This window comes from Enhydra lutris, unplaced genomic scaffold (assembly GCF_002288905.1).
Source record: "Enhydra lutris kenyoni isolate GAN:26980312 unplaced genomic scaffold, ASM228890v2 scaffoldscaffold68, whole genome shotgun sequence".
Classification (NCBI taxonomy): Eukaryota; Metazoa; Chordata; class Mammalia; order Carnivora; family Mustelidae; genus Enhydra; species Enhydra lutris.
In genome coordinates this window covers 13116198-13188286 of record NW_019154152.1, presented here as the reverse complement: position 1 = coordinate 13188286, position 72089 = coordinate 13116198, and the positions used below count along the sequence as shown (strand labels likewise).

Sequence of the window (72089 nt, the reverse complement as noted above, 5' to 3'; positions counted from 1 at the left end):
GTCTACCTTGTTGTGCAGCAGATGTCCCGAACTTTTTCATCTTGCTGAACTGAAACTCCATACCCATTAAACAACTCCCCACTTCCCCCTTCCCCCACCTCCTGCCAATGACCTTGTACTCCTGTTTCTATGAATTTGACTCCTTTAGATACCTCACATAAGTAGAATATATTTTACAACTCCTGAAAATGAAAAAGGTACTGAGTGTAACTAAGCCATTGTTCACCTTGTGCATAGGTACTGCCTGTGAGTAAAAACAGCCAAATGATTACATTTACTTTTCAAAATGGCTGTGTCGCTACTCTTCGGACAAGTGGGACAGAACCAAAGATAAAGTATTATGCGGAGATGTGTGCATCCCCTGAGCAGAGGTGAGAATTGACTTTTAAAATATATATATACATATATATTTAGATTTGTATATTTATATATATATAGGCTCTATTGAGATTAAATTCACATACTGTACAGTTTACCCATTAAAAGCATACAGTTCAGTGGTTTTTAGTATATTCAGAGTTGTGCAAACATCACTACACATTTTTTTTTACTACATTCCATGTTAGAACATTTTTATCCCCTCAGAAAGAAGCCCCATACCCATTAGCAGTCACTTGCCATCCCCCTCCATGTAGCCCTCGGCAACCACCAATCTACTATCTGTCATTATCGACTTGCTTATTGTGGGCATTTCATATAAATGGAATCATACAATATATGGCCCTTTGTGACTGGCATCTTATGCTTAGCATGATGTTTTCAAGGTTCATCTGTGTTGTAGCATGAATCAGCACTTAATTCTTTTTTTTTTAAATTGTTTTCTTGGCCTAATAATATTCTGTTGTATAGATACAACACTTTTTTTTTTTTTTTTCAACACTTTTTTTTTTAATCCTTTTATCAGGTGGTGGACATTTGGGTTATTTCCACATTTTAACCATTACAAGTAACAATGCTATAAACATTTGTGCACAAGTTTTTGTGTGGACATGTTTTCATTTCACTTGGGTCCATATGTAGGTGGAGAATTGCTGGATCACATGGTAGTTCTGTGTTTAACCTTCAGAGGAACTGCCAGACTATTTTCCAAAGCAGCTGGACCATTTGGGAATTGAATTTTATTTTATTTTATTTTTTTAAAGATTTTATTAATTTACCCGACAGACAGAAATCACAAGTAGGCAGAGAGGCAGGCAGAGAGAGAGGAGGAAGCAGGCTCCCCGCTGAGCAGAGGGCCTGATGTGGGGCTCGATCCCAGGACCGTGGGATCATGACCTGAGCCGAAGGCAGAGGCTTAACCCACTGAGCCACCCAGGCGCCCCGGGAATTGAATTTTAAGATTTTGGTCGATTTTTATTACTGGGAAGGTTCTGTGAGCTTTAACTGTTATATGCTGAACCTAAAGAAATGATCAACAATTTATTTTCAAACATTCATTTCATATATCTAATATGATTTGACTTAATCTGCCCAATTTATTTCCTTTTAAGAGTCTGAATTGTCACTAAATTGACTTTAATAAACATATTCAAAGGCTATTTACACTTAAGCATTGGTGGTATAGTGGTGAGCACAGCTGCCTTCCAAAGCCTATTTACACTTATTAAAAGTAGTACCTTCTATAATGTTGTCACTGATCAGTATATTTTTGGGAAAGAGATGCTTTGGAATTGCCTTCAGATTCTAAGGTACATTATTTTGTACGTCTCTAAACCTTTGCATTTAAGAGATTTTTATTTTCTTTTGGGGACAAAAAAGGATGTCCTAAAGTCATTCAGAGTAGAGTTTAAAGGAAACCAAATTAGGGTAATGCTCTATTTGGTTAAAAATAAAGGATGATTATTAAAGTAATAACAAATGACCATGAAGGCAGTTGAAAAGAGGCTTTCCTAGACATGTTTTGGTCAACAGCAGTGATGACTTTGAAGCGCATACTTGTAAATGTGGATTTCTTTCTTAAGCATCTCATTTTTTTAGTCCCATCCCCCTTCTGTATCTGAGTCATGCTGTATCATCCCATAATATCTACTGAGTATTCTTCAAAGTATCAGGAAGCCATTTTAGTATAATGCCTGGTATTGGTGTTCTGGACCATTAAATTGCCTGACCAAGGAGAAAAATTTAGATATACCGAAACTCATCCATGTATCATGTACCAAGGAACTCCCTTTAATGCCGTACAACTTAAGTTTGTGATCATGGTGTTTTCTTGCATGTAATTCCTGCCCCCCCCCCCTTTGGTCTTGTTTTGTTTTAACAGAGTGAACTTCTTTTTGGTTTACAAAGTGTTTAAGCATCCCCTTTTAAAATTATAACAATTTAAAACAAAATTTAAAGTGGTAAAAATCAAGAATTTCAAAACTCCCCATCTTTCTCTTCAGTGACATTGCCTTCCTAGAAGAGGAATTGAGGAAACTCATTGAAGCTTTGATTGAGAATTTTCTCGAGCCTAGTAAAAATGGACTGATCTGGCGTTCTGTTTAGTGCACACCAGTACGCCATGACTTGGCACCGGCACATGGAACAGAACAACCAGGAATTCCATGCATTGAAGTCGTGTTAGCATTCTCTATCTCATCTGGTCAAGTATCTTTGCACTTCGATTTTCTTTCTTTTAGTGGGCTGACGAAACAAACTGTATAAGTTCGAAAGGAAATGATCTGGAGAGAAAGGATTCGAATTTTTTCATAATCTTGAACAAATGTCATTGCATTAAAAGTATTCTAGTAACACATTGTTCTTCCTTTAACAGAAAAAAAAAACAATACAAAAGTGAGTTTTCTTATTAAAGTGTGATTAAGCTTAGTTCCGTATTGTACTTGTGTATAGCACGGTTTTTTAAAAAGGTAGATAAATGTTATATAGTTGTTGAATTAGTAAGGAAATTAATCTATAAAATTGACAAGAAAATGGCATTGCTCCCAGCATAGTGTGGGAAAGTATCATTATTACGTCATAGGTATTAACTTACAAAGTAGAGTATTTGAAATTGGGTATTTCTAGCTTAGAACAGATGTTACCATATGTGTTTCAGGTGCTCTTGGTGCAGTGTAAATTTATTGTATGTATTTAAAATTCTGACGTTTACTGAACATGAAACAATAGTGGCAATGCTCCTAGTGGCTTCGTTCTTGTCAGATTTCTTAGTGCCTTCTCAGGGTATGGTATGAATTAAAACAGTGTTCCTGCATTGACTATAATTTAGTCAGTTAATTTTCAGACAGTTATTTCAGAGCAAACTATGTAGGTGCTTCCCCTCTATATCAAATCAATTTGCCCTTCTAAAAATGTTATGAATGTAAATAAAAATCTTAATAAAATCAGATTCAAAGTAACTGTGCTTAAGGATCTTCTTGTAAGAATTAAGTGTCAATAATCACAGCCTTCAGGTAGAGAAAAAAATCCAAACTGAGAAAGGAGCTCTGAATTTATTTACAAATCTAACTTTGGAATTAAATTTTTGTAAGTAGATTTATTCCTTTACCAGATGAAGTAATGCTAATTTTACTAAGAAATATAATATCCGGATTTTAGATGTTACCAAACACTAAAACTACATGTTTTAAAACTAAAGTCCAGTTTATTCTAACATCTTGCTGGCTACTATAGAATTTCTGATCTCAAGAGTATAACTTATCTTTTTCAATGTGGAAAAAAATTTTGCATATTTTTTTTCAAGTAGGCTCCATGCCCAACATAGAGCCCAATGTGGGGCTTGAAGTCATGACCCTGAGATCAAGACCCAAGCTGAGATCAAGAGTCGGAGGCTTAACCAACTGTGCCACTCAGGCGCCCCTCAATGTGAAAAAAAATTTTGGAAGGTCACTTTTGGTTGATTCTCCAGTCTTCTAAAAATGTCTTAGTAGAGAAGTACTATTTAATTTTCTTAAAGTGTATCCTGTCCTATACAACTCAACAGAACACATAAACACATGTGATATAGCTAAGAGGTAACAGTAACAAGGCCTTGGGTGTAATCATACTAAACAAATTGCTAATGGGACATAACTGGTATTAGAGTATTTATTTCCTAAATAGTAATAATAATAATAATATAACATTTAAACTGATTAGACTGTTTAGTAAGTAATGGTATGGTTTGTTGCAGCTCTATCAGCTAACATTTGTTTGAATCCATATAGTGCAAATATAATTTTCAAATTATTGTATTGCCACTATTGTTAATTTGTTCCTTCTTTTCCTATAGCTAGATCTCATATGACTGTAGTTAATAGACAGCTAAGTAAGTGTAGAGCACCATACTTCAGAATGACTTTGTTTTCAAAGGCTTTGTACTAAAGAAGAAATGTGCGGACTTTTTTGTTTTATTTGCTTTTAGGAATGTAGAATGTAATTTTGGAGATAGCCTATATTCTACCAAGTAGTATGAACAATGCTATATATATGAAAAGTTGTGTATTTGGCTTTAGTATCTGTTCCAGTGACCGAAGAACGAAGGGGAGATAAAATGATATGCTAGCACATTCATAATCGCTAAAGCCATGTCATGACTGTAAGTCTATTATAAGGAGAACAGTTTTGAGTGCTTTAATATAATGCAACATTTAAGTCATCTTAATTAAGGTGAAAAGTTATTAAAGCCTAGATTCTTACCTCAAAAATTTAAAAATCCAAAGTTAAAATCAGCAAAATATTACAAATGTTCTAAAGTGTATAGATTAAGGAAATTATTTGATTCTAGCCAAGCTCTCAAGTCTATCTTAGCATGATATTTAACATGAACTTGACACAGTGGTGTACAGTTGCCTAACAGGGTAAATTTAGTAACCCAAGCTGACCAGAAAAGACAGGAGTGCTGAACTATAGGTCTCAGCCTTGGGCTCTACAGTGTTTAACTTTTTCTTTACGAACAATATCTTGAAAATGAATCCATTCTTATTCAGTGTGTAGATTAAAACTTTTTAATTAAAGCTTTTCTAGAGTTTTGGGGGAAAGGAGAGAACTAATCTGGCAAGATCAAAGCATACATTGAAAATAATCAGTAGAAATAAACAAATAGATCAATAAGATGGCACAGGAAATGCTTCTTTTGAAAGGTAAACTGAGAGAGCTAAAAGTAGGGAATAAGCTGGCTGTGGGCAAGTTCTTTACCCATGTGTATTTGTTATAATGATGAACAGATAGTGAACCTTTTGTTTCCTTTATTAACAACCACTACAAAGAGGCCAAGTTTTTGGAGGTGAGAAAAAGTACCCCTCTTACTGATTCAATTCCTGCTAGGATGTTGTGTCTTAGGATCATATGGGAGCTGGAGAAGAGAAGACATAGCAGAAATAAAACAGAATACAACAGAGATTGTGAGAAAAAGTTCAAAGAATTCAGATCATTTAATTCTGGAGGGGAGAAAGCTGTTAAGATAATTTAATAAGTCTTAAGTTATTTCTTGAATCTTTTAAAGGACGCAAAGTAAGAAGTAATACGGCAAACTGTTTTCTGTCTTCAGTGAGGACAGAATAAAAGAATAAGAACCTTTTCAAAAAAACTAAATAACAAATTTAAGATTAAGGGATATACTAAATGTCTTTTAAAGGTTCCGTCTGATACTTTTTTTTAACCTCAGGCGGGAACAACGATGATGTCATAGAGAGTACTGAAAGTAACATTTGAGTTTCACTCCCTATCTAGAAGAATTTAGATGCTCGCTTCGGCAGCACATATACTAGAAGAATTTAGCTCATGAGAGTTTTTGTATATGTTGAGTAGTAGTTGCATGAGCGCAGTCTTCATTCATTGCACAGAGACCAGCTTGGATATTATTTTTAATTTAACCTGGCGAATTAAGTGAGACTTGAACACCGTTTTGTTCATCTTGAAGAATGTATAGCATTATAGGATATTTGAGGGTTTTGTTTCAACTCTATTGTTTATTTGGATGTAGTAACTTCAGCAGACAGAAAGATTCTAAGAGATTGGAAACTGGGGATATCCTTATATAGGAAATAGGGCTCCTGTTTCATAAGGAAGTCGCTTCTGGAATGGACACAACAGAGATATTAGCTGGAGTTTAATGGAGAAATTGTTCTATGAACTGCTGCTACTGGTATTTCTTTCCAGTGTTTTCCACTGATGTTTATGATGCTTGAAAAATCCAAATTTCGCTTGGATAAATTTATTTTATGACTTTTTCTCTCTACCTCCCTCCTTCCCCAGGTGCCCTCCTACATTTTGTTACTGTGAAAAGCTATTGCTCTATTACCTCACTGATAAGAAATCTTAACTGTATTCATCCAGAATGCTTTAAGCTGATTCATAAACTATGTGTTTTTTTTGACTTGATTATTTTGTTACTATTGTGAGAATATTTAAAACATTGTAAGAAGTAATTTTAAATCTATTTCATAGCCTTTTTTGGTCTGTCTGGATACTACTATATGCTAATTTATTATGGCCTTTTATAATTCATTTGTTTTTCTGAGATTGCTCTAGAAAGTGATGAGGAAAGAGTCTGACCAATTGAAATGGATGGTCAGTTGAGCTCACATTTTATTTCAGGTCTCCTTGTACTTGGGGCATCCAAAGCACAAAATTTTAGGAAATCTTTTTTCCCTTTTGTCCCCCAGAGCATCTTACCATAAGAAGTCCAAGTGGAAAGAAGAGAACCTTTCATTGCAGGACTTGACATGGCATGACTTTCTTTAGTTCCAGTTGAAAACCAAGTTAGTTTTTACCACTGGCTACTTTAAAATATTAACCATACTGTTATGTTCATTAAGCCGTCTTTTCTCTTCGTTAAAGACTATATACCTTAAAAAGAGGACATATAAGAATGAGTAAAGATAAGGGCACATGGCATGCTAAAGTCTGCTTCGCAAAGTTTGCCACCAGCATAACCCTAAAGCGGAGGAACATGACGACTATGTGGGGGAAGGGTCCCAAGCCCAAACTCCGAAGCAGTCTATCGCTCATGAAATTTCATGTTCTGTCATAAAAATGGAAGCTGAATTTTGCATTCCCCATAATAAAACTGTTTCAATGTAAAAATGATTCCTCCAGTCCTCACGGAAGCGGGTGCTGCTGGAAAGGAGCTCTGTGTTGATCACAGGGCTGCTCAGTGGTCTCCCCCTCCCCACCTCAATTGCCACATCTGCCTGGAGGTACACACACCGACCTTAATGTGAGAAATAGAAACACAGAACATATCTAGCTGGTTCCCTGCATTTTAAAAGCTGAACTTTGAAAGCATTACTGCCAAATTAAACTGACCTGAAACAGTTACATTATCACTGAACCTCATTTTCAGAAGTGTTGGCCACTTTGTTTTCATTCATTCACTGGCATTCCTTGACTGAGAAGGAGCATCTGACTATCAGCTCCCTGAGAGCAGAGATCATGTGTTATTATTTTTCATAACCTCCCCCACCCCCGTTATAGTACGTGTTATAGAACGCTTAGTTGGCGACAGTAGGAATTAGGGGATTGTATCTTAAAGCAGCTAATAGTTTAAGAAGCAATCAAAAATGTTAATTTTCTGATTCAGTTTTTTAAACAAATCTCATTACTGAAATTTATAATAAATCATCTTCATTAAGCATGCATACCCTTAAATACTCAGCTTCTTTTGAGAGAGCAGAACATATTCCTGTTCGGAAAATTATATGTAATGCCTAGTATTTTACACTCATAACAAGGTGTTGGCCAAGTAGGCTAAGAACGTACCTATGTAGACTTAGTATCACTGAGTATAGGTGCCACTTTGAGCCTCCTACTGCTACCTTCCAAGTGAATCACAGCTAATTTGATACGATTTGATATATTTTTGTCCACTGTTATGATTCATCATACATCTCACAAGAGGCACTCAAGCAAGAGTCTGCATCTGTATATATGGTGAGGCCTTCTTGTTTTAGGCAAAAATAAACTTTGTATACATCACTGAATATGCCAGATGAAATATGCCGTTAAGAATGAATTATTTTTCTGACCGTGTAGCAGTAGATCAAAATTGTGCTCTTGTTTTACCTGTTCTTGTCAATATTTTCTCCTTTTTTTTCCGATGAAAACACCAGGGTGTATCATAAGTACCGCCTGTGAGAATTTGCACTTGAAGTGTTTGTGTGTGGATTTCTTGTGGTTTTAGCCAAATGAAGTGTTATCAGTAATAAACAGGCCTCTTTATAGGCATGAGTTTCTGCGTAATTTTTATTATCTTAGTTACTGTGTGGTTCATAAAGTTTGCTATCCAAGTAGAACATGTTTTTGAAATATATACATGGTATACTTAGAATCTACTTTCAGCCTAAATGAATCTTCTAGCTTACTATTTGGTATATATGTATTGATTAGTTCATCGGAAGTCCCAGAAGAAGGGGCACCTGGGTGGCTCAGTTCATTAAGTGTCTGCCTTTGGCTCAGGTCATGATCCCAGGGTTCTGGGATCAAGCTCTACATTGGGCTCCCTGCTTAGCGGAGAGTCTGCCCCTTTGTCTCCCTCTGCCCCTCCCTTTCCCTCATTGCCCCTCCCCGCCATGTGCACACATGCACTCTTGCTTGCTCTCTCTAATAAAATTTAAAAAATAAAAAGAGCTAATATTAAAGTCCTTTCCATTTTATTTTTGTGTTTCACTCCTTCAGTTGACTTAATTTATCTACCTGTGTTAGCATCAGCTAACATAATAAAAAGTTAAATATGTATATTATAATAAAAATCTGTTATTCCCCATCTTTCCTCCCTGTCCTCCCTAAACTAACACTTCCTCATTTCTGTTAGTGATGTGACCATTGTCCTATCTTTATTTTCCTCTCTAGTTCTGGTTCTAATCATTAAATAGTCCAGTCTTGCGTGTAGTTTGCTTTAAATCAAGTCTTTGACCTTTATCCTTGTGCTTCATTATTTCTTTTTATAAATATTTATTGACTTGGAAATATGTTGGTACTGAGGGCACTCTAGAAGGCTAAAAAGTAGGAAAAAAGACACAGCAACCATGTTATTGCTGGAACAGTCTGTTCAGGATACTGTTCCCACTATCCCCACTGCCATCAGATCACCTTTATCTATTCCTTATATCTTTGGAGTCAAAGCACTAGAGAGAAGGCCTAGTTGGCTAGACTTTTGTTACATGGCTTCCTCCTAGCTGAAACCAGAAACTAATAAAGGAAGGATTTGAATGCCTAGCTTCCTTCTGAATGGTAGTAGGAGGCAAGCCACTGCAATTACCCTTCAATCAAGACACAGTGGGAGAGTGGGGTGCCTGGGTGGCTCAGCTGATTAAGTGTCTGACTCTTGATTTCAGCTTAGGTTATGATCTCAGCGTTGTGAGATGGAGCCTTTTTGAGATTCTCCCTCTCCCTCTACCCCTCCCCGCCTTAAAAATTAAAAAATAAATTAATTAATTTAAAAAAGACAGTGGGAGAGAGTTAATTGACCAATTGGAAATTATGGGGAAGGCAAAGGAAGAGGGAGGACATCTTAAGCACAGAACACAGCATGAGCCTGCTAAGAACTCTAAGTAGTTTGGTATTGCTCTATTGAGTAGGGGTGTGAGTGGAGAGGGTCCTGTGTGCTCTGCCTTGGAGTTTGTACTTCAGTCAGCAGGTGAGAGAGTACAGAAAGTCATAAGCAGGTTTCTGAAGTGGTGGTGGGGAGCTAGTATGAGAAAACCCACCCTTGGAAAGAACCTTAAAGGTCATCTAAGAACTCTCATCAATTCCCACAATCTGATTTGCAAGTGAGGATATATATTTGAACCTCTCCCATGACAATTTGCCAAGACAAGTTGTACACTTTCTAAAAGAAAGGCCAGTAGAGAGTTCTTTATTGTGGTCAGCTGAAATCCGCCTCCTACAGCTTCTACCCTTTGGTTGTACTTGGAAGCTCAATCTTATTCAAAACCTCATTTCCTTTTCACTCAAAGTCCTTTCCCCTCAGTCTAATTATGTGCATTTCAGCTACTTATTTCTTGTATGGCGATCCTCTCACCTTCCTGATCACCACAGGGACAGTTTTCAAGGAGCTGGATCCAGAATTAATAGACTAGAAATAGTGGTGCCAGCCCAGAGTAGGGAAAAGGCAGATTTCCCCTTGCTATGGGTGGAGGGCAGCAGACATGGCAGGGAGGGGGCTCTGCTCATGGCACACCACTGGACATCTCTTCACTTCACAAACAACTCCTCCCCTAACCCTCAACTCAAGCATCATCCCTTCCATAGAGCATTTCCTGACTGTTTCCCATCGCCCCACCCCCACCCCTACCCCTGCCCCAGCAGCCCAGATGGGCAGAGGCCCTGCTCTATACTGCCCCAGCTCCCTCTGCCGTCCTCTGTTTCAGCATGTCCCACGCCATGACTAAATGATCTGCTTGCATCTGGACTCTCCCAGCCAACCAGTCAGTTGTGAGCAACCAGTCAACTCAAACTGGGCAGGACCCCCAGTGCCCAGAATGGAGCCAAGCAGACAATGAGCTCTCACAAAAAAAGAAGGAAAGAGAGAGAGAAAGAAAGAGAGGACAGAAGGAAGGAAGGAAGGAAGCAAGGAAGCAAGGAAGAAAGGAAAAAGTTCAGCTGAAGTGAACAGAATTGGAATTTGAGCTGAATTTTCAAAAGCAAGTAGGCTGTGACTAAGCAAAGGGGAGGAGGCACACACTGCAGATGAGTGCGTTCAACTCAAAGCAAAGAAATAAGTGAGCAAAACTGGGAAGCAAGAGACCCTTGAGATTTGCTAGAGGGCTTCCAGCCAGACTTTGGCTGCAGTGAAGTCATAAACTGAAGGGGAAAAAAACCAACCTGGGGCTAAATAAGTCAAGCTGGCATGGGAGAGATGTATTCCCTTCGGGCAGGGAGCAAGGGCAGAAAAAAAACAGCAACTGGGTCGGTGTTTTCCAGTTGTCTGCCAGTCCCACATATGCATACTTCCCCCTGGAGGACAGATCCATGTCCCATGGAACAGTCTTGGCCCCTCTGCTCTGTGAGGAATCCAGATTCAATGCAAGCATCTCTCTTTACAGTTAGGGAAACTTGATCCAAGGGTCAAGCCAGGGATCCACAGAGTGGATTCCTACAGACCCGAAGTTGTCTTACCCCTAGTCTGCTACTTTTGCCCCCATGCCCTGAGGATGGTTCTCAATAAATCTTACTTAGTCTTCTGTTCGAAAGGGCCCTTCCTACTTTGATTCAGCTGAAAACTAAGATCCAGAGATCTTAGTCACAGAGCTGGTCAGTGGCTGGTCACGGAGTCACGGAGTCACGGAGCTGGTCAGTGACAAATCTGGGACAAATACTCAGGTCTCCTGACTGGTCGTCCCTTTCTCCTCCTGTATAAATATTACTAACCTACAAGGAGCAGGACAGTGAATAAAAAGTCGACAAGATGTAATTCACACCTTTAGAAAGACAAGAACTGGTACAGCGCCGTGGGAGTCCTATACTAGAGGCAGGTACAGAATGGTGCAGGACAGGAGAGGGGTAACTGTGTGGGGTCCAGGGAGGGCTCCAAAAAAATCATTGGGACTAAAGTGGAGCTTTGAAGGAAGGGCAGGCATTTGTCAGGCAGAGAAACGAGACCCTGCAGACACAGGAGACAGACAACAAGGAGAAAGCAGGAAGGAGTGTCCCGGGATGGCTGGGTTAGAGGTTTCTGATCTCAGCCATCTGCACTCCTGACTTACACCATCTTTCTGGGTGAAATGCCCAAAGTTCCAACTAATGTTCTGAGAGTGTACAATGAGACAGAAGCAGGATAACCTCAACAGACATTCCCATTCAAGAACAAGAAGCGTGAAAGTTGCACAGTCTTCCTTAAATGGAACAATTCTGACTCCCGCTAGACAAATGCTGTCCAGGCCTCCAGCCTGGAAGAAGGAATCTTCCTTGCTTGGGCCTTGGGTTCTACTCCCTGGGAGTGGCTCCCTAGCCCTCGGATCTCTGTGCTCCTTGGCTCTGCCCTCTGGACCATCCTTCCTTGTCCATCTGCTTCCTTGGCTATTACTAAATCAGTGGCGCATGTCGGAGCTGACTAGCAGTATGAAATATTTCAGTCCCTTGCAGTTCAAGCTGCCGGTATTTTCCCATGTACAACTCATTAAAAAATTTTGTGGGTGGCTCAGTCAGTTTAGTGTCCGACTTTTGAGATCGGCTCTGGTCATGATCTCAAGGGTCATGAGATCGAGCCCCGTATCCGGCTCCACTTTGGGCCTGGAGCCTGCTTAAGATTCTCTCTCTCCCTCTCCTAAAAAAAAAAAATAAATAAATAAAAATAAGAATTTTGTGGGTTTTCTATATATCTAATTATGGTCGACTCTATCCTCCAAATGACACACTCACAATTGTTTTTGAGACCTCTCCCTAAATTTTATCATGCTATTTTGGATTAGGCTTCTGTTGATATTGCTCTTAGGATTCCAAGAAGACTTTTTGTCTAGGAATCTACTAGCCATCACTAATTCTTTCAAAGGGCTTTATAAAGTGTGTTATGGCTATACCTTTGGTAAGATCTGCATCTCTGGGTCATATTCCTGTAATAACTCTATGCTGGCTAGAGAGCCTCAAGCTGAAAAAAGTTTTATTTTTTAAACTACTAAGTCCTGCTCCTCTCTGTTCTCTCTAAATTCCTTTTGCCAGTTCTTTCTTTAGCTCACAGTTCTCTTCCTGTTATGAGGTTACACAACTAGGAGCACCCAACTGATACTTTCAACACTCTGTCTAGAGTTTTCCATAGCCAAATAAAAACTTTCTGAGTGTTTTCTCCCCATCTTCCAAGTAACCATAGGCAACTCTTTGGCCAATCATTCTGCCATTATAAAACACAGATTGACACTTTTTCAGCCTCCAGTAACAATTTCCTCACCATTTTTCCAGACTTTACTGTTTGCTTGCCATTTTTCCAATCTCCACCCTTCCCTGATCCCAAAGCCAATGCCTAGAATTTGCGGTTTTGTTAAAGGTAAGCATTTCACTTGCAGACACCAGTTTCTGTCAAGTTTTGCTGTAAAACAAAGTACAGCCACTTAGTGGTTAAAGACAACTATTATATGTCTTACAGTTTGGCAATTTGGACTGAGGTCAGCTTTCTGGTTCTTCTGGTCATAGTGGGATTCACATATCAGATGGAGGTCTGCTGCCAATTGATTGGGTGCTGGTTAGTTTAGGATGGCCTAAGCGGGGTTGGCCAAGCTCTGCCTCACGTGTCTCCCATATTCCAGCAGGCTAGCCCAGGCTGCTTCCCATGGGTGCCAGGGCAGGGTTCCAAAAGGGAGGGATAAAGCAGCCAAGCCCTCTTGAGGCCCAAGATCAGAACTGGCACACTATCCCTTCTGCTGCATTTTTTTTTTTAAGATTTTATTCATTTATTTGACAGAGAGAAAGAGAGATCACAAGTAGGCAGAGAGGCAGGCAGAGAGAGAGAGGGAAGCAGACTCCCCGTTCAGCAGAGACCCTGATGTGGGGCTCGACCCCAGGACCCTGAGACCATGACCCGAGCCGAAGGCAGAGGCCCAACCCACTGAGCCACCCAGGCGCCCCCCTTCTGCTGCATTTTATTGGCTAAAGAAAGTAATAAGGTTGGGTGCCTGGGTGGCTCAGTCATTAAGTATCTGCTTTGGGCTCAGGTCATGATCCCAGCATCCTGCAATAGAGCCCCCTATCAGAGAAGCGGGGAGCCTGCTTCTCCCTCTCCAGCTCCCCTGTGCTTGTGTTCCCTCTCTTACTGTCTCTCTCTGTCATAAACAAATAAAATATTTTAAAAAGAAAGTAAGTAATAAGATCTTCCCAGATGCTAGGGAAGGGGAAATAGACTCCAATTCTTAAGGAAAGGAAGTAAGAAAGTCACACAGTAAAGGGTGTGGATACAGGGCAAAATGAGGATCATGGCTATTCTTACAGCTATACTGTACCTCCTCAGAAGCAAGCCTCATCATGAATTTGGTGTGCATCCTTCCCTTCCATATCTTTATAATTATGTGAACACAAAAATACATTTTTTTCCTGTCAGTTTTATATGTTTTTAAATGAATGACTTCATATATAGTAAAGAATATGTGTAATGGAAATGTAAGATTGATAAGGAATAAGACACTTTTGTAAGACTGAAACAGAATTTTGACCATACATTTTAATCACCCTATGTATCCTTCCTAACCAAAAATTCATTTCTCACCTGGACTATGCAGTGACTTCCTAGTTGACCCTTACTACCTCTGGTTTTGCTTCCTCCAATCAGTTCACTGTAACCCACTGTAATCACAATAATCTTTTTTTTTAAGATTTTATTTATTTGAGAGAGAGAGAGAGATGAGTAGGGGGAGGGGGAGAGGGAGAAGAAGGCTCCCTGCTGAGCCGAGAGCCCAACGCTCAGCTCCATCCCTAGGATCATGACCTGAATCGAAAACAGACACTTAACCAACTTAGCCACCCAGGCGCCCCCACAATGATCTTTAAAAGACAAAATATCATCACATCATTCCTCTACTTAAAACTGTTCAGTTGTTTCCCATTGACCCTAGTATAAAACCAAATTTATTAATAGAGTAGGCTCTTCATCATCTAGCTTCTATTTACACTTCCTGCCTCATTTTTGCCATTCACCTGACAGGTGCCATGCTTTTTCTCTAAACTGGTCGATCATTGGGTATTGACCAAAGAAAGTGACTTCCATCGTTCTCTGAACCTTCTCCAACCTGGCATAAATCACTGTTGTTATTGGCTCTTTCTTGTCTGTCACCACTACTTGTCCGTAAAGGGCTCTAGGGCAGGGAAGCCACCTGGTTCCTCTGCTTGCCCCTCGGTGCCTAGCACAGCACCCGGCACCATGGATACTTGGTAATGGTTGAATGAATGCATGAAGAATGAATGCTAGGTTCTGGAGATAGAGAGAAGCTCCACCAAAAGCTCCTAGTCTAGGTGGAGAACAGATGAGATAAAGAGACAGATAAATGACGGATAGATAGATCCATCATCGCTCTGATAAACAGCAAATGCGTGCTAAGGGCTGTGGATTTGAGTTTGCTTCTAAGTTCCACCAGGGGGCGCTATGGGAATGCCTCAGGTTTCTCCTAAAAAATCAGCGTTACTTCCTTGGAAAGACCCTATCCACTTTGAAGGAAATGTAATTTTAAACAGTGGTGCTTGATTGATTTTTTTTTTTTTTGCCCTGTTTTGTTTTGTTTTAATAAGCTCCTTTCAGTCCACTCAAAAGAGCCATATCTCAGCCATCAGCGAGTTTGAAGGACCAAAGTAACCCCTATTGGTGTCCACTTTATATCTATAATGGAATCATCACAAGAGCTTCCAAAAACATGATTTAATTTATCCTCCACATCAGCAGTTAGGAGCCAGCAAAGGGATTGTTGTTATTATTTCCATCTTAAAGATGATAAATCTATGGGTCAAAAGGTGAAGAAATTTCTTCAAGGAATCAAAGTTTTAGGTATCTAAGCAGGGACTTGAATCTATCTTCCAAATTCAAATGTATTTATTCACCAAAACTATATTGAGTTCCAGGCTGTGTAAGATGATAGAAATACAAAGATGTGCCCTCCAAATGTCTTAGAAGCAAAGACTGTCAAAGCTAGAGAGAATTTGGGGTATCACCTAATGAAGTATTCTCACATGCATAAGAATCTCAAGATCCTGTTGAAATGCAGATTCCTCGATTTCGTCCCCCACAGCGCACACAATTCCGATTCAACAAGTCTGGGTGGGAATCTGGAAATGGAATTTTTTTTTTAATGTACGAAATGATGCTTTATTTCCTTCTATAGTTATAAACATGCCTGCAGTTATGTTCTGCCATTATAACTAGGAGAGGTGTCATGTCAAATTATCATGTAAGAAAGTTTTGATTTGTCAACCCCCATCCCCCTTACTACCTGTTCTTCCCTCAGTCTTTTGGCTCGTACTGAACAGCATTGCCTCCTCCCAAATCCCAGAAGGCCAGCTCCATTCTGTTCTTTCTCTCACACTCTTCTACCCTGTCTATAACCACCTTTTTTTTTTTTTTTTAGTTTTTTTCTTTTTGTTTTTGTTTATTAACATATATTATTAGCCCCAGGGGTACAGGTCTGTAAATCGTCAGGCTTACACACTTCACAGCACTTGCCATAGCAAATACCCTCCCCAATGTCCATAACCCAACCACCCTCTCCCTACCCCCCTACCCCTGACAGCCTTCAGTTTGTTTTGTGAGGTTAAGAGTCTCCTATGGTTTGTCTCCCTCCCAATCCCATCTTGTTTCATTTTTTCCTTCCCTACCCCCAAACCCACCACGTTGCCTCTCAAATTCCTCATATCAGGGAGATCATATAATTGTCTTTCTCTGATTCACTTATTTCGCTCAGCATAATACCCTCTAGTTCCATCCATGTCACTGCAAATGGCAAGATTTCATTTCTTTTGATGGCTGCATAGTATTCCATTGTATATATATGCCACTTCTTTATCCATTCATCTGTTGATGGACACCTTTCCATAGATTCTTTCCATAGTTTGGCTATTGTGGACATTGCTGCTATAAACATTTGGGTGCACATGCCCCTTCGGATCACTACATTTGTATCTTTAGGGTAAATACCCAGTAGTGAGATTGCTGGGTCATAGGGTAGCTCTATTTTCAACTTTGTGAGGAACCTCCATGACGTTTTCCAGAGTGGCTGCACCAGCTTGTATTCCCACCAACAGTGTAGGAGGGTTCCCCTTTCTCCACATCCTCGCCAGCATCTGTCGTTTCCTGACTTGTTAATTTTAGCTATTCTGACTGGTGTGAGGTGGTATTGTGGTTTTGATTTGTATTTCCCTGATGCCGAGTAATGTGGAGCACTTTTTCATGTGTCTGTTGGCCATCTGGATGTCTTCCTTGCAGAAATGTCTGTTCATGTCCTTTGCCCATTTTTTGATTGGATTCTTTGTTCTTTGGGTGTTGAGTTTGATAAGTTCTTTATAGATTTATAGATATAGCCCTTTATCTGATATGTCGTTTGCAAATATCTTCTCCCATTCTGTCAGTTGTCTTTTGGTTTTGTTGACTGTTTCCTTTGCTGTGCTGGAAATGGAATTTTTCATAAAAACATCCCTTCTTTCCCACCATGATTCTGATGCAGATGAACTGTGGGCTACTTTCACAAACATCAACCCATTGGTTTAATCCTTTCATAATATAGAGGAGAAAACTGAGGAGAAGTGAGTAGAAGTGTCCCCCAGAAACTCTCCCCACTGGATGTAGTCAGGGAGGCTGACCCAGGAACTGATAATGAGCAGCCTGAAGTAATGATGTAACTAAAGAATGCCCAACCAAGAATAAGATACCCTGGATTCAACTTCAGGTTTTACCATCTTGCTGATAAATCGCTTAACTTCAGTAAACTATGATTTTCTCAGTTGTAAAATGTGGGATAACAACAGCTACTCCATAGGGGCACCTGCGTGGCTCAGTGGGTTAAAGCCTTTGCCTTCAGCTCAGGTCATGATCCCAGGGTCCTGGGATTGAGCCCCGCATTGGGTTCTCTGCTCGGCAGGAGGCCTGCTTCCCTTCCTCTCTCTCTCTGCCTGCCTCTCTGCCTACTTGTGATCTCTGTCTGTCAAATAAATAAATAAAAATCTAAAACAAAAAACAACAACAAGAAAAAACCCACCTACTCCATAGACTTACTGTGAGGAAAAATGGAGATAAATAGTATAAAGGGTTTGGCAGACCACTGGCCCCCAGAGGACTCTTGATAAAGAGATGGATTGATGGGATTGTTTTGAATGCTCTTTCTATTTCATTTATTCTATTTCTTTAACTGAGTAAGTACTATTGCCAGGCATTCTGCTAGGCAGTCCTGCCTATATGAAGCTTGTGATCTAGTGGAGCAGATAGCCATTAAGTATAGAAATAAGAAATACTGTTATAAAAAATGCTACCAAAGGAAAATATAGGGGGTGTTTGACTCATATGGAGATTCAGACAAATAAAACGTCCTGAGGAAATAACTCAAATGTTGAGTAGGAATTAGTCAGAAATCACACAAAGATCAGGAAAGAGTTTGGCAGGATCGGGAATGAAACTGTGATTCATCAGTCTTACACAATACACAGCACTCTCCACAACACATAACCTCCTCAATGTTCATCACCCAGCCACCCCATCCCTCCCACCCTCTTCCACTCCAGCAACCTTCAGTTTGTTTCCTGAGATTAAGAGTCTCTTATGGTTTGTCTCCCTTTCTTGTTTTGTCTTGTTTCATTTTCCCCTCACTTCCCCTATGATCCTCTTTCTTGTTTCTCAAATTCCTTATGTCAGTGAGATCATATAATTCTTTTTCTGACTGACTTTTTTCGCTTAGCATAACACCATCTAGTTCCATTGACACTGTTGCAAATGGCAAGATTTCATTTTTGATGACTACATAGTATTCCTGTGTGTGTGTGTGTGTGTGTGTGTGTGTGTGTACCACATCTTCTTTATCCATTCATCTGTTGATGGACATCTAGGTTCTTTCCGTAGTTTGGCTGTTGCGAACATTGCTGCTATAAACATTCGGGTGCATGTGCCCCTTCAGATCACTACATTTGTATCTTTGGGGTAAATACCCAGTAGTGCAATTGCTGGGTCATAGCGTAGCTCTATTTTCAACTTTTTGAGGAAACTCCATACTGTTTGGAAAAGCCTTTCTTTTATTGTGCCTTGTTATTTATGTGAAAATTTTGATCTTTTCCCTTGACCCTTTCATTTCCACTTCAATCTTTTTTCCACTTTTGTACTATAAAGCCTAATAACTAGTAACATTTACTCAAAGCTAATATTGTCATCCCACCATACCTGCAGGGGACACATTCCAAGCCCCCCAGGAAATGCCTGAAATCGTAAATAGTACTGAACCCCACATATACTATGTTTTCTCCTATACATGTGTACCTATGATAACATTTAATTTATAAATTAGGCACAGTAAGAGATTAACAATAACTAATAATAGATCAAATACAGCAATATAACTAATAAAAGTTATGTGAATGTGTGTGTCTCTCTCTCTCAAAATATCTTATTGTACTGTGCTCGCCTTTCTCATGATGATGTGAGATGATAAATGCCTATGTTAGGAGATAAGGTAAGGTTAGGGTGTCAGCATGGTGATGTAGCATTAGGCTACTGTTCGTCTAACAGCGTGTCAGAAGGAGGATGATCTGCTTTTGGACCATCATTGACCTCAAGTGAATGAAACCACAGAAAGTAAAACTGAGTAAGGGGGACTACTGCATACATTCTTCAGTTTTTGACTTTCAGAAATAGGGATTATCTATGAATACTGTTTTAAAAATTAAAAAAAAAAAACCTTGCTAAATACCAAACAGAAACATACATCGAGCTCTTGGAAATTTAGCTGTGCTTGGAAAATACCTATTCTCTTTTCACACAGTTATTCGAACTGGTAGTATAATTTAGTTAGATTTTAATTTGCATTTAGTTAAACTTGGAACCCTGAATTACTTAAGTGACTTTAAAACTCCACTCTGGGGCAAAATTAAAATAAAATATTATCATGGAGGAAGCTCTAGTCAGTACTGGGAAAAGTAAATGACAGCAGGTAAATTTGGGAAGAAGACCAGAATTTGAGACACCATGGAGCTGGCTTTAAGTTTCCACTTTTTTTTTTTTCAAAGATTTCATTTATTTATTTGACAGAGAGAGACAGCGAGATCACAAGAAGGCAGAGAGGCAGGCAGAGAGAGAAGGGGGAAGCAGGCTCCCCGCTGAGCAGAGAGCCAGATGCGGGGCTCAATTCCAGGACCCCAAGATCACGACCCACGCCAAAGGCAGAGGCTTAACCCACTGAGCCACCCAGGTGCCCCAGGTTTCTATTTTTCAATCCTCAGTAGCCTGAAACCCAGAATTGGGACCCTGGGTAAGGACTGGGGGAGCTATGGGAGACCTCACACTCTGGATCAAGAAGGGACTAGAACTCCTCAGACTCAGAGGGGGGAACATCTCATGATTCCCTTTCGTTTTCTCTTTTTCCTACCCCACACATCTCCCCCAGGCAATCTCACAGTAGTGGCCCCAATGGCAGTGGTGGTAGTGAGGTTCCTATGGCTGTCTAAAACTTTGAGTTATCTTATGTATTCATCTACATACATAAGGACCATCTCAAATAATGCTGTAAATTTTGTTTTCAGCAACCCAACAGGGTGGGGAAACCCCCACTGATCTTTTTCTCTCTGTGTCCTCTTGCAACTTGGTCCAGACATATGTAGTCAAGAGAAGCACACAACAGAGCAGAGTTGTTTGAAGGCCAGGTTTCTGGCCAGAGAACCAAAAAGAGAAGTCTCGGGGGCCTGGAAACTATCAGAGAGATTGCAGAGAGGGAAAAGCTCAAGAGATCCATCCCATGATTCCTGGATTCACCCCTTAGCTCTGCATGCACAGATCTGATGCTAAATCGCATGCCATAGACCTAAGTACTGAGGTATGGGATAGACCACTGTCTAGATCCAAAGGTGGCACACAACTGGGACAGATCTGAATGGCATTGCAAACAGTTTGGGAATTGAACTGACATTGAAACCATGGCCACAGAAGGCAGATCAGAACTTGTGGCCTGAATCCAACTGAGTTAATTATATGCTAGCACAAAGATATTAATATTTTCCATAAGATTTAAATAAGATGCAGACACTTATATATTCAAAAATACCTAGTATTTAATCCAAATTATTCTGCATTTGAAGAACCAGGAAGATCTCAAGTATGAGAAAAGGCAATCAACAGACATCCAGGAAGAAATAACACAAATGTTGAAAATTATAGAAGACTCATAAAATGTTCCAAGAAGAATGATGAATACTTCCAAAAAAAAAGATTTTATTTATTTATTTGACAGAGAGAGAGAGAGAAAGGGGGAGGGAGAAGCAAGGGCAGGGAGCCCAATGCAGGGCTGGATCCCAGGACCCTGGGATCATGACCTGCATTGAAGGCAGACGCTTAACCAAATGAGCCACCCAAGTGCTCCAAGGAGCTCCTGAAATGAATGTAAAGGTAGATAGTATCAACAAAGAAATAGAAAATATAAAGAAGGACCCAATGGAAATGTTACAATGGAAAGTAAAATAACCAAAATAAAAAACTCATTGGACTCAGTAGAATAGAGATGACAACCAAGAATCAGTGAACCTAAAGATAGATTCATAGTAATCAACTAATCCAAACAACAGAGAAAAAATGTTTTTTAAAAAATGAACAGAGCCCGAGGCCTTATGAGGCAGTATCTAATTCATGTCATCAAAATTCCAGAAGATTTTGTAAAAGAAGTATTTGAAGAAATAAAATATGAACATTTCCCAAATTTGACAAAAGATGTGAGCCTAGAGATCCAAGAAGTTCAATGAACCCTAAACAATGACCAAGTGAGGTGAAGGAATAAATGCCCAGCCATTCAGGCCTGACATGAGACAGCACTGACAGGATAAACTACCTGAAGCCCTCCTGCCACTTTGATCAAAACTTCATCAGGCCTCTTTGACTTCTTCCTCTTCCATTCCTTCCTTTCTCTCTCCTTCACAGATGTTGATCTGTAACCAATATCTTACACCCCAAACTCTATATCAGCGTCTGCTTCTGGGAATACCCAATCTGTAACATCAGTGCAGACAACATAAGTATAGAGCAAAGAACTGAACCCAGGTAGTGTAGATTCAGAGTCCATGTCCTTAGTGGAGACCAGAGGCAGATTTTCCATGAAGCTTAAGCTTCAAGGCCCCTAATTTGCACAAACCATTTCTGAGGCCCTCAGGATTGGGAGGATGTGTGAACCTAACAATGTGCTCACATTGCTATATGATATTTGCAAAATATGCCCCCAAAAGCTGTTTTAACCACAATTGGTTACATTATCTCTTTCCTATCTGACTCCCTCTCCATTACAGTTTCCCTCCTAACACTTCTCCTGGTTGAGAGAATGTTGAAATGGCCATGGATCTTTCTTTACAATTGAGTAGTCATCTCAGACTGCTTTCTGCCCACAGAAGTTTGGGGGTTATTATAGTTAGAATAACACCCCTCCTAAAGATGCCCATGTCCTACTTCCCCAAACCTGAGACTTTCAGGATATGATTAAGTTAAGGATCTTGACATGGGGAGATTATCCTGGATTGATCTTGGTAGGACTGGTGTAATCACAAAGGTCCTTAAAAGAGTCAGAGGAGAAGGATGTGACAGTAGAAGCAAAGTCAAATAGAAATGTAAACATGTTATATTGATGGTTTTGAGGATGAAGGAAGGGGCTATGAATCAAGAAATGCAGGCATCCCATAAAACTGGAAAAAGCAAGGAATAGATTCTCCTCTAGAGCCTCCAGAAGAAACAGCCCTGCAGATACCTTGACTTCAGCCCAGTGAAACCCATTTCAGACTTCTAAACTCCAGAAATGTAAGATAATAAATTTGAGTTGTTCCAAGTCACTAAGTTTGTGGTAAATTGTTACCGCAGCAATAGGAAACTGATACAAGGGTCTGATGGCATCTTTTTTCTTTCTTTTCTTCTTTCCTTCCTTCCTTCTTTCCTCCCTCCCTCACTCCCTCCCTTTTTTTTCCCTTTCTTTTTTTTTGTATTTTCTTTGTCTTTAACTCAAACTTGCAGTGCTTCTTCTGATAAAATTATCTTAAAACTTTTTTTAAAAGTGTATGTATGTATGTAATCTCTACACTGAACACGAAGCTCGAACTCATAGCCCTAAGAGCAAGAGTCACATGCTCCACTGATTGAGCCAGCCAAGTGCCCCTCATCTTAAAACTTTTGATGATTTTCTATAAACCTTATTGGAATTCACTCCGTTAGACAAAAGTCACATCTATATTTCTTTCTGGGCAACTTAGGCTGAGAGTCGGGATGCTGTGGTACAATAATGTTAAGATTCTTAGAAGCATTTTTGCCAGTTGAAATAGTTTACTTTATAGAGAACACTCTTAAGACTCTTTGAGGTTCTCTTGTTTACCAGAAAGACTCTAAGAAATGCCCTTAAGATTCTCTGAAGCTCCACTAGGCAATGCCTTTATATCTTTCTAAAGTCGCAACAATGAGTCTTTAGAACCATATTTTTGAAAGCTTTACTTGGAGGTCGTAGTTCACATGTACCACCCTGGGCTTGTTGCACAACCCTCTCTTTTCCTGAGAGCCCTTTATTGTGCTTACTTGTTTACATCTGTTTTCCCTCGTGAGTCGGGGGGTTGGATGTGCTATTTCTTTATGTCCTCAGCACCGTGACAGAGGTGCTAAGTATTTGTTGAATGAACGAATGAACATTGCCTGGGATGGGGGCGGTAAGTAGCCTAGTCAGACAATAATAATAATGTTTTTGCTTAAGTGTCCATAGGTATGTGGTATAGAGCAATGACCCAGAATCCCAGTTTTAGGTTTAATAGGTCCTAGATTTGTCATGCAGCGACCCTAATCAACTTCACCCTCTTTACCTTCGGTCAGAATTCTGCCTTTCATGATGGCTCAGATGTCAAGTCTTCTGTGAAGTGTTTCCTTCCCTCTGCTCCTTCACAGCTCTCCCCGCGCAGCGCGTCGTCATGAGGATCCACCTCATTTACTCACCTGGATTTTCCCATCAGAATCCAGTAGTGTCTGTATTTCCACCCCCCATCCAGAAGGGTGGGTATTAGGGGGATGGCGCTGTTCAGCCGTAGACCAGGGAATTAGTCCTCCCACACCCACGCCTCAGTTTTCCCGAGCGTGAACAGGGCATCGTGGAAACATCTTGCCAGGGCTGCGCTTTGGTGGAGGGCCCGCGGACCCTGAGGGCGCAGGCAGTCCCCGCGCCCGCAGAGGAGCTAGGGGGCAGCCGAGGCGGAGATGGCGAGCGCCGGGAGGCGTCAGAGCAAAGGAGGGCGGGGGGCCTGAGGCGGGGCTGCCCGGCGGGCCAGAGTCCGGCGGGGCGGGGCGGCGCGGGGCGGGGGGGGCGGGAGCAGCGCGCACCGGGGCTTGGCCCGAAGGTCCGAGGGGACGCACGCGAGAGCCGGCGATGGGCCCCGCGGCGGGGCTGGTGGCTTTGCTGGCGGTGCTGGCGCTCCGAGCAGGGGACCCGGCAGGGGCCGCGGCGCGGGGGGACACGTTCTCGGCGCTGACCAGCGTGGCTCGCGCCCTGGCGCCCGAGCGCCGGCTGCTGGGGCTGCTGCGGCGCTACCTGCGCGGGGAGGAGGCGCGGCTGCGCGACCTGACCAGGTGAGAAAAAGTGCGCGCGGTGGTCCCGGGGGCGCGTGAGTCGGGGAGACTGAGTCAGAGGGCAAGACCGAGGCACCGTGCGGTAGGGTGGCGGGTGACTCAGTCTTATTGTCGCTCAGCGTGGGACCTTAGACCCCGTTTGAGAGTAGGGTTAAGAGCCTCACCAGACCGTAAGGCTGAGACACCGCGTGGCCCACTGTGGCCGTCGGACTCGTTGTCCCCCTGTGTGGGACCCCCGACACACCGTGGCATGAGATAAAGGAGAAAGAGACCGAACGTGACCTCGGGGACGCTGTATCGCACAGTGTGGAGCCTCGAACTCCGTCGCACACACCCAGTGGCATCCAGGGCCATCTTCACACAGCCAAGTTGATGCGCTGTGGCAAATTGTGGTGGGAGTGACTCAGGCCTAGTAGGAGGACCTCATAGGGCATGCGGGTGGGTCTCCAGGCTCTGTGCCACAGAGACACAGCGCGACTGCAAGAGCGAGAGGGAGAAAATACAGTGTTACTGTAGCCACGTGTGTGACAGAGAAGGGGTGTTTAGTAGGAAGTGACATTGTGTGACCGTGTGTGAGATTTACGTGCCTTTGGGACTGGATGGGCACGATGGTATGAATATGTCTGCAGCATTCTGGATGCTGCTTGTACAGCTCAGTATATGAATAAGGTTTCGTGTTCATTAACTCATTTAGTAGGGGTGTTTGCCTATTCTGAGCCACATATTTTCCAGGCAGTGGGGATAAAATGGTGAGCAAGACCCAACTCTGCCCTCAGGGAGCTTGGAGTCGGTGGCATCATGATTATTAATCAGAGATGTCCAATGTCTCCTTTGTTTTCAACTCTCCTTCTCTTCCCACATTTAATAAGAGTTCTCTAAATTCTTTTTTTTTTTTAAGATTTTATTTTTTTGACAGACAGAGATCACAAGTAGGCAGAGTGGCAGGCAAGAGAGAGAGAGGAGGAAGCAGGCTCCCTGCTGAGCAGAGAGCCCGATATGGGGCTGGATCCCAGGACCCTGGGACCATGACCTGAGCCGAAGGCAGAGGCTTTAACCCACTGAGCCACCCAGGCGCCCCAGAGTTCTCTAAATTCTAAATAAAGGGGCGCCTGGGTGGCTCAGTAGGTTAAGCCTCTGCCTTTAGCTCAGGTTATGATCTCAGGGTCCTATGATCGAGCCCTGCATTGGGCTCTCTGCTCAGCAGGGAGCCTGCTTCCCCCTCTCTCTCTACCTGCCTCTCTGTCTACTTGCGATCTCTCTCTCTCTGTGTCAAATAAATAAAATCTTCAAAAAAAGATTTAAATTCTAAATATGAGATAACTGAGATTTAATATGTGTATATTGAGACCAAGAAAACAGTAGGGAAAACCATACTTGATACTAGAGGATACTGAGTGCAGCACACGCAAGCAGATGCTCAGCTAATACTGTTTGCCATACAATCAACAAACTCGAGTGCTACACACTGTGGCATAAAAGACTGTAGACTTGGCACGCTGGGGTACTGTAATCATGTATTGACTGTCAAACTGAAAAATGAATGACTGTATTGTGTGATACATTGTGTTTGAGTATGTTGTGTCTTCTCCTTGGGACATGAAGAAACCTCCAACAGTGCTGTAACCACATAGCTATCTGAATAAATTGAAATATGTCTTACATCATCTGGCCCTCTGCTGAGCTGAGGCAACAGAGAGCTGTCTCACAATGCACCGCTGATATAGCTGAGCGAGTGTATGCGATAGTAATACTAATTCTGGGGCGCATGGGAAGAAGGCATGTGGGACACTGTGGCAGTGGGAGAGAGCCCTATTGGAGAGAATCAGGCTATGTGTGGAAGTGTGTGTGAAAGATCTTGTTACTCAGTGGCGACTGAATGATGTGATTTGGTATGTGCTCTTAAGTATGTAGCTTGCATATAAGCAGTTATATGTGTGTTTAAATTTACTATCAGTTTTGAATAGTGTGAATTGAATATACACACATGCACACACACAAAATGTATGTGTGTGTTATAATAGTAAAGGATAAGTTCAGTAATTCTTGTCACTCTTCAGGGTTGCATAGTTGCCCAGTGTTTTATGGGCCTACTCTATAAAGCAAAATGTTTTAATTCTGTTCTTAGTCCGCATGCATCGGAGTCTAGGTTTATTGGTCGAAATAAAAGACTCTTCTCTTTGATTTGAGATTCCACCAAGTTCCCTGCTTCCATGTGCTTGTTCTCATACCACTAATCTCTTTAGTTGGGTGGCTCAGGTAGAGATGCGGGGGCAAGATCCTCATGCCAGGCCTCCCAGGGAACAGGTTCAGAACAGAGATGGCACTGTGGATCAGAGTAACTGATGGAGGGGATGGGGGACACTGATGCTGGTCTCCTTTACTGTCTCATCACCATTGTCATAGTCACAGCTCTTTCACAGAACCCTAATTTCATTTGCTCCTTACACACATGCTTTGAAATAGGTTTGTATGGCTCTCATAAACAAATGAGAAATCATTTAAAATATAAGAAAACTAAAGTTTAGTCCCCTTACCCGAGATTATACATTAGTAGGTAGCAAAATACGGGACTAGGACATAGTTCTTTTGATTGTTTCTTCGTATCATGCCATCAGGTAGGTCCTTACTGCTTGCTTTATCTGCTGTGCCAGGACCCAGACCAAACCTCATAACTGCTAAGGTTTTATGAATAGCTGGAGTACATAGTGGTTAAGAGTCTGGATGTAGGAATTTAATAGACCTTTGCTTGAATCCTTGGCTCTGACCTTGGGCAAGGTCCTTTACCTCTTTAAGCATTATTTTCCTAATCTGCAAAATGATGATAATGATAGCACCTACCCCACAGACTTGGTGGAAGGATTAGTACCATGTAAAGGCATTTATCATATTGCTTGAAATGTAGTAGGTGCTCAACAAATGTTAGCTCTGTGTGATTTTTTGTTTATTTTGAGACTGCCTGGTGAAACTAGACTCCACCTTTGGCTCTAAGCAGTAACTAAGATTGTGAGAGCCTAGATAATAAGATAGATTCAGAAAAATTCTAGATTCTCTTCTCCTATGAGCTATGAACATTTAATTTCAGAAAGTTTAGTTTGATATCTTAGAGACTGTCTGTTCCTTAGTCAATGCTCTAAAACCTAGTGAGATATTTGCTTTCTAAAACAAAAATTTTGGCAGTTCTGCTTATTTTCCTTATAATCCCAATCTGGTGATCTAATGTGACTTGAGATGTTATTTCTAAGGACCTCAGTAGATAGTCTTATTTAAATTTCTGAATTAGAAATAAAATATTTTGGGGGTGCCTGAGTGGCTCAGGTAGTTAAGCGTTTGCCTTCAGCCTATGTCGTGATTCTGGGATCCTAGATCTAGCAGAGGTTGGCTTCCTGTTCAGCAAGTTCTCCCTTTACCTCTGCACCATGCCCCCCATGTACTCTCTTGGTCTCTCTCTCAAATAAATAAAAGCTTTTTTAAAAAAAGAAACAAAATATTTTTCAATGTTGAAACTACTCCTTACCCCCAAGTTAATGAATAAAAATTTTACTAGTTATAATATACATATATATATATATATATTGTTTTTTTAAATTTTGCTATTTCAGTTTTAAAAAGCTACCAAGATTGAAAGAGTAATATCAGCAGCAATAATTTTTGTGTTATGAATTAAGCATTTGGAATGTCTCAGAAGATCTGAGACACAGCCATTGCTGAATTCTCAAGAAGAAACATATTGAATTAAAATAGCCTACGTATTGCGGCTGGATAACCTATCCAGGCTATGTTTAATGCAGGATTGGGTTGCAAATTTTATGTGCAGATTCTTGAAGCAAGGATCTGATTTTCTACTCTCAGCAACATTTGTTAAAGCAAAAGCCATTTAGGAAAACTTGAGGTTTGAATTCAGCATCCAGTGATTCGGTCTCTGAAAACCAGCTATTTGCTCAGAGGCTGGGAATAGGGCCAATGTTTGGATTCCAAACCAGTCTCAGATATCTGTTGATAGGTTTTTTTCTTTGTGTGAAAGAAAAATGATGTATCTGAATGCCGAACTGAATTATGTGCTGCCATAGAGATCCAACCCCTGCCCTAAATAAACTGACCCCATAACACAAAGTACCATGTGAAGAGAACAAGGCACTAGGGCTTTTGAATGCTGGAGGACTTGGGGGAAATTTTCACGTCTCTGCCTTGTGTCTTTCCTCTGATGCCTGTTAAACATCCTCAAGCATCAAATGAAGAATCTATTTATTCAGTTATGGAAAAGATGATGGAAAGAAACAATAGAATGGTCATGCTGAAAGGATCCAGAGAGACCTTCTAGATTAGACCAGTTCTGTCATATTACAGAGGAGCAAACTGAGGGACAGTTGGAGGCCAGTTCTCCTTCCAATCCAACTGTCTATAAAATTACTGCCCACTCAGCCTCAGTTGTCCTTGGATACTTACTCTTCAGGCTGGATTCAAGCCCAAGTCTCTGCTTGTAAGTGTTTTCGTCTAGCAATGAAATATCTTGCACTAAGTAGTTCCATATGGAGCTGGAGCAGGAGCAGGAAATAATGGGTAGTAAAAAAAAAAAAAAAAAATCCCACCCCAGGAGGCTGGTTTAGTTTTTAAAACTGTAGAGTAGCCATTCTCAAAGTGCCTTGTTTCAGAGATCAGAGACATCCTGGGACTTGACAGGGTTTTCATTTCCTCTCTGGGGCACCAAGGCCCAGATTCTCGTCCCTTAGTTTATGCTTGAATTCAACTCTTGGCTCCCTGGAGGCACCTGGAGGCAAGTCATCTTCTATTTCAGGCTCCACCCTTGAGAAACCCTTAGGTCAGACTCAGTTTCAAGGCAATGAATCCCCCCACCCTGCCACTCCCTCTGTTCTTAACTTTCATCCCTACCTCCTCACTCAAGTCTTCCACTCTGGCCAAAGGATGCCTATATTCTCACCGCTCTTGAGCACATGCCTTTAAACCCATGTCCTCTTCACTTTGCACACACTCTTTTCTTTTTACTTCCATTGTTGTTATTATATTACTCCTGGAATTAATAATTTTAAATCAAGGGAAAAAATTTTAGAGGGCATGCCAACAGCTCTTAGGTCTGCCTTATTACCATGAATAAATTGTAATCATGTTAATCCCAATAGTGTGTTAGAAATGGAATAATTGTAGTATGCCAGGAAAGGAAACAGCATCTTTTGCTGATGTGAACACTGTTTTAGGACATCTGAAAAGGAGAGAAATTAACTAGAAAGATGGTCGCTTCTGGTCCTTTTCTACACATTTGGCAAGCCAGAGAGGCTGGACGCCTGCTGGACCACCCCACATCCACCTCCCCCATTACAGCTACTAGTTTTTTATGTGGACTTCTTCCTAAATATCTCCCTTGAATCTATCCCAACCTCTGCACCCACTGTCATTATTATGGTTCAGACCCTCCTTACTCTTGCTTCCAGTTTTGAATTGACCTCCAGACAGTTCTTTCTGCCTCCACTCTTCCCCACTTCTGAACCCCACCCTCTCACAGATTCATATACGTAAACATTTCCTAGTGTATCCAGCTCTCACCTAAAACCTTTTGGCGGCTTCTAATTGCACTCAAGGTAAAACCCAAATTCCTCAGCAGGGCCTGTGGGGTGCTCTTCTCTTGTCCAGTCTGACCTACCCATCATCCTCCCAACACACCTAGGGTTCCAGCACTACTGAACAGCTCAGAACTCCCCCTACCATTTCTCTCTGTCCCTTCATGTATGTTGAATTGTCTCTGACTGCCTCTCCTCCCTTCCTCATGTCTTGTCTTTTCATCCCTAGCATCTAGCATGGAGTCCGCCATCTAGCAAGTAACCAGTTTAGACCGACTTATTAATGAACACATACTTGTCAAGCCGCTGTGCTTTTGTATATGTTAGTCTCATTGGCTCAAAAAATATTCTTCCTGTGATACAGAGAAGAAGAGCATGGGTCCTGAACAAGGATGACATGCAAATTCGTGAAGCGTTCTGTATTTTTTGAATCACTGTGATGTACGCCTGAAACTAATATAACACTGTGAGTCAACTATACTCAAGTAAAAAAAAAAAAAAAAAAAATTCTTCCTTTTTTGTTTTAGCTCCGTGGAAACAGTATGGCAAAATCAGCTGAGAGCAAGCTTCAGAGTCAGGAAGATTTGGGTTCAGATCTGGTTTTGTCACTAATAGTGTGGCCTTGTTTCAATTTTCTCTCTCTTCAATGTTGGTTTGATAAAATCTAATCTGAGGTTTCTTGGGGGGAATTAAATGAGACAAAATATATATAAAGCACTTAGCAGAATGCCTAGTACGTGGTAAAGGCTCAGTAAGTAGCAGCTATCAATTGTTTAATCCTTTAGGACTCAGATCAAGTGCCATTTCCTTCAGGAAGTCTTCCCTAACACCTTCTAACTTCTGCCTCGGTTAGGGGCCTTGCCTACAAGTAGCTGGAGCGTTACATGGCTCTTTATAAGCTCTCTTCTCTCCTAGCAGGTATCACAATTATTGCAATTAATTTCACAACATTTTTGAGCTTCTACCAGATTCTAAATATTGACAATAGAGTGATGAGAGGAAAGATTTTCTGGCTTGTGAACTGCTTGAGAGCTCCACCCTGTCTTGCCTTTGAATCTTCAGCATCTAGCGTGGTCCCTGATGTACAGTAACTGACGAGCAGAGACTGACTCATTGAATGAACAAATGGATGGATCTCCTTCTCTTGTCTTGGTAGTTTTCATATTCTTTGAGCTTATTGGCTAGAGGATTATGTGAGTCGCCAGGGGTTCATGTTTCATTTTTAACTACTCTGAATGCACATACACTGTGCCAGCCTTTGCTAGGGGCAGTGGCTATATCAGTAAGTGAGATTGTTCTACTCCTCTCTTCCAGATTCTATGACAAGGTGCTTTCTTTGCATGAGGATTCGGCAACCCCTGTGTCTAACCCTCTGCTTGCATTTACTCTCATCAAACGCCTACAGTCTGACTGGAGGAATGTGGTACATAGTCTGGAGGCCAGTGAGAACATCCGAGGTAATGAGGAGGAGGGCTGGAGGGTAAGAGAAGATTCTGTCTCCTGACTCTGGAAAGGAGAGAGATTCTGGTGGAATGTGATGAAGGGTCATAAAGTGGGTAGGTATTACTCCATCTTCATAGCTTTTGCTATTAACAGAGAATTAAGGTCCTCTTGTTAATATGTCTATGTGATTGTACATTAGAAAGCACTTTTGGGGGGCCTGGCTGGCTCAGGTGGTGGAGCTTGCGACTCTTGATCTTGGGGTTGTGAGTTCCAGCCCCATGTTAGATGTAGAGCTTACTTAAAAATAAAATCTAAAAAAAAAAAAGATGCTTTCATGTCCATTATCTCATTTGAGCTTCACCATAACCCTATGAAGAAGTACAGGTTATATCATTCCATTTACATATTTGTCTAATAATTTCTATTTGATTAAACTATAATGTGATCTGAAGCAAGGTCAGTTTCCTAATTTATTCTATTTTGTACTTGAAGAAATTTGTTGACTTTGGGGAGATTAGGAGGAAGAACAGTTATCCCCACAAAGGGCAAGATTCCTGGAGACAGACAGGATGGAACAACATGTGTGTGCTTTAGTTTTTACTCTAAAGCTTATGTTCCTCATTCAGAAGATTGTATTAAGCATCCACTCTGCACCAGGACTCTGCTAGCCATGGGAAATAAAAACACATAAAACATGTTATATGCTCATGAAATATTTGAACAGGTGGTTATGCCTTGCCTGTATTAAATGCTCACTGCCTGTTTTTTTTTTTTTTTTAAAGATTTTATTTATTTATTTGACAGAGAGAGATCACAAGTAGACAGGCAGGCAGAGAGAGGGAGGGAAGCAGGCTCCCTGCCAAGCAGAGAGCCCGATGCGGGACTTGATCCCAGGACCCTGAGATCATGACCTGAGCCGAAGGCAGCGGCTTAACCCACTGAGCCACCCAGGTGCCCCTGCCTGTTTTTTGAATGGTGGATTGGTGTTTTTACCGCCTTGACAGCTCTGAAAGATGGTTATGAGAAGGTGGAGCAGGACCTCCCAGCCTTTGAGGACGTGGAGGGAGCAGCAAGGGCCCTGATGCGGCTGCAGGATGTGTACATGCTCAACGTGAAGGGCCTGGCCCGGGGCGTCTTCCAAAGAGTTGCTGGCTCTGCTGTCACTGACCTGTACAGCCCCAGGAGGCTCTTCTCCCTCACAGCAGATGACTGCTTCCAAGTTGGCAAGGTAACGGTATCCAGAGAGAGAGACCGAAGCGCTCAGCCCTTGTTTCTTGTGGATAAAGGAACTATATCCTGATTGCTTTTACATGCGTTAAGTCCTTCCAGCAAACTTGGAAATTTGGTATAATTCCCCATTTTCAGATGAAGAAGCCGAAGGTCAGACATGGTAAGTAATCTGCCTAAGGTTACACAATTTTAAGTAGCAGAAATAAATTCTGAACCTGGGTCTTTTAACCCTGAGTCCCATGTTCTTTCCATAATAACTAAGGTGATCACATACGCAGGACATTCTGGAGAGTAAAGGGAGTGTTACTAGTTATGGCCAGATGACAGACATAATTTGGGACTGGGAAAAATGGTCCTGGGGTCACCCTAACAGTAGCGCCCTTCCAACAGACAAATGGCTGGGTGGAAAGGAGAAGCAGGGTTCAAGGTTGGGGAAGGGGAGAAGAGAGGGAGATGTGAGGTAAGGTCACGAAAACTCAGCTTCCTGAGACTTTCTGGAATCCCTTGCAACATTTCCTGAGCATTTAGAAGTATTGGATTAAGGTAGTGTCAAAAAGCTGAGGCCATTCACTTTAACATTACTTGAGGAAATAGACTTCAGGAACCTTCCATATGAGAAATTTAACTGATCTTTGATCATAACTTATAAGCACACTTGAGGTTATTTTACAATATATTCTTTGTTAGCCTTTGCCACAAGAAGTAATGGAGTAAGTCCTTTTTAATTTTGAAGATGTGTATTACAGGAAAGTAAATTTTCCCAGCCCCTGCGGTATTCATTAGCATATCTGAGACTGGGCCTCATGTGCCCTGATTTTAAGTTTTAGAGATCAGTCTTCCAAATTAGTGCAGGGTGGGTTGCCCTAAGCCTCTCTATGTACCATTTTCCCTTCTCTAGGATTCTGAATGGAATCAGCTCAATCATCATGTTCATGGCTAATTTAAATTTCAGCCAGGTAAAATAGTTCTGTGTATGGTACCAATATACACTTCATTTGTGAAGCCTTTCTGAAACTAAAACCATATATTGAAAATGCAGTAAGTGCCTTCCTGAAACCCTCACCGGCCATCTTTATTTTTGTCTTGATTCACTTATTTTATTTTATTTTTTTTAAAAGATTTTTATTTATTTATTTGACAGACAGATCACAAGTAGGCAGAGAGGCAGTCAGAGAGAGAAGGAAGCAGGCTCCCTGCTGAGCAGAGAGCCCGACGCGGGGCTCGATCCCAGGACCCTGGGATCATGACCTGAGCTGAAGGCAGAGGCTTTAACCCACTGAGCCACCCAGGCGCTCCTTGATTCACTTATTTTAAAAGATAAAACATTTCAAATATAAGAAAACTACATAAAATAATATAAGAAGCAATTATATCTATAATTGAGATGAAATGTTAAAATTTTGCAATGTTCATTTCAAATTTTAAAAAGGAATTTATGTAAAACAAAAGGCATTAAGGTTAATATTAAAAAATAAATTTACATATAGCTCAATAAAGCCCCCCTCTTCTTTCTCCTTACCATTCCTGACCCCTCCCTTCCACTCAACCCTTGCCTGGGTGCCCAGGAACTGTCCTGAACCATACAATATATGTGTACTATCCTGAGTCCAGCTTCTTTCAGCACACTGGATCTGTAAAGTTTATCCACCTGTTGCATTTATTAACAGTTCATTCCTTTTTATTGCTGAGTAGTATTCCGTTGTATGAGTATACTACATACTGTTTATCCAGTCTACTAGGAATGGATACTTGCACTATTTCCAGCCTGGGCTACTGTGAATAAAGCTGCTATTAACGTTCTTGTCTTTCTGTGAACAATTGTTTTTATTTCTCTGGGAGTGGCCTTGCCGGGTCAAAGAAGAAGCTTCAATAATTATTAACTTGTGGCCAAATTTATTTCATCTACACATCTCTAATTTCCTCCTCCATGGATTATTTTAAAGCAGACCAGCCTTTCTAGTTTCTGAAATTCTTAGTTGTCTAATTGTACTATGCCACGGTCATGTCTATTGACTCTTGCTCATGACTGATTATTTCCTGATATGATTTATTATGTTTGTGAGCTTATTTTTAGCAGGATTATTTTCCCCATCTAGAAGAATCTCTGTGACTGGAGTTGTGGGAATATCACTCCAAAGTGTTCTGGGTTTTCTTTTTCCAGTACTCTGGTGGTATCACTGGCCTTAGATTCCTTTTTTTTTTTTTTTTTTTTGGAGTACATTATATCTGTGTGATTTATTTATTTTATAATAGAAAGTTTGTGCCTTTTGACCCCCTTCACCCATTTCACTCTCCCCCTACTTCCCACCTCTGGCAACCAGTCTGTTCTCTGTATCTATAGGCTCGGGTTTTTGTTATTGTGTTTTTATTTTAGATTCCACGTTTAAGTGAGATCGTATGGTATTTGTCTCTCTCTGTCTAACTTACTTCACTTAGCGTAATACCCTCAAGGTCCATCCATGTTGTTGCAAGTGGCAACTTTCCATTTTTAGGGCTGAATAATATTTCATCGTGTGTGTGTGTGTGTGTGTGTGTGTGTGTGTGTGTGTGTGTGTGTGACATTTCTTTATCCATTCATCCATCAATGGACACTTAAGTTGTTTCCATATCTTGACTGTTGTAAATAATACTGGCAATGAGCATGGAGGTGCATATCTTTTTGGGTTAGTGTTTCCATTTTATTTAGATAAATACCAGAAGTGGAATTGGTAGATCAAAAGGTACTTCTGTTTTTGATTTTTTGAGGAACCTCCATATTATTTTCCACATTGGCTGTGCCAATTTACGTTCCTGCCAACAGTGCATAGCACTATTGCTCTACATCCTTGCCAGCACAATTTCTTGTCCTTTTATAATAGCTACTCTAACAGGCAAGAGGTGATATCTCATTGTGGTTTGGATTTGCACTGACCTTAGATCCATTATGATATTGATTTCTTGGCCTGGAGTTTCCTGAGCTATATGAATAATGCAGATTCAAACCCTAAACTCACATGAAACATAGGCTCAAGACTGTGAATATTTTAAGGAGACATTTTGCTTCCCCTGAACAATATCCAGACAGAAACAAACCAGTTTTCTTGACTCTTTGCAACAATGGGTAGATTTTTTTCTGGTCTACCTTTCCTTTAAGGTATAGATTTTCATGGATTTCAGTTTTATGAGTGTGTCTTTGTTCTAGTGCCTAGGTTTGGGAGGTATAGGGGGGGCTCATGTGGGCAGTATAACCAAATTTTGCTAAGTACCGGGATTACTAACACTGCCCCCATCCTAAGCAGCTTCAGCATCTGCTCTTAAGCTCATTGCTGAGGTTTTTAGCTCCTTTTTCGTTTCTGGTATCTGGGTATTTTCCATTCTTTCTTGAAAATATATCATAAAATATTTGTTATATTTTATTCAAAAGTTCCAAGTCTTTTTTCTTGGAAGGATTCCAGTTATCTCAATCTACCATATTTTTGGGACTTGGGAAAATTTAAACAAATTGTTAACTTAGCACAAAAAGTTCAGTCATTTTGTCTCTCATTCTTCAACTCAACCTTTTTACATAAACAGGAAAAGTAAGGATCAGAGAAATAACATGGCAGATGAATGGCAGACCTGGAAGAAAAGCTGATTTACTGTTTTAGACTGCAGAGTTTCAGTACCTCTAGGATCTGCCCTATCTTTTTGCCGGTCGGAAGTTAGAGTAGAATTAGAATTTTTTGTAAGAGTGCTTCCAACTCTGTGATTTTATAATTCCATGCTGTCTCCAACATCTACTTCCAGGAAATTCCACCTGCAGTGCTGGAATTCTAGTTAACTGTAAGCTGTTAAAAGACAGGAGAAAGCTCTAGTACACATTGCCACATTCCCGCCTTCCAACATTTAATATAGAAAAAAGTCACTGGGCTGTTCGAACATTCCCGTGAGGGTCTAATACATTGTGTTGCAATTATTGATTTACTCTTGTGCCCCTCATATGACTATAAGCTCTTTAAGGTCAGGGATCACCAGATACATTGCAAATACTCAGTAAATATTGAATAAATAAATGAGTGAATTCAGTCCATTTCTCGCATTGCTACCGGCAGTATCTTTTTAAAAGCCTGACACTCACAACTCTAATTAACTTAGTCCATGCTACCTTTTGAAGTTCATTTCTTGCTTCTCCTCACCTTAAGCTATAACACAGTGTCTAACTTGAACACAAGTTGCTTTTGGCTCTGTTTCTGCCATTCCCTTACTTTAAAATGTTCTTCCTCTCAATCTCTGCTCATTGAAATCCTTTTCTTTCTTCAGGGTAAGCCTACCTCAGATGCCACTTCTTCCATGAAGCCTTCTGAGATTCCCAAGTCTCTCCCTTCTCTACCTCCATGACATATTATGCATTTTTCCTTTGAGTATTGGTGCATTTTGCCCAGTATTACAGTTAACTGAGTTCATATCTTTCTTCTCCCCATATTATAAGTTCCTTAAATGCAAGAACCCTTGTGTCTTCGCTACATCTAGAACAATGCATTGGATATAATGGATGGTTGATAAATTGAATTTAAATGAATTTGAGATGAAAACTTGCCTGCTTGTGTTCTATAGGCCCTCCTACTCTTTGTCATTTCCTTTCCTCTACCTGTGGATTCAGGCTTAATGATGGTACTTATGTTATCTACAGGTGGCGTATGACATGGGGGATTACTACCATGCCATTCCATGGCTGGAGGAGGCTGTTAGTCTCTTCCGAGGATCTTATGGAGAATGGAAGACAGAGGATGAGGCAAGTCTAGAGGATGCCTTGGATCACTTGGCCTTTGCCTATTTCCAGGTAGGGGAGTAAGGGAGGCTCACTACTTTTATCACAACAAATATAGTGCTTTATATCTGCTTGACAATTTCCTACACATTTTCATGTCTCAATTTATTTCATCTTCCCAACAGGACCAAATGTGAGTCAAGCAGGGCAGTTGTTTTATTATTTCCATATTTCACATGTGAGTAAACTAAATCTCCAAAAAATTCCTAACTTGTCACGAAGTTCATAGAGCTGGAATTAGTGCCCAGGTCTGTCTTACTCTTAGTCCGGTGCTCTTTCCAGCGCCTTGACTGCTTTAAAACCATTGTCTTCTGTGTAGGAGGCAGGCTCCCCCACCTGTGGTGCAGCAGGGGCATTTACAAATGTCTAACGGGTTCATAGTTGATGTAGAGCACTCTTTTACGCTGTCAGCAGCTCCTGTCTTCTCACAGGTGTTCTGTCATGATATTTCCAATATCCAAGGAAGAATTTGATAGTTATGGTAGGGGCCCAGGGCAGGCTGTCCCAATATGGGCCACTTTGGCATAAAGATTATTTTGAGTTAAAAGTAATCAAAACCCAGCAGATGCAGGAAAAGCACTCTGCCTCCTTGCAACTGCCAAGTTTATGTTGGAAAGGAGAGTCTATAACAGGCAGAAAGCTATTAACAGAGACTCCCCTTGATCTAAGAACTCTGCACAATAGGGCAACCATGTTTCTCCAAACATCTCCCTTCACCTTCTTGCTGATGAACTTTCTCCCCCTTGTGTCCTCTGACTCTACCCTTCTTAACTCATAGAAGCTTCATGTTGCCTCACTGTCTTTAGAATTTTGTGTCTATGTGGATTCCCGTACATGTGCCTACTACATTTGATTTTCTCCTGTTAATCTGTCTCATGTCAATTTAATTCTATGTCCAGCTAGAAGGACCATGGGCAGATTATCCTCTCCCATCTGCAGCTGAGTCCAACTGTAACTATGACTAGTGTCTGGCTATCGAGATGGTGTCACTGGTTCATAGTGACGCTCAGCGCCTCCTCCAGGGATTGCTTTTCCTTGGCACTTGACCTATGAGCTGTTGTAGATCCTCTCGTGGAAGCTCATTTCCTGAGTAGGGCGATCTGCCATCCTTTTATATAGCTAATCTGTTTCCCACCAGAATTGTATAGTCTTCAAGAATAAGCTGGAAATATAGTTTACAGAGCCAATTCCTTAGAGTTTCCAAAGCTAATAAACCATTTCTGCTCCCTACGTTCCTTTCTCTTTCCCCTTTTTCCTGAGAAAAGGGAGGAGGACATGGGTGGTCCAAACCCACATGTTGCTGCCAAAACAGATTTATTCTCAGAGTAGCAAATGGGCCTGTGCCTTTCATGGAAGTTCCTGGTAAGTGGGTCTTTGTTGTAAGACTTTCCAGGGTGCTCTTCCTAATGCGCCTGCTCAATTGCTCTGTATTAAAGCTCTAATAGAATCACTGTAGAACAACAAAGGCAAGAAGAAATTGGGTTTTAATAGAGGAAGAAAACAGAATTGACCCAGAGACTAGGCGAAGATGAACTCAAGCAGCTTACCCTGAGAGACAGAGCTTCAAATGCAACGCCTGAGGACTGGTTTTGGCTTTTTTACCCTCTGATGACTCAGGTTTCTCCTCCGCTCACTGGTAGACTCTCCCTTTCCACAATTGTGCTTTGTCTGGTAATTTTTATTCATCTCACAAGGCATAGCTCAAATGTCACCTACTTGTGAAGACTTCCTCAATTCTCCTCAGTCTTCTCAGACTCCTTTGTGCTCTTACAGCACATTTTTTTATACGACAGTAATAGAACACATCGGGCATTGTCTCATAGACAGTTATGGTCCCTTTTTAGCCCTTATAAATTTGGGATAGTTGTCCCTCTGTGGATCTTTCATTATCATATAAAATATGTGATATATAATTATACTATGAAAATATTACATGTAATATATAATATCATATAACATATAATACTTATATAAATAAGTATTTTAGTAAATACTTATTTATATAAGTACTTATAATATAAATACTTATATTATATAAGTAAATACTTATATAATAATATATTTTAGTAAAAAATTATTTCAATAATTTTTAATGAGAGAGTTGCGTAGTGATTAAACCACAGTCTCCGAAGTCAGACTGACCTGGGTTCAAATCTTTAAAAGGTGAATAATAATGATGCTGTTAGAAAGTGGGGGGAGCAGGAAGTAATTCTTTAATCTTCTGAGCGCTTGGCTGAGACATCCTTGCAATAAAAAACAGATTAATAAGAGGAAAAATACACGCGAGGTGGGGCGGAAGAATGAGAAACTCCTTGAAGTGGCCTAAGCCTCCACCTTAAATACCATTTCCAGCTAAATACAGTAGAAAGAAAGGTATGGGGAGAGGCCAATTTTGGGGGGTTACCAGGAAATGCCAACAAGGGTAAGGTTGTTATGCAGATTTAAGTGAGCTTTCTCCATTGATAAGATTCTTTTGTGATTCAAGGGGCCTGAGTGATAGTTGGTTAAGTGGCTGACTCTTGGTTTCACCTCATGTGGTAATCTCAGGGTCTGAGATCAAGCTCTGTGTCAGCCTCCATGCTGGGTGTGGAGTCTGCTTGAGCCTTCTCTCCATTTCCTTCTGCCCCCGCCCCCCCACTCACACACGCTCTCTCTCTCTCTAAAATAAATAAATATACCTTAAAAAAAAAGATTCTCTTGTGATTCAGAGTCATCCTTCTTTTCCAGGTACACAGAGGGAGACACAAATGGAGGACTCCTTTATAAATACAAATTTCTCTCACAAAAGGGTAGCTTCTCTGGTTTTCAGAGTTTCTCCTATGTCTGCCATTTCTCAAAATAGCTCAAAATAATCCTTATGCCAAAGAGGCATATTTTGGGGTGGCTTATTTTGCTTTCCTTCAATGCTCACCTCAAAGGGTTGTCATGAGGAATAAATGAGCTAATACATGTAAAGCCCTTAACACTGTTCATAACATGGGCACTCAACAAATGTAAGCTATTATTATATTATACACTACAAGCGTACATTCACCTTGTTCATGTAACATTATATATAGTGTACACATTCCATTCAAAAATAACTTTTTTATTTTTTCCTTTTTTTTTTTTTAAAAGACTTTCTTCATTCATTTGAGAGAGAGAGAGCACAAGCAGGTAGAGGAGCAGAGGGTAAAGGAGAAGCAAACTCCCCACTGAGCAGGGAGCCCGATGTGGAGCTTGATCCCAGGACCCTAGGATCATGACCTGAGCCGAAGGCAAACGCTTAACGAGTCACCCAGGTGCCCCAAATGTAGCTTTGTTCTTGATAAAATCTAATTTTATCTCATGAAAGAGCCCTTGAGTTTAAAAATACGTAAAGTTGTATTTTAGTTCTCTTCATCTCAAAACAATTTGAAAAGCCATAACCTTGAGTTAATAATCTGATGTTACCAATACATTACTTAAGTATCCCTCTGTTAAGTATTGAACAGAGTAACTAATGGATTAAATAACTGCAAACAATCTATATGTATAGGTCATCTGTGATATAGCTTTTAGGTAGAATGAAATGCAGCTATTAAAAATGTGGTCTCTCTATATAAGAAAATAGTATTCAGCCTTAGGAAAGAAGGAAATTCTTAGGGGTGCCTGGGTGGCTCAGTCAGTTAAGCATTTGCCTTTGGCACAGGTCATAGTCTTGTGGTTCTGTGATTGAGCCCAGTGTCAGGCTCTCTATTCAGCATGGAGTCTGCTTCTCCTTCCACCTCTCCCTCTGTGCATGCTCTCTCTCTCTCTCAAATAAATAAATAAATAAAATCTTTAAAAAAAAAAAAAGGAAATTCTGACACATGCTACAACATAGATGAACTTTGAGGATATTATGCTAAATGAAATAAGCCAGTCACAAAAAGACAAATACTGTATGATTGCACTTATATGAAGTATCCAGAGGAATCAAATTTATAGAGACAGAAAGTAGAATGGTGGTTACCGGGGACTAAAGGAAGGGGGCAATTGAGAGTTGTTTGTTGGGTCCAGGGTTTCAGATTTGCAAGATGGAAAAATTCTGGAGATTGACTGCACAACAATGTGAATGTAGTTAACATTACCAAACTGTACACTTAGAGATGGTTAAGATGGTAAATTTATGTTGTGAGGTTTTTTTTTAAGATTTTAAAAATTTATTTGACAGAGATACAGTGAGAGAGGGAACACAAGCAGGGAGAGTGGGGGAGAGAGAAGCAGTCTTCCCGCTGAGCAGGGAGCACTATGCAGGGCTTGATCCAGGACCCTGGGATCATGAGCTGAGCCGAAGGTAGATGCCCAATGACTGAACCACCCAAGCTACCTGTTGTTGTTGTTTTTGAGAATCATGGATGTATTTAAGAGAGAGAGAGAGGAAAAGAGCATTAGTGGGAGGGTCAGAGAGAGATGGAGAGAATCTCAAGCAGACTCCGTACTCAGTGTGGAGCTGCTTGAAGGGTTCAATCTCATGACCATAGATCACGGCCTGAGCCAAAACCAAGAGTCGTACACTTAACCAAATGCGTCACTCAAGTGTCCCTAAGTTGTGTGTTTCTTACCACAGTTAAAATATGCCATCTCCGAAGACTATGAAATGATATAAAAAGTCCCCCTGATGACAATGTGGAGTAAAACAATCAGGATATGAAAATGTGTAACAAATGTGAATGTGTACATGCTCTATGTCATCTGAAGTGCTTGGAGCCCCTGGGTTTCAACAGACCATTTCTTTTTCCTGTCTCTTATGTTTCATAGTGTGCTTATTGTTGCTTTTGTCATTAAACATGAATTTTTTTTAAAGGCTTTGTTTATTTGAGAGAGTGAGCACAAGCAGGGGGAGCAGCAGAGGGAGAGGGAGAAGCAGGCTCCCCGCTGAGCAGGGAACCTGATGCAGGGCTTGATCCCAGAACCCTGGGATCATGACCTGAGCCAAAGGCAGACATCTGACCAACTAAGCCACGGAGGCGCCCTGAAACATGAATTTTTAGCACAGAACAATGAAATGACCAGAAGGATATAAGATTCTATTAGTTCGTCATCATTCCTTGGCGCCCAGGGCAGGATGGCAGCCCACCTACACTGGGTTCTTTCCCCCAGTTTGTCCGGAAAGCCCCTGTGTACTTCTGAACATGTGTAGCTCAAGGTCAAATGGCAGTGGCAAGGAGAGGTCATTACTATGCAGTGGGAATGTTTCAGGTTTAGTTCTTCCTTTGGCTCCCTCCTGCTACCTTCGTAGACTATAGGAAGGACTGAGCCTGGAGAACAAATTATATTTTTACTAGGGTTTTTATAGTTTCATGTTAAATTTAATAATGAAATATACCAAAATAACACCACCTTCCAGTTATGTGGTTTTGCATGCTTTAAGATTTGAGGCACTTTAAGAAAGTTTATTTTCATTTATGTTTCTACCTTCCCTGGTAAGGGTGGGAATGAGTCATTTGTAAAATGAGGACACTGAGGAGACCTGAGTTGCATTAGGGGTGAAAATGCTGAATTAGAACGGAGAACCTCTACATTTCTAGTCTGCTGCTCATTTCAGTGAGTCTTATTGTCTACTGGTGGTAAGAGTATTTTATAGTTTGTTTTTGTTTTTGTTTTTGTTTTAATTTTCAGCATAACAGTATTCCTTGTTTTTGCACCACTCCCCGTGCTCCACGCAATCCGTGCCCTCTCTAATACCCACCACCTGGTTCCCCCAACCTCCCACACCCCTGCCGCTTCAAACCCCTCAGATTGTTTTTCAGAGTCCATAGTCTCTCATGGTTCACCCCCCTTCCAATTTCCCCCAACTCCCGTCTCCTCTCTAACTCCCCTTGTCCTCCATGGTATTTGTTATGCTCCACAAATAAGTGAAACCATATGATAATTGACTCTCTCTGCTTGACTTATTTCACTCAGCATAATCTCTTCCAATCCTGTCCATGTTGCTACAAAAGTTGGGTATTCATCCTTTCTGATGGAGGCATAATACTCCATAGTGTATATGGACCACATCTTCCTTATCCATTCGTCCGTTGAAGGGCATCTTGGTTCTTTCCACAGTTTGGCGACCGTGGCCATTGCTGCTATAAACATGGGGGTACAGATGGCCCTTCTTTTCACTACATCTGTATCGTTGGGGTAAATACCCAGTAGTGCAATTGCAGAGTCATAGGGAAGCTCTATTTTTAATTTCTTGAGGAATCTCCACACTGTTCTCCAAAGTGGCTGCACCAACTTGCATTCCCACCAACAGTGTAAGAGGGTTCCCCTTTCTCCACATCCCCTCCAATACATGTTGTTTCCTGTTTTGTTAATTTTGGCCATTCTAACTGGTGTAAGGTGGTATCTCCATGTGGTTTTAATTTGAATCTCCCTGATGGCTAGTGATGATGAACATTTTTTCATGTGTCTGATAGCCATTTGTATGTCTTCATTGGAGAAGTGTCTGTTCATATCTTCTGCCCATTTTTTGATACGATTATCTGTTTTGTGTGTGTTGAGTTTGAGGAGTTTTTTTTTTAGTCCATTTAATGATTTGGTCAAAGAAGATATCCTCAGTGTGGCTAACGCCTCCTTTTCTTTCTTTTTGTTTTATAGGCTGGCAATGTTTCGTGTGCCCTCAGCCTTTCCCGAGAGTTTCTTCTCTACAGTACGTAATGATAGAAGATCAATGAGCCATGGCTCTGATTCACTGGGAAATCCCTTCTGCTCCTGGCCCTTAATCCCTGCAAGGAAAAGACAGCTATGTGTTTTTATTTCTCTAATTTTATAATCCAAGCCACATTTCTAATTTTGGATTGAATCTTACTTAGCTACTGATCAATATATCAGGGGAAAGTTTTTTGGTTTGTGGGAAAATGCTAAGGAAGTATCAGTCTGTCCCTTTCCTCTTCCACTCACAGCCAGGTATACATTAGTGCTGCTCCAGTGGGGAACAAGGCCAGGACTGGGCGCGCATGAAGTCAGTGAGAGCTGTGTGTGTAAGGGGAGTGACTCCGTGGGATTACTTATTTTGGCTGTTTCCACAGAGATATCAGTTCTTCCCTTTAAACCAGAGCTCGCTTGGCCATCAAGCACCCTGCTCGGTTAGTGCAGGGTTCAGCTTCGACCCTTCTCACACAGCACATCACCAGAGTAGAACAGGAGCAAGATTTCCCAGCCTAGTTCTCTGCTTGGATATTTTTAGTTAAAATTTTGGTGGAAGCTGGCTTCCCAGGTTTTCCTTTAATAAAATACTGAGATACTAAAGTAAGTAAATAATCACTGTGATATTTTAATATTTATAAAGTGTTTCACATAGGACTTCACAGTTGTATGTATTTATTGCTTTTTAATGAATCCATTTAGTAACATTATTCTATTCTGGAAACTGGGCAAACAGTAGGATGTGGAAGTAGCCATATGGTCTGGAGACATGTGGGCAATTACTACAGGCAAAATGATAACCCAGCCCTTCTTTATTTCTTTATGTTTGGCTATTAAAATTTCTGCCTGTCCCAGAGAACCCAAACCATGTGCAGTTATAGGTGGAATAGGACAAAGCAAATTAAAATTACCAGTTCTATTTCTGGCTTTGTAGTATTTTCACTGGGGTTTTGGGGCCATTACTTCTATTCTCCCTAACTTCATTTTGTCTCTTGTTACAAAAAAAATTGGTAACTTTTGCCAGGGGTGTGGTGGTGGTAGTTAGAGGCACACTGAGCTCCTCAGAGAACAATGCTTTGGGATCATTAGAACAATCCAGCACATCCTTCTGAGAGGCACTAAAACTCAGGCACAGAGGCTAGCAGGCCATGGGTAGCTGCCAGCCCATGGACCTCTTATAGCCACAGTGGGCACCAACAGGTGGGTACAGATAAGACACAAGACCCCAGGGGGAACTCAGGCTAGAACCAAAGCCTAGAACCCCTCTGTCTCACCCTGCACTGCTCTGTATGTAGGCCAGTTGGGAATTTTGAAGGATCTCATAGTCTGGGAAATGGATTAGCTTTCACTGCTCTAGGGAAGAATAGGTTGGGTCTCTCTGCTTTAGGCTCTGGCTCTCTGGACTTCTCTTTCATGGCATTTATGGGTTTCATTGTGAGTAGTTATTTAATGTAGCTTTTCTCCATTAGGCTCCAAACTCTGGGAGGTTAGCCTCTAACACAGTACTCAGTACCTTGTAGATTTTCACTGAAGATTTATTGAATGGGTAAATGAATAAAGGAAGGAAGAAAGGAATGAGTTAGGAAGCTTCTTCCTAATACATAAAACTTACCATCACACTATCCTAGAGCTGCCATCCTTATGATCCCTTGATCTAACAGTGTTAAGTACCACTTTCCTTCCCAAAGTCCTTTGCACCCTCAGACCTACTGGACCTAACTCGATCTTTCTTAATACAGGTACTCTTCTGGGAGTGAGGACCTTATATCCTCCTGTGCATGGACACGGGAGCTTTTCAGGGTGGCCATTGGCTGGTTGTGTGTGACTGGGAAGCTATAGGAAACCTTGGCAGCACTCCCTGAGACCATTGTTTGTTAATCTGTATTATCCCCTGCTCTGATTTCTTCCAGGCCCAGATAATAAGAGGGTGGCCAGAAATGTGTTGAAATATGAAAGACTTTTGGCAGAGAGCCCCAACCAGGTGGTAGCTGAGGCTGTCATCCAGAGGCCCAATGTTCCCCACCTGCAGACCAGAGACACCTACGAGGGGTTATGTCAGACCCTGGGATCCCAGGTAGGAGTCCTCAGGGAAAGAGAAAAGGGGGAATAGGCTTACCCAGAGAAAGAGAAGGTAGCATTGGAATGATGTGAGGGGAAAAGGCTGATGGATTAGAAATGTAAAGCTCATTTGGACAGCATCAGAGTGACCACATTCTCAATCTCCCACATACCAGTTTTTTTTATGCCATAGTTCCCTACATTGGCTTCTTCTCCTAAACCCTTCATCTCTTATACTGACTCTAGTTTTTCCTTCCAGCCTATTCACTACCAGATCCCTAGCCTTTACTGCTCCTATGAGACAAACTCAAGCCCCTACCTGCTGCTCCAGCCCATCCGGAAGGAGGTCATCCACTTGGAGCCCTATGTTGTTCTCTACCATGACTTCATCAGTGACGTGGAGGCTCAGAAGATTAGAGGGCTTGCAGAACCGTGGGTGAGTAACCCCAAAGCCTGCCAAGAGCTTCGCTTTGTGTCATCACATGCCTGGAGTTCAGGAATGTGAGAACAGTCAGCCTGAACAACTATATGCTTTACCAGTCCAGGAATTCAGAATGCCAGCCCTTCCATAAAACAAATCAATGTGAAAAAAAATCACAGAAGTCATTGCTTTTGGAGGGAGGGGATTGGCTGGGGAAAGGGACAAGGGCATTTTCTGGGATGTTGAAAATGTGCTCTCAATATCTTGTTAGGGATGTGGAGTACATAGCTGTGTACATTTGTGAAAATTCAGCAAATGGTACACTTGAGATCTGTGCATATCATTATATGTCAATATAACCTAAAAAAGATCAAAAGGACCCCTCCTCCCCAATGTCAATCATTCCACATAATGGGTAGAAAATTTTTTTTTTTAAATGGGGGAAGTGGTGGACAAGGAGTGATATCCTAGTGCAAATTTACAGAATTTCAGAGAGGAAAGATTATCTAGTTTAGCTAGATTATTTTGTTAAAGAGGAAACTGAGGCCCAGAGAGGGAAAGGGACTTGATGAAGGTCAGGCAGGTAGCTGGAGCCAACCCTGGAACTTAGTACATTGATGGCTGCTCTGTTATTCTGCCTTCTCGTATCGCCTTAGGCTAAGTTATGGTCAGTAACAAATAGCCCCCACATCTCAGACACAACAACAACAAAGTTTTGCTGCTTACTTACACTATGTGTCTGTCTTGAGCTGGCTGCAGTTGGGGGGGCAGAACGGTCTTCACTTGGAGACCCAGCCTGACAGAGCCGCCTATATTTGGGACATCTCCAGTCTGACAGGAGACAAAGACAGAGATGGCAAACTACCAGCTGGCTCCTAAAGCTTCTGCCTCTGCCCTGTCTCATTGGTTGAGACAAAGCTTGGGGCCACCGCTGCAGTCAACAGGGAGAGTGTGTCTAATGCTCCTACAGGGAAGGCTCTTCGAGCTGCGGTGCCAACCTTGATGCCAAGGGGAAGAGGACATTTAATCCCTGCCCAGGAAGGATGGCAGATATTTAGAAAAATAACACGCCGACCTCATCAGTGTAAGCATGCTGCCTCTTTAGATGGCTGTTTCAGAATTCCTTATGTCATCATGCCCTTGAGGGTGCCCTGTTCATCCAAGTGGTCGTTTGGTCACTTGTCAACAGAACTGAGCCTGCTGTGCACCAGACACTGTACCGAGTGCGGGACATTCGCAGAGATATACTACGTAGGCCCTTTTCCTGTAGGAGCTCACAGCATAATGGGGGAAAACAGATATTTACAGTCCGCGGTGCTAGGCGCCCTAGTAGAGGTGTGTGCAGGGAGCTGTGCGTGCTATGGCGGCAACAAAAAGTGAGCCTTCCTGTGAGGGAAAGGCAGATGGGTGAAGAGCAGATGGGAAGGGAGGGAAAAACAGAAGGCTTCCCGGTGGATGTGAAATTCATCAGAGTAACAGGGTGGCAAAGGGTATGGGAGGAAGACGAAACAATACGTGCAAAGACCCCACATGAGATGCGTTCAGAGAACGGGGTGCAGGTTGCTGGCGCAAGCGTGCAAGGGTTGGGGCGGGAGGTGATCGGAGATGAGGATAAATGGGGAGACATAGTCAGGAAGTGTCATAAGTACTGTGCTGGGGAGCTTGGATTTTATCCCGGAGGCAGCGGGGAGCTCTTGGACAGTTTAAACAGGAGATTGGCATGATCAGGCCTGTTGATTTTAAGGAAGATTCTGACAATAGACATGGATTGGAGGGATAAGAGTAGCAATAGTCATCTCATCCAGGAGCCCCTCCAGTGAGGTCTGGAATCTTTGTGCAATTTTTGAGAGCATTAAGCTCCACTGGTCAATTGGAACAAAATATCTTCAACAGCTTTGACATCTCAGTGAGCCAGTGGTAGTATTTGGCCAGCAGCTACTTTTTCCTTAGAACAACTCTGTTGTCATGGTAGCAGGACAGGCAGCCCACCCCGCAGTCCGTCAGGGCCAGGTCGTCTATTTGGCAGGCAAAGACTTTGTCACTCTCCCTCTGCCCAGATGCTGATGTGGAGACGTTGCTCTCTGTCTGGTCTTGGGCTTTGCCGGGAATAAGCCTCGGCTCAGAGGGTGGGGCTGCCGCATGGAAACTAAATTCAACCCAAGCCACTGAAGCCTCCTCTCCTGAGGCTTGAATTTATTCCATATGCTTCCCATCCCAGACACTGCTCTCTTGTCACTTCTCCCTCTATCCACATCCCACCCATTCTTAAAGACTCAAGGGAAGCCTCATGCCTCTCTTTGCCCACTAGCCCCGTCACTCTCCACTTTCGTGGGTTCTTTCAGTAGGAACATTTTTTTTCAGAGCACTTCTTGGGGCCACATATAATAACCTCTCTCTTTTTTGAACTCAAAGCTTTTGTCACAAGTTGTCTGGTATTTAATTTTTTAAATTTATTGTACCATTTTTGTGTTGTCTTGTATCACTAGCTATTTCAAGAGTTAGCATCCTGTCTCCTCAACTAGATTATAATCTAGGAGGGATCATAGGCGGTCCTTGAAATGCCTCGCCCTGTATTACGCCCATTGCAGCCAGAGTACTGTTTAAAAGGTTGCATCTGACCACATCAAGCCCTTGCTTTAAACCCTTGAATGTTATAAAACTCCTTGACCTGCTGCTTTTGGCCCCTCCACAGCTTGTGCCCTTGCACTTGATGCCCCAGACACATTGAACACTTGGATCTCTATGAACGGGGCATGCTTCCCTCAACCTCTGTGCACACTCTTCTCTCTGCCTAAATCACTCTCCCCTTGGCCTCTTTTCACCTGTTTGATTCCATTTGTCTTTTGGGTATCCTGGGAAGCCTTCCTGTCCCTCATAAGGGATGAGATGTTCCTTCTTAATATTCTCTTAGTGGCCTGGACTTGTCCATTACGGCTCCATTACATGACTTATGTCTACTCCATATGTTGTGTTTCCAGTGCCCTGCATGGTGCTCAGCACAGAGAACAACCAGTAGATATTTGTCCCCAGAAGTGAATGACTTGCTGGTGTACGATAAATAAGGGTTAAAGGAGTTAAGTCTTAATGGGGACGAGGATGGAATGGAGATTCCCTAAGATTTTTCTTTAAACCACTGATGTTACCCTAGAAGAATGTAAGGTAGCAACTCCTCTAAGAACCTCTCCTCTCTCCTCTGCGAGGGGTTCAGGGGAGGATGCTGAGTGAAGGACTAGACAGAGGCATTATCAGTTGCCTACTGATTCCCTGCATCCTGATACCATAGGAGGATAGGCTGAAAGGAACCCCCAAGAAGGTGTTGTTCACATGCTGCATTTTATAGCTGGGGAAACAGGTTCAAGGAAACAAAGAGACTTTTCCAAATTTGTCTACCTGGTTTAGCAGCAGGAATAGTAATATGATAGACGCCCCCAAGAAGGGAAAGGGTGTGTGTCTTGTGCAGTTCATTGCCTCGTGCTCTGCTCTGATGGCATGTGAAGCTCCAGGGCTGGGTCATTAAGCACAGGACTCTGGTTCAATCATTCATTCATTTGCTCCGTTCACCAATATTGAGCACCTGCCCCTGCCAGGCTTCTCTTGACTCTAGGGACATAGCACTGACAAAAGACTTGCTCTCTTGGAGCTGACATTTTGATGACAGATGCAGAAGCAGACACATCCTTATGTAAATCTTTCTCTTTCTGTACCTGGTACAGTGCCTTTGCAGTTAGAAGCCACTTTATATAAAAAGAATTTAAAATTCATATCTAGACATTCAGAACAAAATAGAAACATTTAGTGAAATTGGTTACATTGAACCTCTTTGGGACTTTTTCCCCCCACATAGTCAGGGAGGTTGCAGCAAAACAGATTTTGATTCTTTGTAAGGAAGGGTTTTGTCAGAATTGTTCAGGGGAGTGGGCTACACCTGAGGGTGGAGAGTTTTTCCTCGTTGGAGGTGTTCAGTTAACATGACAAACACTAAGTGCTTACCGTAGGCCAGACCCTGTGCCACTAGGATACAAAGATGAGTGAGAAGCAGTCCCTGTTCTGACAGAACTCAGTCTCAGATGCAGAAGGGATTCAAATACCACTTTATTTTAGTTCAGCAAGCAAGGTTATTTTCAAGACAGATTTTTTGGTCACTTACTAGCTTTTGTTTTTGAGATCAATAGCTATCACTAAATTAGTAGCATGTGCAAAATATTTTAAATTAGGGAGGAACTGGCGATTGTTAGGTTTACTTTGAAGAGGGGGCATGTCTGTGGAAATAATGGAGCCCTTCCCTTCACATCATAACTTGTACTTTCTCTTACGGCCTCCGCTTCAGCTACAGAGATCTGTGGTGGCATCAGGGGAAAAGCAGTTGCCAGTGGAGTACCGCATCAGCAAAAGGTAAGAGGGGTCCTTCCATGACAGGGACTCTGGTCATACTTGCTGCCTGCCCTGGGCCTGTGGCACAGCTGACTGAAGGTCAGCAACAGCCATTCGGAGATGCTGCTAGAGAACCCATAGTTCATGTTTATGTCTGCACATTCTTGTTGAGAGGAAGAAATTTCTACTCCCCTCACCCAAGGCTATTTCACAGGTTGTTATAGGGTCTGAGGACTTAATGAGGAGGCCCTTAGGGAAAGACTTGACAAAGCTTCTATGCTGGGATCCAGAATTAGGTGTGTAGATGTTTTCCTCACCAGGATTGCTTTTCCAGAGAATTCAGTTCTATTCCCATTTGGAATTTGACTTTATAAGGTTCCATTCCCACCTCCTGACTCATATTCAAAGCATGACTTGCCAACATTCAGGCAAGAAGGGGGGCTGGAATCTCTGGACCTGATGGCTTCTAGAGGCAGATTCAGCTGTGAGAGCCCAGCTTTATTCTCTCCGCTCAGCTCCTGCCCCCACCCCCCTGCAGTCCTTGATTTGTATTGTAAAGACAGGACTTATGATCAGTAAGAGGATGAGTCCCCATCAGAGCCATGGGAGACAGTGACAACAGCATCTTTGGGGAGAGGCCAGACCTGAGGATGAGTGGATAGTTTTGTTTTCTGGGAAGTGAAGTGAATAATGAAAGCTTTGATTCAGAATCATTTGGCTTAACCTTAAACTTCTTTGGTTTGGTACATTTATTGACCTTGTATACTAGGAGATATATGAAGGTCTAGAGAAAATCTGATTCTGCTTAGATTCATTGCTTTTTCTTTTCTTTTCTTTTCTTTTTTTTTTTTTTAAGATTATTTACTTATTTATTTGACGGACAGAGATCACAATTAAGCAGAGAGACAGGCAGAGAGAGAGGAAGGGAAGCAGGCTCTCCACTCAGCAGAGAGCCCGATGCGGGGCTCGATCCCAGGACTCTGGGATCATGACCTGAGCCGAAGGCAGAGGCTTTAACCCACTGAGCCACCCAGGCTCCCCTAGATTCATTGCTTTTAAGGGAGTAGATGGTATTATTCTCTTTACTTTCCAGGTGAAGAACCTGAGACCCCCACTGCCTCCTCTTTTTTCCCTGCCATCACTCTGTATCCCTTTGAATTTTGGTTCTGTCTTCACAACTTCACTGGAACTGGTCTTCAGAGGTCACCAGTGAACTTGTCACCAAATCACTTTCCTGCCCATGAACCTTCACTTACTATCTACTACCCACAAAGACCAGTTTTATGACCATGGCATCCTCAGCTTTTTACGTTATGTCCTGAACGTACTTTTCCAGCCTTGTCTCCTATTACTTCTTTCATAGACAAAATGCTCCCACACTTGTACAGACTGAATATTGTTATACCTCCATGTCTGTGCTTATGCTCTTTCTTCAGCCTGCCTGCCTTCCTTTCTTCCTTCCTTCCATCCTTCTTTCCGGCAGTTGATACAACTCATTCATTCACAGACATAGTCATTTCTGGCATCAAATCATTGATGCTACAACCCGTGGTGTGTTTTAGTGCCTGGCTGAAGGACACCGTTGACCCCCTGCTGGTTACCCTTGACCATCGCATTGGTGCCCTCACGGGACTTGATGTCCAGCCTCCCTATGCAGAGTATCTCCAGGTGGTGAATTATGGAATTGGCGGTCACTATGAACCTCACTTTGACCATGCTACGGTAACTATGGGGTCAGTGATCAATCTCCTGTGGTCGGGAGCCAGGGTATTATTTATTTCTCTAAGGCAGAGCCCTTATAATGCTCTCAGGGAATAGCAAGTGAAATCTTAGAACAAAGGCTCTTGTTCCAGAAGGTCTGAAAACCTTGGTTTCAAGCTGATTGCTGCTGACTCATTTCCTTTTGGGCCACCAGCCCCCCTTTCTAAAATTTGCTAGTGGGAAGAAGAATGTGGCCTCTCATGGAGTCTTCTGTCTCACTTCACCCAGGGACTTCCCAGTGAAGATTGTCCTTCTTCCAGTCACTTTCTTTTTCTCATCATCTCAACAGCCCATCTTTGCTGATGTGTGCTTAGCAAATAATTTTTGAGGATTCAAAGGTCTCCCCAAAATTGATCTGTAGATTCAACCCAAACTTTATCAAAATTATCAGTCTTATTTTTATAGAAATTAATAAGCTGATCCTAAAATGTATATGGAAATGCAAAGGACCCAGGACAGCCAAAATTTTGAAAAGCAACAAAGTTGGAGGATACATACTACTTGATTTCAAAATGTAATATAGATCTACAGTAATGTGGTATTGCTATAAGGGCCATGTGGTATTGCTATAAGGATAGATACATAGGTCAGTGGAACAGAACAAAGTCCAGAAATAAATTCACACATTTATGGTCGATTGATTTTTGACAAAGGTGCCAAGGAAATTCAGTGAGGAAAAGATAACCTTTTCAACAAATGGTGCTGGGACAATTGGATATCTACTTGCAAAATAACAATAATAACAACTTTAGACCCTTACCTCATACCATATGCAAAAGTTAACAAAGCATAATCCACAAAAGAAGAATAAAAAGTGATAAATTGGACCTCATCAAAATTAAAATCATTTTTTTAAAGATTTATTTATTTATTTGACAGACAGAGATCACAAGTAGGCAGAGAGGCAGGCAGAGAGACAGGGGGAAGCAGGCTCCCCACCGTGCAGAGAGCCCGATGCGGGGCTCGATCCCAGGACCCTGAGATCATGACCTGAGCTGAAGGTAGAGGCTTTAACCCACTGAGCCATCCAGGCACCCCCATTTTCTTTTCTTTTTTAAAAGATTTTATTTATTTGGGGAGTCTGGGTGCCTCAGTCATTAAGCATCTGCCTTTTGCTCAGGTCATGATCCCAGGGTCCTGGGATCGAGCCCTATATTGAGCTCCCTGCTCAGCGGGAAGCCTGCTTCTCCCTCTCCCACTCCCCCTGCTTGTGTTCCCTCTCTCACTGTCTATCTCTCTCTCTATGTCAAATAAATAAATAAAATCTTTAAAAAAAAAAAGATTTTATTTTATTTTTTTTCAGAGAGAGAGAGAGAAAGCGCGTGTGCACAAGCATGGGGAGCAGCAGGCAGAGGGAGAAGCTGAGCAAGGAGTCTGATGCAGGACTTGATCCCAGAACCCTGGGATCATGACCTGAGCAGAAGGCAGCCACTAACCAACTGAGTCACCCAGGTGTCCCTAAAATCAGTTCCCTTTCAAAAACACCATTAAGAAATGAAAAGAGAAGCCACTAACTAGAAGAAAACATTTACAAATCCTATATCTGATAAGGGACTTGTATCCAAAATATATACAGAACTTATAATTCAATAATAAGACAATTCAGGGGTGCCTGGGTGGCTCAGCAGGTTAAGTGTCTGCCTTTGGCTCAGGTTATGATCTCAGGGTCCTGGGATGGAGCTCTACTTTGTCAGGCTCCATGCTCAGCAGGGTGTCTGCTTCTTCCACTCCCTCTGCCCCTAACCCCATACTCTCTCCCTGTCTCTCTCTCCTTCAAATAAATAAATAAAATCTTTTTTAAAAGGCAACTCAATTTTTATGTATCTACCTAATCTATCTATCTATCTATTTATCTGGGCTCTACAACCAACGTGGGGCTTGAACTCACAAACCTGAGATCAAGAGTTATGTGCTTTATCAGCTGAGCCAGCTAGGCATCCCATGACTCAATTTTAAAAAATGGGATTATTTGAGTTAATATTTGGAATAATGAAATAAGATAAATGAATGGCTAATAAGTATGTGAAAATATGCTCAATGTCATTAGGGAAATAGAAATTAAAACCACAATGAGATAGCACCACATTTCTATTACAGTGGCTAAAATAAAGATCATATCAAGTGTTGGTGGAGATGTGGAGGAACTTGAATTTCATACATTGCTGATACATCATACATCATACATCATACATTGCTGATGGGAATGTGAAATGGTACAGGCACTCTGAAAAATAGTTTGACAGGTTTTTTTTTTTTTTTTTAAGATTTTATTTATTTGAGAGATAGAGACCATGAGCAGGATGGAGGGCCAGAAGGAGAGGGAGAAGCAGACTCCCTGCTGAGCAGGGAGCCTGACAAAACAGGGCTCCATCTCAGGACCTGGGATCAAGACCTGAGCTGAAGGTAGAGTGTAAGCAACTGAGCCACCCAGGTGCCCCAGTTTGGCAGTTTCTTAAAAAGTTAACATACACCTACATATAATGCAGTCATTCCACTCCTAAGTATTTTACCCAAGGGAAAAGGAAATAGAGGCACCTGGGTGGCTCAGTGGGTTAAGCCTCTGCCCTTGGCTCAGGTCATGATCTCAGGGTCCTGGGATCGAGCCCCGTATCGGGCTCTCTGCTCAGTGGGTTGCCTGCTTCCCTCTCACTCTCTGCCTGCCTCTCTGCCTACTTGTGATCTTTGTCTGTCAAATAAATAAATAAATAAACTCTTTATAAAAAAAAAAAGAGAGAGAGAGAGAGAAAAGGAAATATATGTCCATACAAACACTTGTATAAGAATGTTTATAACAGATTTATTGGTAATAGTTAAGAATTATAAACAACCCAAGTGCTCATCAACAGATGAATGGATAAACAAATTTTTCTATATCTATAGAATGGAATATTACCCAGCAATAAAAAGGAATGAACTACTGTTGATACATCCAACAATATGGATGAACCATAAAAACTCTATGCTAAGGGAAAGAAGCCAAACAAAAAAAGACTACAGCTTTTATGATTCTGTTAATATGAAATTTCAGAAAAGGCAAGACACAGAAAGGACATCAGTGATTACGTGGGGTTGAGGGTAGGATGAAGACTGACTACGAACTGACATGGGGGAACTTTTTAAGCTGAGGCAAGTGTTCTAAAACTGGATTGTGGGAGGGCTGCACAACTATTGAAAATTACTAACGCTCGCTAAAAAATACTCTTACAGTGGGTAAATTTTATATGTAAATTATATCTCAGTTAAACTGTTCTATGACAGAAGAGTGTGTCTCTTTATCAAATAATTGGGAACTCCAGTCTTACAACTTAATGTTCCTATAGAATAATTATCTGTAATACTGTATCTACTAATTCCTTTATTTCACTGAACATGAAGTTAACCTTATATAGTACTTTCACAACTGACAAACAATTCTTTTTTTTTTCCTAAAGATTTTATTTATTTATTTGACAGAGAGAGAGTGAGAGATCACAAGCAGGCAGGCAGAGAGAGGGGGAAGCAGACTCCCCGCAGAGCAGAGAGCCCTATGTGGGGCTCCATCCCAGGACCCTGAGATCATGACCTGAGCCGAAGGCAGAGGCTTAACCCTGTGAGCCACCCAGGCGCCCCTGACAAACAATTCTGTTTGATTGGTATAGTTGACCCTTGAACAACATGAGCCAACCCCTTGCACAGTCAAGAATTTATATATAACTTTTGACTCCCCCCAATTTAACTACTCATAGTCTACTGTTGACTAAAAGCCTTATCAATAACAAAAACATGTGTTGATTAACACATGTTGTATATGGTAATCTTATGGTAATCTTACAATAAGGTAAGCTAGATAAAAGAAAATGTTACTAAGAAAATCATAAGGAGAACATATTTACAGTACTCATTGGAAAAAAAACCTGCATAAAAGTGGACCTGCACAGTTTAAACCCATCTTATTCAAGGATCAACTGTATACAATTCACTTAAATGAGTACCTAATAAATTAGTAAAAGAATAAAAGGTAAGTGAACACCTGCCAGTAAGGGTATGGCTCAAGGCTATCTCCCATCTGTGACCTCCCCATTTTCTCCCTGTATTATGTTGGAATCCTGACTGTCATTGTGGTCCATCTGCATAAAATAATGATATGTTCTACTTTTGTCTCAGTCACCAACCAGCCCCCTGTACAGAATGAAGTCTGGGAACCGAGTTGCAACATTTATGATCTATGTGAGTCTTGCTTTGGATGACTAGGGCTTCTTATTTAATGATTATTCTGCTTTTATTTTACAGTTTTCAAAGCAATAGCAGACACTGATTTTACCCAATACAGCACAAAAATCTCTTGAGATTTGTGACTTTCATACAGCATTTTTATTAGGCACTATAGTAGATAAATAGAAGTCAGAGTTCCTGCTCTCAAAGAGCTTACAGTGCATAGACTTAAATATGACCTTGTCATAGGCAGTGATTAGGATGGGAAGTAGGGTTACACTGAGGCCTGGAGATCCTAGGGCCTGACCAACACAGGAAGGGGATGTGAGTCTCTCTCTCTTTGAGGTCGCACAAAGGAGAGAGCTAAGATTACAGGAGGGAAAACAGGGATGTCTACAGAGAAATTCAGTAAGTGTTGCTGTCTTAGTGTAGTGAAAATTCTCTCTCCTATCTCCCCATAAAATTTGCACTATACCCCCTTAACAAATAAACTGGCCTCCTCTCCTAATTTCTGACCTGATCCTAGGAATTGAACCTAGTTGCTATTATCTCACCTACCCACTTCCTCGCAGATCACATAGGTTTACTTCATTCTTTATGGGCCAGTCATAATTTCAGTCGTCTGTCACTTAAATTACAAGAGGTGTATGTGTGACTGTTAACTGAAGGGATAAACATGTTAATAGACGGGCTCTATGTAACACCAGAAGTCCTGCTTTCAGGCTTATTAGAATAGCTCACCCCTACCCTCTTTTTTCAGTATAGGAATAGCATTCCTTCCTTCCTCAGTGCTGTGTTGTCTCCACAGTGCAGCCAAGAAAGGACAACCAGAGGCCACACTTTATGGTCTGTAATGCTGGTGATTCCATTGTAGTTCTTCCCGTGACTTGGTTTTATACTTCCTGCAGAACCAGAAGGCTGCCACTTCCAGTGGTATCTGGCCTCAGGTGGTCATTCTGGATGTTCTGATCAGGCATAGAGGGACGTCAGCTCTCCAGGCAGGGGGCATGTCCTATATCAGCAGCTGGTTGCATCTCTGTCTGATTACTCAAGACAGCATGGGAAGTGACAGGCAGTGAAGAATTTTGGTATCAAGCAAAGAAAAGGACATCTAGGGGCCAGTATCTTTCTTTTCTTTACCTCCCTAATATCTCCTACCACTGGCTCCCTGGTTACCAAGGTCCAGTTACTATGGTAAGGGTAGCATGGACAAGAGCCCTGCAATTTTAAATGGCAAAATGCAAGTGTGTGTATTTGGACGGAGGTGAGTATACACACATGTGTGCGTGTACATTTGAGTACAAGAATTTGTGATAGTGGAATGGAATATACTTAGGGTTAGTTGGCCTAATTCTGGTTCTGCCACTTAATATGTGGCTTCAGCACAAAACACTTCAATTCTTTGAACTTGTTTTCTTGTCCTGCACCTCCTCATTGGGTTGTCATGAGAATCTGATGAGATAATTTAAAGGGACATCACCCTGTAAAGTTTTATCCACTAGGTTTTGATCATTGCATCCCACCAGCAGGTATAGGACTCCTAAAAGGGCCATTGGCATCGAGAGGCCTAGGAAGTGCTAGTTTATCCCAGTTCTTTCATCTTCAGATTGAGGTAAAGACCGTTACAAACATTTCTAATGGCAAACATTAAGGTTTTTGGAGAATCTAAGAGTAATACTGTAGGGAGAAAATAATCTATAAGATGGGCAGAGGACTGAGCTAAAATCAAGTTAGTAATTTTTTGTTCAAATTGGAGATAAGATCAGCGCCAGTACAAAAGAGTGAAAGGTTTACTTCCACTCCACTGATCTCACAATCCTGCCCAGGGGCTTCATAGCACACAGGTCCGATTCTCTTTTTAATTTGTTTCATAAGTCATTCCTTCCTGCCACACTGCAAAACCACAGGTAAAGGAATGCAGGAAAGTGCAGGCTCCCCCTGTGGATCTTGCTTACACCCATAGTTGCTGACAACAGTGGTTAGAATGGAATCGGCCCCGTTAGTTACCTGAACACAGGGAGCAAACTGTTGCTCTCATCAACCTTCCCAAGGGACTACAGGGGAAGCCATGAAATGCAAAAAATCACCACTGCCACTTCCAGGTTCTGAATCACCATGTCAGTTCCGCTTCCTCTACCAAGTGCCAACCTCCTAACTCCTACCACGTGAATGTGGTGGGATCCACAAACGTTCTGATAGACAGGGTGAGATAAGACTGGCTCTGTCATGCTGCACTGCTGGTGAGAAAATAACATTATGTATCAAAAGTATTCAATGTATGTATACACTCTTGACTCAGTAATACTGATGGTCCAGACTCTTTCTTAGGAGAACAGTGTAAAATGAAGGAAAAAAAAAAGATTTTACTCACTAAGAGTTACTAATAATAGCGAACATTTGGAAATAACCTGAGTGTTAAAGTGTACAGCATAAAGATTGTGAGCAGGGACTCTAGTTAGCATTGGCTCGGTTCAAATCGGGCTCAGTCACAGAAGAGTGATGTAACCTTTTGTTAAGTACTTAATCTCTCCTAAGACTCAGTTTCCTCTCTGTAAAATGTGAATTGTAACAGTGATGATTCTAACTTAAAGTATTGTCGTGATGAATAAGTAAGATAATATACCTCTAAGGACTTAGTAGAATGTCTAGCATATAGGCAGTGCTGAATAAATGCCGTTATTAGTATATAGATTACAACAATGCCTTTTTTCTCGATATGATGAGCAATATTTGTATTTTCCCATATTTTTTAATATATTTCTTTGAAAATCAGAAAAAAAACCTTCATATTAAGAGAACATATCTAAAATTCTAGAATGTACCAGTGGTGAAACTCCTTAGCTGAGGTTACCTAGAGTGGGACGACTGGTCTGGGAAACATGCCAAAGCTACAATCCGTGGTTCCTACAAGGCCAACTTTGAAAACTAATTGTAATATAAACATTGCTCTGTAAGCCACAGACATGATCCATTAGTGGGCTGTGACATTAATTTAGTGGATGTGGCCTGCGTTTAAGAAATCTGAACTAGAATAGAATAAAATAATATGGAAAATAACAAAGGGTATCTCGTGTAGTAAGAATGTCTTATGAAACTTCTACTTGAGGGGGGTGTGTGTGTCTTGGGTTGTGATATAAACTGGATTTCTTCCTGAGGGTCTCAGACTTCAAATTGCCCTACTGTAGCCCTCAATAAGGATATTAGCTGGAAGGATAAAGAAAGGGGGAGCTCCTAAAGGCTGTCCTCTTGTGGCCCTACAGGCAAACACTGATGCCATGGAGTAGGCTCCCTTAATTCCTAAATTGAGTGATCATCTCTCAACAAGTATTTCTCCCGGAACTAGATAGGGGAACACAGGTAGGATTCAATGCAGAAATGAGATCAGATGTCAAGTAGGGCAGGGTTGGATAGTCAGGGACTATTTCAATGCTGGCTCTTTGGCATTGTAGCTGAGCTCTGTGGAAGCTGGAGGAGCCACTGCCTTCATCTATGCCAACTTTAGCGTGCCTGTGGTCAAGGTGAGTGGGGGTCTGGTCCCTGCATATGGTTGTAGTAAGAGTACAGAACTAACACCTGAGCTTCCGTGCTGTTTGTGCTTGCAAGCTTCTTCCTGGGAGGAAGGATACAAAGATATTTTCCACCTGATTCTCAAAATCAAAGATAATTCCTCAGTTTAGATGACCACACTTTACTTGTGCTTCTATTTTTAAAATTTTATCACTATTTATATTACAAGGAGATGATTACATGTCTGCCTTCTCTATTATGATAGAACTCCTCAAAGGTAAGAACTCTCTTAGTGACCCTTGGATCCTCTAGAACAACTGGTCCCCTCAGGCATTCATTCAGTAAACACTGAGGTCTGAAAACACTGAAGGAGAGGAAAACTCATGGTCCTGGTCCTCCAGGGGCTCACAGAGAAGTTAACAGGCAGTAACAACATTCCTTCCTTGCAGTAAGAGCTGTGAGATCATGTGAGGCACAGAGGAGGGCTGTGTGATAAAGAGGTTTCATTTCCCCCCAGTTTGAGACCCATCAAGCTCTCTCAAAGCCTTTACCTAATTCAGGAATGAAATGAAGATATAGAAATGAAACTGTGCCTATGAAGCACTTAGCACAGGGCTGGGCACATCATAAGCATTGCCTAAGTAAATGCAGGGAATCTAGGAATTCTCAGGGGATTTAGACTTGGGAATGCAGAAGCTATCAGTGCCTCCTGGAAGGCTCTTCCTTACCTTGGGCTTTGACTGCTTCTAGTGGCCAAGGTTAAACTAAGTTTGTAGCAGTTGTTGGTGCGGGGGCAGGGGAAGCCGTGCACAGGGAGAAAAAGGACATACAGGATTTGTCAAAACACCTGGGTTTGAGTTTTGACTTTGCGCCTTCTTAGCTGCATTACTTAAAGCCCCGAAGCCTCAACTTCCTTGCTGGTAAAGTGGGGAGTATGATAAAGCCTGCTTCCTGGGGGTATTAGTAAGTGCCTGAGGATGCTTAAGCACCTGAATTAAGTTCTTAATTGTATAAGGAATAGTTTATTCCACTTTGCGGTTTTTGCTGAGGGCCTCTCCTCTGGGATCCAATGACATCATGTGTTCACCTTTCTCCTGCCACTTGCCACACTGTCCTATCCTGCTCTGTTTTTATATCTATCTTCCTAGAAGACTGTGGGCCCCTGAGAACAGAAGTGGATATGATTTGTCTTTGTATCCTTAGGGCCTGGAGCAGAGTAGGCCCTCAATAAATGATGCACTCATGGGAGAATGGCAACTTATGCCATTTTGTGCCATGTTATGCATGCTTTGCCCCCAATCTGCATGGATAGCTTTCTCATTTAATGAAATGCATGCATTTGTCTTTAGTCATAGTCATGTACTTCTGAAGGACTAAAATTCTGGGCTGACCCTCTCTGGGGTGGGCTCTTTTGTTTTCAGAATGCAGCACTGTTTTGGTGGAATCTGCATAGGAGTGGTGAAGGGGATGGTGACACACTTCATGCTGGTTGTCCTGTCCTGGTGGGAGATAAGTGGGGTAAGGCCTGCTTTTCTGGGCATGAGAATGGGGGAGGGGTTCAGAGTAAAGTCAAATAGAAGATGGATGGAAAATAGCATAGCCTTGTCATTCCAGAAGCTTCATTACGTGCTACTTAATATTGAGATGATCAAATTTGGCTTAGTTGCCCCCCACAGAATGGGAAGCTCTCACAGAGCAGGTGTCAGTGAAAGTTTATTGACCTGATCAGATAGGCCTTGATTTCTGAGCACAGCTGAGGAGGAAAATGGTCTTGCGCTCCAGCCCTCTAACCCAGGGAGAGAACCATCAAGCCACTATGTGTCCCATTTAGTGCCTCCCCATGAGGAGCTGATTAAACAAAGAAGAGATATAGATAAATAACCAGCAGATGTATTTATGTCATATATGTGTCCAAAAGCACTTAGTTCTTAAGACAGAAAAAGAAGTTGATCACAGACTCTCATGCTGAGATGGACATTGCCAACAGAAGCCACTGCTTTTTTCTCATTGCACCAGGGGGAGGGTAGACTTTTAGGAGCTGCATATGTAGAATGAAGAGTGAGTGACCTTAGTACCCAAGTTTTGAAAATTAGTCTGTAGGAGACAGGACCTGTCAGAGATTTTTTCTAGGGGACAATATCCCCTTTGCTATTTCTCTTTGCTAGAAGCACCATCTTGTAAACTGTTGCAGGGTTGGGACTAGCGTGAGGCAAGTGAGTTGCCCAGGGTGCAGAATGTTAAGTGACCCTTTCCTGACCCTGTGAGTGAGCATTGCTGCTTGTTGTCTGCTCTGTTGAGCCTGTTCTCTTCTTCTTCCCCATTCTCTCCCAGTGGCCAACAAGTGGATACATGAGTATGGACAGGAATTCCGCAGACCCTGCAGCTCAAGCCCTAAAGACTAAAATGTTGGCAGAGAGAAGCTGGTGGAGTCCTGGGACTTTCCAGAAAAGCCGGAAGCCAAAGGCAAGCCTAGGAGAGGAGAAAGGAGAGCTATCTTCTGGAGGAAGACCTTGTCAGCATTGCTTGTTTCTTACAAAAGGAGTGGTCTGTACCAGGGAATATCTGAGAATTCTTCTCAAACCATCAGTCAGAGTAGATGGGCAATACAAAGAAGGGGTTGAGGCCAGAGGGAGAAGTTTTGGGGGCTCAGACACTCTATGATGGAAACGGAATATAGCAACAGTCCCTGGGGTTTGATCAATGGAGTTTTTGCCACTTTGAGCCTTGACCACAGCAGCCCAGAAGTGGCAATGAGGACACCTGCAGGAGGGGGCTAGCCTAACTCCCATGGCTTTCTGCCCTTCTCCCCACTGAATTCTCTTGAAGACTGAGCCGGGACTTTCTCTGTAGGAGTGTACCTCATAGGATTTTTTTTCAAGCAGAATGAAACTTTCTTTTTTTATATGATGATTTTTAAATACAGCCATTAAAAACATTTACAAATCATTTTTCACAACCAAGAATATTCTTAGATGATAACATTGAGTAATATATATATATTATATATATATATATGTGAAAATGTATTTTTTTTAATTTATGCTATAATTTCAACTTGGCTCACCTCTCACCATTCCCCTCTCATTATATTCCAGACACATGACATTCTTTCTGTTCCTACAGCCACTGTGCTCATCACCAGCAGCATCATTCCCACCTTTCAGGTCTTTGCATTTGCTGCTCCCTTATATTCCCCCCATGCCCAAGCTCTTCTCATTATCCCACTCTGGGCTCAATGTCGCTTCAGACCTCTCTTCCCTGATCATCCGACCCGCCAGCCATTTTCTTTAATGTTACCTGATTTTATTTTCTTCATTACACATTTCTCAAGTTGAAATTACTCTAGTCATTTGTGGACAGTTGTCCTCCCTGCAGGGTGAGTGCTTTAAGGACCCACTATACTTTGTCCATGCTTCTATAATAGCCCCATTGCATTGAATTTCATTATTTGTTTCTTTGCCTGGCTGCCTGCACTAGATTCTGTACTCCTTCTTCCTCTTGGTATCCCCAGAAGGCGGTCTGGTTCAAATAAGTAGGCATTCAGCAAATATTTTTGGATAAATGAATAAAAAGGCATCTTTTGAGCTACACTTTGGAGGACTGGTAGAATTTTTATAGGTAGAGTCTAATGAGGAGAAGCATTTCCCGGCAGGACTCGCATGAGCTAAGGCTGTATTGATAAGTGACTGTAATGTTTGAGCACTTGTGCACATGAGCACACTCCAGGCAACTTGGCTCAGATTCCCCAATAGGGGCGGAGTATGTGTCTCGCTCACAAAGAAGGCACACAGTTAAAGGACTGGGTGGTTGGATGCTGTGTTGCCTCTGCCCTGTCCCTGCACCATGCATTTCAGCATTTCTGCCTCCCAGAGCTTGTGGCCCCTAAGGAAAGGGTCCTGATGTGCCGATATCCAGCTTCCTCCAGGGCCTCAATGAGCACCTGGTCACATCTTCAGTATTTCTGCTGAGTGTGTCAAGATTCTGGAAATCCTCTCACTAAATGATTCAATTTTGTCATGCAGGAGAGGGAATTTTACCTCTACCCTTCTGTATTCTTAGCTGAAACCTCTGTAATAAAAGATTAACAAGAGAAAAACAAGTTTATGAACATAGGTGAGAAGTATGATAGTTTGTGATGAAGTCTGTCTAGGTGTGGTGTCTACTTTGAGTCTCTTCTGTGATAAGAGTTAATCTTTCTCAGTTGCAGATATCCGCAAATCTCCAGGGAGGAAATTTATGACAACTGGCTTCCTTTTGGAGGATCTGTCTTTAGGCAGATAAGGGGAGTTCAGAGAAAGCCACTCCCGGCATTTGCTGTTTTTCAAGTGCCTATAGCCCAAAATAATGAATGTGCCAGAGTGGCATGGTCTGCTACCCTCAGTCACATACTGAGGCTCCAGAGGACTGGGTCTGAAACAAAAAGCTACTGTCTGAGCAACACAGCTCCCCTTCTTTACTGCTGCAGACATCAGCGCTGGGCCTTCTCCAAACTGCAGGGTCGGTCTCAGCTAATAGCAGCAACAGTATACTTGGGAAGTTTACCATTCTAGGGGCACTGTTCTAAGGGCTTATATATAAATCTAAGGGCTTATATATAAATCAATGATTTAATGTTCTTCCCAACCCTATGAGGTTGATACAGTATTATGCCCATTTTACAGATATGGAGGCAGAGGAGAAGTTAAGTAACTTGCTCAAGTCCCACAGTCTGGCTCTGTCCGATCCTTGTGCTTTGAACCACTACTTCTGCATTGTTTGACATGTGGCCATTATCACACATCCTGATCGGGTGACTGAGGCCCAAGAACTGTCACCAATAAGTGCTTACTGAGCATTTCCTAGGGGCAGGCTTAGGCCAAGGTGTTGCTGTAGAGGTGCTGAGAGGTGTAGGATGCAGCCCCTGGGAGCTGCTGGTCAGTAGGGAGATGAGGCAGATGCATCCAGTGTTAAATGGAAGTTAAGCACAATGTGAAAAAATTGCATGCAGTAAGAGAGGAATTATTGAATGCTGCAGTCCAGAGCTAAAGGGATCGCTGTGGCTTGGGATAGCCTCATTTGTTTATCCAAATCACATAGCCAAGGTGCTGACTCAGTGCCAAGCCCTTGCAGGCACCAGGGATGGAGAGAATTAGATACTAACCCTGCCCAGATCCTCAAATCATGATAAGACAGTGTAGTCACAGGTGGAAACAGGGACATAGCACTGAGAAGCTCCTCAGAGGCTTTATGGGAAGGAGAGACTGACCAAATCTTAAAGATGCTGAGGGTGTGGAGCAGCTTGGGAGGAAGGGCAGGGCTGTGCAAACAGGGGGAATGCCTGTCCCTAGAGCTATGAATAGTACCACCTTAATTCTGGTCAGTCTGTCAGTTTTCTTTTCTTTCTTTTTTTTTTTTTTTAAGATTTTATTTATGGGGCGCCTGGGTAGCTTAGTGGGTTAAAGCCTCTGCCTTCAGCTCGGGTCATGATCCCAGGGTCCTGAGATCGAGCCCCGGGTCGGGCTCTCTGCTCAGCAGGGAGCCTGCTTCCCTTCCTCTCTCTCTCTGCCTGCCTCTCTGCCTACTTGTGATCTCAATCTGTGATGTGATCTACATCTTTAAAAAAAAAAGATTTTATTTGCTTATTTGACAGAGAGAGGGATTAATCTGTGATGTGATCTACGTCTTTAAAAAAAAAGATTTTATTTACTTATTTGACAGAGAGAGGGATCACAAGTAGGCAGAGAGGCAGGCAGAGAGAGAGAGGAAGGGAAGCAGGCTCCCTGCTGAGCAGAGAGCCCGACCCGGGGCTCGATCCCAGGACCCTGGGATCATGACCCGAGCTGAAGGCAGAGGCTTTAACCCACTTTAACCCACTGAGCCACCCAGGCGCCGCTGTTTTCAAAACACTTTTACTCACCTGCCCAGGAAGGAAAGGAGAGCAGGCATTATGGAAAGCAAGGTCTGGAATGGGTTAGTGCCTTGCCAGGGGTTACATAGGAGAGCCTGGCCTGAGGCCTGGTCTGTCTCCTTCACCAATGCTCTTTCCATTCAGTGGTTATCAACAGTATGTCCCTCCATTGTACAACTGCAGAGTGGAAAGGCCTTATTCTTTTATATTTGCACCAGCCTCCATACCCTCAGAAACTCTGACTAGTCCTGTTAGAAAGTGGTATGTTTTGGGGCCCCAACAGTGCTTAGTGGGTAGGTAGCTAATTCAGGATAAGACTGACTGTGGTCTGGAACACTGCTTGTTTGTAATTTTCTTTCTTTCTTTCTTGCACGTTTCTTCAGTCTTTTTTCTTTCTTTCTTTCTTTTTTTTTTTTTTTTTAAAGATTTTATTTATTTATTTGTCAGAGAGAGAGGGAGAGAGAGCGAGCACAGGCAGACAGAATGGCAGGCAGAGGCAGAGGGAGAAGCAGGCTCCCTGCCGAGCCTGATGTGGGACTCCATCCCAGGACGCCGGGATCATGACCTGAGCCGAAGGCAGCTGCTCAACCAACTGAGCCACCCAGGCGTCCCTTCAGTCTTTTTTCTAACAGCCTTGTCCAAGTGGGCTGTTGTATCACTCCAACAAGCCTCACCCCAGTGAATATACTTTAAACGACTATTATCATCATCACTAGTGACCGCAATCTGGCCATGCACTGTAGGCCAGGCGCTGGGCTAAGAACTTAGGTGTACTTGTCTCCTTCAGTGCTTACGGTGAGATAGGGACAAGTATCTCTGTTCTGCAGATGAGAGAAGCTGAAGCAGAGAACGCTCCTGAGGTTATGCAGCTATAAAGTGGCGGAAGCAGGATTCAAATCCAGGTCTGTCTCCAAAGATCTGAACTAGCCCTCTGTTGCCTGCACTAATGTTACTTTGCTCTGGTTGTTTGCTCCTATTGGCAGTAATATCTTTGGAGCCAGTAATTTTTTTTTTTTTTAGATTTTATTTATTTATTTGAAACAGAGAGAGAGAAATCACAAGTATGCAGAGAGGCAGGCATAGAGAGAGAGAGAGGAGAAAGCAGGCTCCCCGCTGAGCAGAGAGCCCCATGCAGGCCTCGATCCCAGGACCCTGAGATCATGACCTGAGCCAAAGGCAGAGGCTTAACCCACTGAGCCACCCAGGTGCCCTGGAGCCAGTAATTTTTGAGGAGTCTCCAACACTTTCCCAGGTGTTGAGAGGTCTATCCTTTCTGCCTCTAATGCCTAATGGTTATGAATCCTATCAGATACAGGTATTTGTTGACTCCAGAAATGAATCACCTCAATTCCACAGAGCTACAGTGAACACCTATTGCGTGAAGAACTCCATGCTACGTGTTCCAGGAGAATCCAAGACAATGAGGAGGCCTGTTTGCTGCACTTGAGGAAAAATTAGCATACAAGCAAATGTAAGAATAGCTAATTGGATATAATCGAGTGGAAAGCTGTGTGGTGTTACCCTAAGCATCATGGGAGCTGGCAGAAAGGGCAGGACCCTATGGCTAGAGTGGGCAGAGAGGCTTCCACACTGGGGTCCCAGGAACACAATGGAAAGAGGATGTGTGCTGATGGAGGGCAGGAAGCAGCTACCACTTCACTTTTACACACGAGAGGGCAGGAAGAGCTATCTGGGAGAAGGAAGTGAGAGGGTGTTAATCCTGGGGGGTCCTTGTCCAGCAGTGCCAAGGGCAGCCAGCACAAACTGCCCTTTCATGGGATGATTCAAAGAATCTCCTGTCTGGGGCACTTGGCTGCTTAAGCTGGGAGAAGGCAAAGGGGGGTTCCAGTGGGGAGAAGGGACATTTGCAGGCAGACTACTGTACACTTAGCAAAACAATGAAATCAGTTCAAAGCTAGGGGGAGGAGACAAACATTTGTAGTCCTCTGTGCCAGCTCTTTTATCTCCCTTGTCTTACAACAATTATCCCTTTTGGCAAAGGAGAAAAAGGAGGCTCAGAAAAAGACTTCTGTAAATTCACCCAGCTAGAAGAAGAGCTGGGGTCTGCAGCATGTAGTTTCCCCCCACCATCTGCTTCTAACCAACTCTTTCTCTCTGGACTTTTCTTTCTTCCTCACCTTGGGATCTCCTCAGTTTTCTCCCCTTTTGGAAAGAGAGCTGCCTCATCCGCCACTTCTCTCCCTTCCCTTGGTCACTTGATCATTTCCAGAAAGTGCTTGATTGGCCTATTCCCTCTAAGGTCTGAATAGCAGAGGGTCCCTCTGTCCCTGCCAGGGGCATATTTGCATAAGTGGGTCACCCCTGATGAAATCAATGATTTCAAAGGAATGAAGTTCTAAGGGTTTGAGGGCATGGCTCAGATTGAGCCCCATAAATAACTACTATCTCTGTGTTTTTTAATGTTTGCCACTTTTCAGATGGTGCATAAAGTAATGACCATTATCCTCTTGTTCATCTGCCTGTCACCTTATGGGGCCGGAGGGCAGCAGTTACTTCCCCCACGTGGAAGAGGCCAGCCATTTGGCTAGTCTCGGTCTCCAAGGTTTCGCCTGGCTACAGGCTAGAGTTTTCTAGCAAACTGCTAGGAGAGGAAACCAGCTCTGGAAATGAGGGAGCCTCTTGAGTTTACATAACATTCTGAGCCCTGTACCCAGGCTGAGAATGTGTTGATTCTGGCCACTACTGGGGCAGCCAGCTGAGGCAGAATTGGCTCAAAAACTCCATTCCTGCAGAGGAGAGTGTGACTGTCTTTTGCTTTCTCTACTCCTGTTGTAGATTCTCTCCCTGCTCTTCCCTTGTTCAAGTCCTGAACTTTTAACTCCCTACCTCCAGTTCTGATGACATACTCCTGAATTCAACTGAAGAGTCCTTGGCATCTCACTGTCCAAATGAGTTTCTGTCTTGTTCATTTCACCTCCAAGATAATGAGCCTTTCCTCTTCTCTCATCCCTGCAGCCACTGTCCTAGTTAAGTATACCTTTGCCTTTTACTTGACTGCTCCACTGCCTCTTTACTGTCTTCCTGCCTGGAGTCTGGTGCCTACCAATCCATCTACACCGGATACTGGAGTTCCTTAACTTCTGACAACAACCCATTCTTTTTCTTTTTTTTAAGATTTTATTTGAGAGAGAGAGAGAGAGAGAGAGAGCAAGCGCATACATACACATATGCACACACATGAGCAGGGGGGAGGGACAGAGGGAGAAGCAGACATCCCACTGAGCAGGGAGTCTACCAGATACCCCACTGAGCAGGAAGCCTCAGGCTGGGCTCCATCCCAGGTACCTGGGATCATGACCTGAGCCAAATGCAGATGCTTAACCTACTGAGGAACCCAGGTGCCCCTGATAACTCCCCATTCTTGCCACTCAAGGCCTTCATGTCCTGCCTCCTGCGGACTCTCCTGTCAGCCTCTACTCCAGCCATACTCATCACACTAATCTACCAGTTCTCAGACTGACTTTCGAGTATGCTGAACTTATGTATGCTGTCTCCTCTACCTGCAATGTATTTTCTTTCCCTTCCTTCTATACCTCCAGCTTATGATGATGCTTCAAAGCTCATTTCAAATGATACCTCTTTCATGCAGCCTTCCCCAACTTGTTTTCAAAGAGGTTTAGTTGTCCCCTTCCTCTTTTTTTTTTTTTTTAAGATTTATTTTTTTGACAGAGAGAAATCACAAGTAGGCAGAGAGGCAAGCAGAGAGAGAGAGAGGAGGAAGCAGGCTCCCTGCAGAGCAGAGAGTCCGATGTGGGGCTCGATCCCAGGACCCTGAGATCATGACCTGAGCTGAAGGCAGAGGCTTAACCCACTGAGCCACCCAGGCGCCCCAGTCCCCTTCCTCTTAACACAAAGTGGTCACTGTTTCTATAACTGTCTAGACTACGAGCCCATTTGAAGGGCCTCATTATTTATCTCTGTCTCCAAAGTCCAGACTAGTACAGAATAGATGCTCAGGTTTGCTTAACCAGCAAATAAATGCTCTAAAAGCAGATTTAGAAGAAGGTAAGACCAAGAAGTCATTCATACACAGCTCCTTTCATGCCTTTGAGTACTCTCAATCTTGAGATTCTCCCCCACCAACAGATCTATGGCTATTCCAAAATTAGCCCACTTTCTTTTTTCAGGACCTTCTCCTTGGACATTCTTTAGTGCTCGTGTGTGACAGAATGGCCTTTGGTTTAACCCAAACATACTCCTTCTGGCTCTATAGCGAATCCCTCATTCAAAGGGTCTGGGATCTCCTCTATTCCCTTGCTGAGTTTACAGTGCTGATCTGTAGGCTTCGCAAGGATGTGATGGACGGCACACAGTAGGTGCTCACTGAAGATATGCTCTTTGAAAAGGGGCAGGCAGGGCTAGGTAGAGAGAAACAGGTAGGGGCTGTGGGATCATGCTTACAAAAATAACAAAAATACCTAAGTGTAGGGAAACTAGAGATAAGGGAACAACAAGACCACCCTGCCCTAGGTGTCAGAGGTCGGGGTTTTGTTATAACAGCTACTTATGACCAAGGAAGAATTATTGCACACTGAAAAAGAAAGAAAGCCATTAAAGTGTTATCACTAGTCCTTACTCAATGGTGCTATCAATAGAAATGTTAAAAGGATTTAAGTTCCAGGTTAGCCTTCAATAAAAGACCCAACTCTAAAAGCCCTCAGTAGCAATCCTGTTAGAAGCTCTCTCACTCTGGAGAGCTTCTTTCCTGTACCCTTGCTTAATAAAAGCTCTATTGCATTACTCACTCTTCTTTGTCCGCAGATTCATTCTGCGACCTGCTGAGACAAGAACCTAGCTCTCCTGCTTCACCTGCTGGGGTACAATGGAACACTCAGTAGACAAAGGTGCTGCCACTTCCTCGCCATGGCTGTGGGCTTTTCATTTCATATCTCTGAGCTTCAGTTTCCTTACCTTTAAAGTTGGGATAATAATGCCTATTCTTCGCAAAGATACAAAGATAAAGGAGCTAAATGACTAGCACAGAACCTAATCCAAAACTCAACATACTCATTCTCAGTCTGCATCCATCAAGTCTGAAGAAGCCTCAAGTCCCTGGTCATCTTGCTATTTTAAGAACAGTATCTAGACCAAAATGACCTCTGCTCAGGGTCCCCTCTATTGTCCAGGAGGCAGTGTGGAGAGGAAACACCTAGTTTTTAATTCTGACACCACCACTTCTGGGCTGTATGAATTTGGACCTGCCTGCCTACTTGTAGAAGGAACATAACATCACTTACCTCACAGAGATGCTGTGAGGATTAAATGAGATGAGTATAAAGTAAATTAGATGGCACTCAAAATTTGATAACTACTATGACTGGCATGGTGAAAAGAAGTGCTGAGGAGTTTCTGAAAACCATGCGTGTGATTATGCTGCCCCCCTGTGGACAGAGAGCACACAGCCCAGTAAAGGGACCACCGCCCCTCCGCCCCCCACCGCCCCCACCCCAAGAGCTTGGTGGGAGAAATCACATCACACAAGAGGCACTTCTCTTCTCTGCTAGGGAGCTCACGCTTTACCCTGAAATACTGAGGGAACATCTAAACCAGAACTCAGAATTTATGTGCTTGTCAGAATGCAGACCAGTTCTGACTCAGTAGGTCTGGGGTGGAGACAAAATCTTCAACAAGCTTCCAGATGATACTGATGCTACTGGTCTGCAGACCACTCTGAGTAAAGGTCTTAAGTACAATACAGCAGTGACATGACATGAACTATTTATTAAGTGCTTTATCCTATGCTGGTTATTGAGAAAGCCAGTTAACCTCTATTAACTTACATAGTCCTCAAGACGGGGTGAGGGAGGAACTTTTGATCATTTTTCAGAGGAAACTGCAGCACAAAGAGAAAGTACACAGCTATCTCATACAGCCTGTAAGGGTGAGCCTTGGGTTCCATTTAGGCAGCCTGGCTTCACAGCCTAAAAGGAAGACTTCAACAATGTGTAGAGCATGACTGAGGGAGGGGCTAGGGCAGGAAACCAGCAGGGGTACTGAGTGATCTAGCTGACAGATGAGGCCTAAGCTTCCTAAGCTATGGCAGGGGCTGTGGGATGAGAAAC

At 42.3% G+C, this 72089-nt stretch overlaps 2 protein-coding genes across 3 annotated transcripts in view; both read left to right on the top strand.

Moving 5' to 3' along the window:
• Positions 1-3689, top strand: part of LOC111159470 (phosphoglucomutase 2 like 1) — a 49653-nt gene extending 45964 nt beyond the window's left edge. The window contains exons 13-14 of the mRNA XM_022521977.1: positions 238-371; positions 2382-3689. Coding sequence (XP_022377685.1) covers positions 238-371; positions 2382-2484 — 237 coding nt within the window. The 3' untranslated portion in view covers positions 2485-3689. The remainder of the gene's footprint in view (positions 1-237; positions 372-2381) is intronic.
• Positions 3690-23930: 20241 nt separating this feature from the next.
• LOC111159455 (prolyl 4-hydroxylase subunit alpha 3) lies at positions 23931-62989 on the top strand. Of its 2 annotated transcripts, none has more exons than XM_022521944.1 (13): positions 23931-24145; positions 31030-31172; positions 32163-32386; positions 37037-37186; positions 43763-43814; positions 45721-45884; positions 46128-46304; positions 50617-50681; positions 52223-52382; positions 56565-56627; positions 60062-60130; positions 61548-61637; positions 62451-62989. In XM_022521944.1, the coding sequence occupies exons 1-13, from the start codon at positions 23946-23948 to the stop codon at positions 62778-62780; spliced, it is 1887 nt and encodes a 628-aa protein (XP_022377652.1). In that variant the 5' UTR covers positions 23931-23945; the 3' UTR covers positions 62781-62989. The 2 variants fall into 2 exon arrangements, with proteins under 2 accessions (XP_022377652.1, XP_022377653.1); XM_022521945.1 differs by having other exon boundaries at positions 61541-61637; positions 62451-62587.
• The last annotated feature ends 9100 nt before the right edge of the window (positions 62990-72089 follow it).

Coding starts and splice junctions, on each gene's coding strand:
- LOC111159455 (XM_022521944.1), top strand. CDS start 23,946: ATGGGCCCCGCGGCGGGGCTGGTGGCTTTGCTGGCGGTGCTGGCGCTC. Junction 43,815..45,720: donor CCGAGAGTTTCTTCTCTACA/GTACGTAATGAT, acceptor GATTTCTTCCAG/GCCCAGATAATAAGAGGGTG. Junction 60,131..61,547: donor TTAGCGTGCCTGTGGTCAAG/GTGAGTGGGGGT, acceptor TTCAGAATGCAG/CACTGTTTTGGTGGAATCTG.